At 38.4% G+C, this 72,089-nt stretch overlaps 2 protein-coding genes across 2 annotated transcripts; one reads left to right on the top strand and one right to left on the bottom strand.

The window, feature by feature from the left end:
• The first annotated feature begins 37,947 nt into the window (after positions 1-37,947).
• On the top strand, positions 37,948-41,636 carry si:dkey-5n18.1 (uncharacterized protein LOC570444 homolog). Its single transcript, XM_017689282.2, has 2 exons — positions 37,948-38,484; positions 41,211-41,636. Exons 1-2 carry the CDS (start codon positions 38,014-38,016, stop codon positions 41,388-41,390), a joined length of 651 nt encoding a protein of 216 aa, XP_017544771.1. The 5' UTR covers positions 37,948-38,013; the 3' UTR covers positions 41,391-41,636.
• A 3,161-nt stretch (positions 41,637-44,797) lies between these two features.
• dsc2l (desmocollin 2 like) lies at positions 44,798-65,858 on the bottom strand. Its single transcript, XM_017689276.2, has 16 exons — positions 65,676-65,858; positions 59,955-60,045; positions 59,612-59,808; positions 59,351-59,464; positions 58,358-58,513; positions 57,983-58,127; positions 57,302-57,456; positions 56,829-56,963; positions 54,768-54,953; positions 52,683-52,930; positions 52,034-52,176; positions 50,455-50,679; positions 49,844-50,068; positions 49,390-49,508; positions 47,843-48,118; positions 44,798-47,079 (listed from the first exon to the last, which is right to left on the bottom strand). The coding sequence occupies exons 1-16, from the start codon at positions 65,715-65,717 to the stop codon at positions 46,864-46,866; spliced, it is 2,673 nt and encodes an 890-aa protein (XP_017544765.1). The 5' UTR covers positions 65,718-65,858; the 3' UTR covers positions 44,798-46,863.
• Positions 65,859-72,089: the final 6,231 nt, after the last annotated feature.

The following is a 72,089-nucleotide window of genomic DNA, read 5'->3' as shown; positions in this document are numbered from 1 at the left end:
CATTTGAGACTGCAAGTTAAAGTCTGTCAGTGTAAGGTTTTCAGACACTTGATTTATAACCAGGAAAACTGTAGAATTTTACAGAGAAACAGTCACTGTCAGATCAGAGGAGTCTGCTGCAGTAGAATCTGGCAGTGTGGAAATCCAGGTTAAGACGCCTGATTCAAATATCTTCAGGAAAACACTGCAGATCTCAGTTCTGCCAATAAAAATAAACACCCAATAACTGGTTGAATTAAATAGTGAATGGTTGCTGGGTGGGAAGTCTTCAGAATTCTCTCCTGGCAGAAAGTCCCCCTCCCCCTTTCACACCAAATTAAAAAACTCTTTAAATCTACAGACTCACATGACATTCATCTTTAAAAGAGCAAATGTTAATGAAAGAGGAGTTTGCATTTGAATGTAATCTTGTTGGTAATCACTGTTTTTGTAATGTACTGTAATCTGATTACTGCCTTTTTAACTTTAACTGTAACAGTTTACAATTACCCTTTTGTATCCTAATTATGCAAGTCTGTTACTAGCCAAACCTGCAAAAACGGTACCTCAGATGTCACTAGTGGAATACTAATATTGCTAGATGCAAGCTAGCACTCGTGCATACTGAATTGACATAAGATTACCAACCTCACTAAAATACTGCACACATACCAGCAACCTTACGTGTGGTAGTTAAGAGCCTTGGCAATAGGTGTCTACATTTTGACTACCTAGTGTTATTCTAGTTGCTCTGCTTCACACCAAAGACATGCAGTCTGGCCAACTGGACGTGTTAAACTGTTCCTAGGTGTGAATGTGCTTGTGACTGTATATCTGTACGTCTGCCCTGTGATGGACTGGAGACTCGTCCAGTGTGTTTCCTGTCTTCCACCGAATGACAGCCGGGATAGGCTCTAGCACCACCTTACAGGTCTGTTGGAATTAACCAAGTCAAATGGTTAAGGCAGCCACTGGTTACTTACTCTTTAAAGTCCAATGTTTGTTTCCAGTGCATGTTTTTATAACAGATTGTTATGAGATGGCAGGGAGCGCAGAGAGAAAAGTTGTGAGAAAGCGTCTTAAATGAATGTAATGAGGTGATGTAGTGTGAATTGAATGCTTGTGCATGTTGGAGTTGAGGTGGTGCAGAGCCAGACTTGAATCGCCCATATACTGATTGGCGGTCCGAGGAGTTACTGCTACACCACCAGGAAGCACAGACAAAAAACTGAAACAACGCCTCAATGAATGGGAATAATATATTTTTTTTAAAGTGTGAAAAGGCAAACAAAGGAGATGCTCAAAAGCAGAATGCTCAGACAAAGGCTGAGATAACAAAAGAATCAGAAAACAAGACAGTTCCTCTGTGATTATGAAAGGAAGGTCAGCTTTATGTTTTGTCTGTTTGCTCTTTGTGAAGAATATTTGTGTATAGCTTGGTGATTTTTCTTGTTCAAGCCTACTTTTTGAGAGTTTAAGTAGTTTGGGGCAATTTCTCACTTTTCTTGTCCTTTTGTTTTCTTTAGCTACCCACCTGGGCTAAATACTATACCAGTCACCCCTCTACAAGGGTGTGACAAAGGGTTGCTGTTTGCCATGGCCTTAAGTAGAGGAGTCCACAGGGGTGCTAGGTTGGGCCTAATTAGCCTGAGGGCTTCTGGGAATTGGAGTTCCCTGAACTTGTGGCACCTCGCCACCGTCGCCCCTGCTGGCAGCCAGCTGCACAGGCTGGGCCGTTACACTGATCACCTCCCTATCAACTGTCCGAAACAGTCACTCTTCCAACAAACTACTCCTTCTTTTTGCATGCAAATATCTCTGTAGTCATTATAGGTGCTACAGCGGCTGCTCATATAAAAATCAGTCTTTGGCATTTTGATTGCAGTTGATGAATAAAAAAGGCCTGCCCTGCAGGCACAATTAAACTTTTTGCAGTTTTACTCACACTCGTGCAAGTTTCTATTAAGAGAAGCACTGAGCTACTAGACTGTACAAAGAACATTAATTAGGCTACATTTATGCAAATGCTGCATGCTGCGTGTAACTTTGTAAGCCATAGTGCTGATTGTAATGCACACTTGAAAGTAGAGATTAAATTGATACACCTTTTCTGCAACTTCCATTCAGTTGTAAAATCTCTGAAAAGTGCACTGAAACTCCAGATTGCGGACAGTTGGACAGATGCAGGGCAGGGTTTGGTAGCTTAATTGGGTCAAAAGTCAATCAACTACAGGCTAAAAAAATATAGGTACTAAGAAAGGTTCTTTGGGGCAATACCAAATGAACCCCTTTTGATTCTCAAAAGAACCTTTCAGTGGATGGCTCTATAAAGAATAACCAATGTAAATGAAATGCGCAAGTGTGAAGAACCTTTTATACAGTTTTAAGAACCTCCATATCAGAGATATAGCTAGAAAATTCACAGTGGGGTTAGATCAGCTGAATTTCTTGGGGTGGCAAAGGGAAAAAAAATTATAAAAGAGCAGTTAATAAAGTTCTTTTGTACATACACTGCTCAAAAAATTAAGGGAACACTCAAATAACACATCCTAGATCTGAATGAATGAAATATTCTCATTGAATACTTTGTTCTGTACAAAGTTGAATGTGCTGACAACAAAATCACACAAAAATCATCAATGGAAATCAAATTTATTAACCAATGGAGGCCTGGATTTGGAGTCACACACAAAATTAAAGTGGAAAAACACATGACAGGTTGATCCTACTTTGATGTGATGTCCTTAAAACAAGTCAAAATGAGGCTCAGTATTGTGTGTGGCCTCCACGTGCCTGTATGACCTCCCTACAATGCCTAGGCATGCTCTTGATGAGGTGGTGGATGGTCTCCTGAGGCATCTCCTCCCAGACCTGGACTAAAGCATCCGCCAACTCCTGGACAGTCTGTGGTGCAACGTGGCGTTGGTGGATGGAGCGAGACATGAAGTCCCAGATGTTCTCAATCAGATTCAGGTCTGGGGAACGGGCGGTCCAGTCCATAGCTTCAGTGCCTTCATCTTGCAGGAACTGCTGACACACTCCAGCCACATGAGGTCTAGCATTGTCCTGCATTAGGAGGAACCCAGGGCCAACCGCACCAGCATATGGTCTCACAAGGGGTCTGAGGATCTCATCTCGGTGCCTAATGGCAGTCAGGCTACCTCTGGCGAGCACATGGAGGGCTGTGCGGCCCTCCAAAGAAATGCCACCCCACACCATTACTGACCCACTGCCAAACCGGTCATGCTGAAGGATGTTGCAGGCAGCAGTTCGCTCTCCACGGCATCTCCAGACTCTGTCACGTCTGTCACGTGCTCAGTGTGAACCTGCTTTCATCTGTAAAGATCACAGGGCGCCAGTGGCGAATTTGCCAATCCTGGTGTTCTCTGGTAAATGCCAAGCATCCTGCACGGTGTGCAGGTCATTTTGCTCTGGCAGTGCTCTTCCTGTTCCTCCTTGCACAAAGGCAGAAGTAGCGGTCCTGCTGCTGGGTTGTTGCCCTCCTACAGCCTCCTCCACGTCTCCTGGTGTACTGGCCTGTCTCCTGGTAGCGCCTCCAGCCTCTGGACACTACGTTGACAGACACAGCAAACCTTCTTGCCACAGCTCGCATTGATGTGCGGTCCTGGATGAGCTGCACTCCCTGAGCCACTTGTGTGGGTTGTAGAGTCCGTCTCATGCTACCACGAGTGTGAAAGCACCACCAACATTCAAAAGTGACCAAAACATCAGCTAGAAAGCAGAAAGGTACTGAGCAGTGGTCTGTGGTCCCCACCTGCAGAACCACTCCTTTATTGAGTGTGTCTTGCTAATCGCCAATAATTTCCACCTGTTGTCTATTCCATTTGCACAACAGCTGTGAAATTGATTGTCAATCAGTGTTGCTTCCTAAGTGGACAGTTTGATTTCACAGAAGTTTGATTTACTTGGAGTTATATTGTGTTGTTTAAGTGTTCCCTTTATTTTTTGAGCAGTGTATATTAGTGCTACATTACTAATAAAATAAAATGGCATTGAATTGACTCAACACTGTTATTTCTGAAGACCTGTCCAGGGTGTATCCTACCTGCCGCCCAATGACAGCTTGGATAGGCTCCATCACCCCCCCGCAACCCTGAGGGAGAAGCGGCTTAGAAAATGTGTGTGTGTGTGTGTGTGTGTGTTATTGCTGAAAGTAAACTGTCAGACAAAATTGGTTCATGAGGAAATTCCACATTTGAGACAAGTAAATTAAATCCATCACTATATTTGTCCAGTCAACTACATTGTTAACCTGATTTTATTCTGGAAAAGCAGAAAGTGATTTTGTGCCTGTTTTGACAGGGTCCTGCAAACTGCTGTTTGTTTTTATTTCTTGGACCATTTTTACTGCTGAACAGCTCCTATTATATTAGTTATAATCTTCATTTGATCCCTGTCATATGATCCACACAGAGCATGACAATAAAACAAATGTACTGTATGCATAAATGGCCTGTGTTCAGTTCCCAGGGTCCTTTTTGTTTGAGTTTGCATGTTCTCCCTTTGTCTGCATGGGTTTGCTCCAGGTACTTTGGCTTCCTCCCACAGTCCAAAGACATGCAGTCAGGCCAAGTCAGTTCTGAACAGCATGCTTGCATTTCTCTGTGGATATTTTCTGAGCATGAAAAACTGCAGATGTGTTGATGAGATGTGCCTGACAGCACTCGATAGCCTGATAGACTGTAGGATGCTGTTTTCTCTTCTATTTCAAAGCCAAAATAATTTAGAAAAAACTTCAGTTCTGGATTTGTCTGGGTGATGCTCAAAGGTGAGTTCTTTCATTTATTGTTTAGCTGCTAATATGAACTCCTTTTAACTAAGAAATAGGCCATGTGTACCAAAATATTCCTGTAAAATGTATTTTTAGCTGGTACACTAAACGCATATTTTTAGCTGGTACACTAAAAGTTTGTGAACTATCCAACTGACCTAAAATGAGTACTAACATTATGTTTTGCTAAACTGATTTTATTGTGATGAGGTACATTAGCTAATCCAGTGAAGCAGTAGAACAGTAGGGACAGCAGACAGGCCTTTTCATTCCTCTCATTTTTACTAGTGATGCACCACACCAGGTTTTCTAGACTCAACTGCGGCTCTCGACTCCTGACGCTGGAGTTGATTAAGTCCACTCCACTTAATTTAAAACAAAGACAGCTCCAGAGGCGGTGATACAGAGATACAGCAGATATTAAACCATCCTAAACATAGTTTGTGTAGCTACAGATTATAGTGATGAAAATTTCTAGTATATACCAAGTCATATCAGATAAAAAATGAAAGCTAATTAATGTTTCAACCATCAGAAACCACATGAGGCTGCTAAAGAAAGCTCAAGTTTTGATCAGAAACTGAGGGTGAGGTCCAGAGAAAATCATTAGTCATAGTTCTATGAAAATAATCCATTATTAGCCCGTTAACCAGATTTAAAGTCAATTTTTTATTCTAGAGCAGCTGAATTGGTCCTCTTTCCATGAGGCTGAATTTGGCTTAATCAGCATTTTATTATTAGTTTTTCTGTTCCACCTTAAATGATGCAGGATTTACCTAAAAAGTAAACAGGTGCAGGAATGTAACTGTTTGGGGTAACTGCAGCACCTTTTGTGGAATGGAATGGAAAATTTAAATAAAAAGTAGGCAAAAAGTAGCAAATTTGGCTGCATTTTATTTTACACGATGTTCTGTGAAAAACATTGTTTATTACTGTTATTTTTTTTGTTGTTGTTTTTTTCATTCCTTGGAGAGTTTTAAATGCTTTTTCATTGCAGCCCTAATCATGAAAGAAAAAAAATTGTTTTTTTATCCAAGCAGTGGCTTGTAGAGGCAGACACGTCGACCACATTTTCATCAGTGGCTGGTGGGCAGCCCTGGATTATCATAAAGCTGCTAAACGAACTCATGCTGCTCTAATTTAGCACATGCTTCTGTCAAAATGTCCCTTGAGCCAATTATAACACAAAAACACAGCGTCAACAGATTAGAGGAGTCGACTCTAAGCATATCAAGTCTTAGAATCACTGGACAAAAGTTGTGATGTTGGAGTCGAAGAATCACCTATTTTGTAATAGACTCCCCATCGTTAACTTTTACAGAAAACCAGCAAATGACAGCTCTTTCTTCTGAGGCACTTCTCCAAAGGACCCTTTATTTTTAAGAGTGAAAAAAGGCCATGTAAACGCAGTAAACACAGAAAACACAGAAACCACAGTCCCAGTTTGGAAGCACAGCTCTTGATAAACAAGAGAGTGCCGGGATTTCCTTAGGACATTCTTTCCTTGGAAACAATGTTCTTCATTAATTCATCAGTTTAAAAAACATCACACTGTAAAACATCAATAGTTTAAAAAGTGTGTGGCACTGCTCAGTGTTGAGAATAGGTTTTGAAATGAGAGCAAAGTTCCTGGTATCTATTAAACATGACTATGACGATGATTTTCTGTGCCTGGCCATAAATATCATTGGTAAAATGGCGAGAAGAATGACTATAATCTGTCAGGTTTGTCCCAGTAGCAGTCATAGTGCTATGAGCTTGCCTTCATTATGTGCCTAGATATGAAAATATGCTGCACTAACAATAAGAACTTGCTGATAGTATCCGAAAGTGCTCTGAGGAAATGCATTGTAAAAACACAACTAAACGACTGGAAACATGGAAACATTGTTAGTCTCACCCTCATTCTCCTTGAAGAATGAGATTTGCCTCCAGTGTGGCTGGTATGTCCAAAAACGTCTGCTATGGTATAATAAAATTTTGTGATGATTTTGATATATATATATATATATATATATATATATATATATATATATATATATATGTCACAATATATAAGTAAAACCATTTAAGATTCTTAACTAAACCTATTTTTGTAGGTTGACAGTGGTTTATTATTCTGGAATGTCTCTTCACTTTTTAATAAGAAATAATTTAACTACCAAAGTACATCTGAAATATTATTATTGTACAACATTAAAAAAACCTATAATAAAACTTAAACTTCACAATAGCCGCACGGGCCCAGCAAAAATGTTGCTAATTATCTTTCACATCTGAATGTATACAAGGTTGAAGTTGGCTTGTTATTCACAGCTTTTTCTTTCAATTTTCTGTTCCACCTTCAATGGTGCAGCAGCTACGTTCTGACAAGCGTATATGTGCCTGAAGGTTACTGCTGCACTGTATGAGGAGGAATGAGAATAAAAGGCTTACTTCAGCTTTGCCAGATTTCTTGAGTCATTTGTCTCATTGACTTTACAAAATTTCTGTGAACTGTTATTGTGGTTGTGTCTTTTAAGTTGAATAGCATAGTAAAAACATTACAGTGAGTGCAAACGGGTCAAATATGCATACATTTAAAAAAAAAACAGATTTGCCAATCACCAGCCCCAGAGACCTGCATGTAAAATGCAGTGTGACTTTTGTTATAACGGCGCTCAGAGCATAGAGCAAGCAGCAGAAAAGATTCACACATCTTCAAACCAAGATTGAAAAGAATAAACTAAAAGAAATAAAGGAATTCCTACATACTCTCAGGGAAAACACAAGATGACACTCTGCATTAGTGATGGCCAGATGAAAGCTCCCATGCTACTGCCTGTGAAAGCTATTCAACTCTACGGCTAATAATCTCGCACTGAACACATTCAAAATGCAACGTGGGGTAAAATCTAACACAGAATTTTTATGCAGTTAAACAGGTTTAAGTAGAACATACTTGTGGTCATCATCTTGTATTCCCATAGTAACTACACCTGTGAAACCTCACAGCAACTGGAAAGCTATTTCTTGAGATTCACCCTGAAGACCACGTTTTGCAGCCTCAAAGTAACTTTTTTAGTCTTAAGTGCATCTCAATTACTGAGCTGTGTGTGTCACAGAAATCACATCTATATGAATTTTATCACTCTCTTGGATGCTGCAACACCTTTTTGAAGCACTTAACGAGATAGCCAGAGGGCGGCCATTGGTGGCCAGTGCCATCCTAACATGAAGCATGTCTATCCTTCTGACCACTCCAGTTAAATGGAGTAACACAGTTAGCCATCATTAATAAAGTAGTCACCGCAGAAAAATAGTTTTACCTACCCTATGTGAACCCTTTGGTGAAAATCTGCCATCAGGGCAGTTTGCAGTCAGTTATATGCAGAGGGAAACCCTCAATGTCTTCTAAGCCTTCAGACAAGGCTTAATGATTACTGGGAACTAAAAAATACATTACCTAAAAGTACATTTAGAGTCCCTCCAGGTTTGACAGTACTGCTGTCATTTCTTTGTAAATTTTTAGATGGGAAAAAAAACTAAATTCTTGAAATGCCTGGAGGAAATTGGCCAACCAGAAAGTTTTTTTTTTCTTGGTATAGAAATCGATATAGTTAAGTGAGCTCTCCTATTGTTTAGGGCTTCAAGAGCTGAAGAGATGTCCTAACATGTTAGATTACCTTCATGCATAATCACAAAGTGATAGAGGAACCAACGAACCAATCACAATTTATTTTCCAATGTTAATGAGAAAAAGGGTGACTTCAAGCCACAGGTGTCAGTCTTCAATCCGGGCAGGCCAAAACACTGCAGACTTCGGCAGACTGCCTCATTAAACTGATTCAGCTTTTTAGCTAATTAGCAAGGCCTTCATGGTCTGAATTCAAAGTGCTGGATGAGTTTACTCACTAACCTCCACAGCCCTTTGGCCTAGAAGGTCCCTAGTTTGACATGCCTGCCTGTATATATATATATACAGTGCCTTGCAAAAGTATTCGGCCCCCTTGAACTTTTCAACCTTTTGCCACATTTCAGGCTTCAAACACAAAGATATGAAATTGTAATTTTTTGTGAAGAAGCAACAACAAGTGGGACACAATCCTGAAGTGGAACGAAATTTATTGGATATTTTAAACTTTTTTTAGTAATAAAAAACTGAAAAGTGGGGCGTGCAATATTATTCGGCCCCTTTACTTTCAGTGCAGCAAACTCACTCCAGAAGTTCAATGAGGATCTCTGAATGATCCAATGTTGACCTAAATGACTGATAATAAATAGAATCCACCTGTGTGTAATCAAGTCTCCATATAAATGCACCTGCTCTGTGATAGTCTCAGAGTTCTGTTTAAAGCGCAGAGAGCATCATGAAGACCAAGGAACACACCAGGCAGGTCCGAGATACTGTTGTAGAGAAGTTTAAAGCCGGATTTGGATACAAAAATATTTCCCAAGCTTTAAACATCTCAAGGAGCACTGTGCAAGCGATCATATTGAAATGGAAGGAGTATCAGAACACTGCAAATCTACCAAGACCCGGCCGTCCCTCTAAACTTTTACCTCAAACAAGGAGAAGACTGATCAGAGATGCAGCCAAGAGGCCCATGATCACTCTGGATGAACTGCAGAGATCTACAGCTGAGGTGGGAGACTTTGTCCATAGGACAACAATCAGTCGTACACTGCACAAATCTGGCCTTTATGGAAGAGTGGCAAGAAGAAAGCCATTTCTCAAAGATATCCATAAAAAGTCTTGTTTAAAGTTTGCCACAAGCCACCTGGGAGACACACCAAACGTGGAAGAAGGTGCTCTGGTCAGATGAAACCAAAATCGAACTTTTTGGCCACAATGCAAAACGTTATGTTTGGCGTAAAAGCAATACAGCTCATCACCCTGAACACACCATCCCCACTGTCAAACATGGTGGTGGCTGCATCATGGTTTGGGCCTGCTTTTCTTCAGCAGGGACAGGGAAGATGGTTAAAATTGATGGGAAGATGGATGGAGCCAAATATAGGACCATTCTGGAAGAAAACCTGTTGGAATCTGCAAAAGACCTGAGATTGGGACGGAGATTTATCTTCCAACAAGACAATGATGCAAAACATAAAGTAAAATCTACAATGGAATGGTTCACAAATAAACGTATCCAGGTGTTAGAATGGCCAAGTCAAAGTCCAGACCTGAATCCAATCGAGAATCTGTGGAAAGAGCTGAAAACTGCTGTTCACAAACGCTCTCCATCCAACTTCACTGAGCTTGAGCTGTTTTGCAAGGAAGAATGGGCAAAAATTTCAGTCTCTCGATGTGCAAAACTGATAGACATACCCCAAGCGACTTGCAGCTGTAATCGCTCGCAGCAAAAGGTGGCGCTACAAAGTATTAACGCAAGGGGGCCGAATAATATTGCACGCCCCACTTTTCAGTTTTTTATTTCTAAAAAAAGTTTAAAATATCCAATAAATTTCGTTCCACTCCACGATTGTGTCCCACTTGTTGTTGATTCTTCACAAAAAATTACAATTTCATATCTTTGTGTTTGAAGCCTGAAATGTGGCAAAAGGTTGAAAAGTTCAAGGGGGCTGAATACTTTTGCAAGGCACTGTATATATATATAGGAAAGCTTCTCTGGGCACTATGAAACTGAAAATACACTTCAAATAGTGTTATTTAGGAAAGTACTTTTCTATTTCATTTGCATATCACTTCTATGAATGAGAAAGTCAATAATTACTTAATAAGTCATAACTAAGTCATGAACACTCTGCTATTTTTGTCCGGAAAGCAACAATAATGGATTCTGCTATTATGATTATCAAACTGATAATTGTAACTGCAAAGTCTGGAATCATCTCATGAATCAGTGCTTTGTTAGAAGGCCTGGCAGTGAGCACTTGCAGGTGGGTGTGTAATGTCACCTAACAGTATTTGTCATGCACTTTCAATGATTTAGAAATGAAATGATGTCACAGGAGAGTAAATAGTGTATAATTACTTGGTTGGCCAACACATTCTCGAATGATATCTTATTTCAAACACAAGGAACAGTTTTGTTTTAAAATATCATTTGTGCAGTGCATTCATGCAGGCATCAGCATACCAGCAAGGAAATGTCATTAGTAAATGTCAGGGAGGGCCAATATCAGGATATTGTATCCAATAAGTTACCCTAACCTCCTGCCCAATCCGCAGAGATAACAAACATTGTTGCTGTCCAAAAAAATGTCTCCCAGTTTTTATTTTTTACATCATCTAAACACAGCAGCTGTCTTGTTTACTTATGGCTTAATTTCATGGTGAAGGGACCAACAGAAATGCTCCAAGTCACTTGGAAACGTTTTACATTCACCTGTAAAGGTAAAATGTCTTGATGACAGCAACAATGTGTTAATACTGTGCATAACTTGTCATTTTCTTTGTAAGTTGAGTTCTTTAGTAACAAATTATAATGTAGGGCTACTGTTCACAATGCATAAAAACTTCATTTGAAATCTGCTTATATGCCGTTCTTTGTATGTTGTTTTGCCATTTGGTCCTTTGTCCCAACACCAAACTTTGACCTGCCAAGGTAAAAGGTTTGGGCACCCCTGGTCTATATTTCCTGAAACATTCTGCCACACTGAGTCCAAAATGGAGCACAACATACTGCAGACATAATCAGAACAGCTGTACATGGTATTCAGAGGAGTCACCCCTATCTCCAGGGCCAGAGTGGGACTCGTTTTCAGACAGGGGGTTATAGGATGCAGACCGACTCACCTTTAACTCTTAACTGTATTTCTTCTGCTTTATATACACACAGCATTGCCTTCTTGCGTCATAACATTTTCTAAAACCTATAAATTTTCATCTTATTTTTTTACTTTTATTTCTTATCTATATACCATACTTACATAGAAAAGATGGCTATGTAGTAGAGTGATAGTAGCTTTAGCTAAGTAACTTAAATGAACTTCTTATCAACGTTTTTCACTGCCCACCTACTCAGATATGTCCTCATCCTCCTTAATTAGCTTTTTCATATCCTGGTTTTCTGCAGTTGCTTGCTGCTCTGCTGCTGTCCATCTTCACGTAATCCATGTCTGAAAGTTGTGAAAACAGGAATAAACTCATTGGAGTCCTGTCAGCTGTGTTAGTAGCACCAATCACTAGCAGTTACATGCTAGTGACTGAACAGGCATTTGAATGTAAGTGCTACATCATTTAAGGTGGAATGGGAAATAAGAATTAGAAGATAATTTCAGCTTAATCTAATCTTTATTCACTGTACAAGTTAGTCAGCAAACCAGGGTTGAACCACTTGAGGTGGTGGGGTGGGGGCCACTGGATTCAATTACTACAGATACACACTTGGATGTGTTTCTGTATTTGAATGTGTGAGTTTTACATTACCTCACAGAAACTGGCCCAAAACTTTACCAGCCCACCGGAAATTCTCTTGATTACCCTCTCCGGCATTGTCAGTCTCTAAACATTGATCTATTGATGACAAATATCTTTCTGTGAAAGGTATTTTAATGCATTTAGATAAATTAACAACATAACTGAAGTAGGTTACTACATAATTACATAAGGCCTATTATTTATCTTCTCAAAATTTAATGGGGTTTTTTTGACCACATGTTGCTTGGCCTTTTAGTGTTTTAGGAACACTGTGGTTTCAGACACATTAATCTTCAGTACTATTTTGACATATTGTTCGGAGCAGAAGTCGGCCCAGGTCGTGTATCTCTCAACCCCACTTTTGAACTAGTCAATCAAAAGATGGTTGTCCTGGTGTTGTGCAATGAATCAACAAGAGACCTAATCGAGCCTTGAAAGTGCAGTGGTCTGGTTGCTTATTTATAGAACACACCAGAGCTACTGTCCCAGTGCATAAACTGTGGGAAAGTGTTAGAGCATCAGTCTTTGGAGGCACACACAGACAGAAGGAAAACAGGTTGTTTGTAGTTCAAAGCTTTTTGTGTAGAGAGACTCCACATCCACGCTGTCATGTCTGATGCCTGAAGGGCCTTTTGCTTCACAAGGCCACAGCTTTCACTCAAAGTGCAGAGAAATGTGCATCTGAAAACAAAACCTGCAGGAGACCAAACAAGACGAGGGCGCAAATAAATAAAAGTGCTCTAAAGATGCAAAGGGTATTGTAGTCTGAAAATGCAGACACCATAACGCAAGAGCTTTTAGGAAGATGGAAATGTTATGATTATGAAACCTGTTAATCTGAAGATATCCTCATTACCTGTATACTAAGATTTTATTTGTATTGATCCCCTGCGAGAAATTGTGTTTTACATCAGTATGAATTAGACATTGTGCAAGTTAATAACAAGCAAAATAATGAAATAAAAAGGAAACTGAATAAACACACAAAGAGGTGGCTGATTGCAAATAATGCAAAAGCTTGCCGGAATACAGAGGAGCACATGTAAAGGTGTGGTTATCAATTGTAGTGGACGTTAGCTAAAGCTAACTATTTTGAAACTCAATAGCCAAATTGTTTAGCATCCCTCTAAATCAGAGCATGCTTTGTTAGCTTCTGACATGCTATACAAAATAATGACCTGAGTAGCAGATATAGAGCAAAAATGATTACATTTCCAACGACTTTCTGTGCAAACTGCAGGGGACAAAATGAAAATGTGTACAATAAAATGAGTTTACAGCATGCAAATGTGTTTATTATTAAACATTGACAATTTTATTGTACGTCTCAATCTTAGCATGATTCCCCACAACCTACTGAGGAGAAAATGTTTTAATGATGATGATTTGATTTTTATCATTATTATTTTTTCCATATGAACATTATATGAGAAATCTAGTTTCTCTGCCATATAGAGCTGTTGGAGCCCTTTCCATTTAGAAAGGCTGTAAACTTTTCTACACGTCTCTGTCTTCAAGTGCTGAAAAGTGACAGCATCTCATTTAAAACCTCTCTCATCTCAGTCTAACTGTACATCTCTGCCATGCTCTTTGCACTTGTTTGTGTTTGTTGTAAAGATGTGATGGAAGTCTGTGGTTTAATTTTTTTTGGGGGGGTTTAATGATTTTTATAGGGTTGGGGGAGGGGAAACACTTCCTTTAGAGGCTTTCACAACATTTAATGTATCGACACACTATATATTCACTAAAGCTGAACTGAAAAAATCAAGACATTTCAAAATATTACATTTCAAAATATTACAGGCAGTTTCTGTTTCCATATCCTATATAATTTTTTTAAATGCTTTAGATAGAAATATACTACTGATGCTCACTATTCTCTTTGCTCTACTGACATTTTTGTACTAGTTCCTTCTTTTGATCACAAGATTTGGCAATTTCTGTGTCATTTTCTCCACCTTTAGCCCTTCTTCTTAGAACTAACCAGCTGCCTCAGTTAGACTATCGGTGAGATTTGTAGCTAGCTGGTTATAATATAAAACTATGCTACAACTTTTCTACAACATTCTTTCTGTGAGCACTACATGCACACATTTACCAGGCATGTGGATGCATGGCCATATCCTGACTGGCTGGATGTTGGAGTTTTTCTCTGATTTATTTAAAGTATTTAAAGAGTTTTTTATCCTCTGATAATATATTTTATTGGCCAGAGAAGAGTTTTAGTTTTATGCAATATTTTAAGTACTTTAGAATGAACAAGAATATATTAAATAAAAAATCATATAATTTCTGACAGGACAAAAGGTTGTAATTTGAAATTACTAGCTGCTCTTCACATTGTGTCAAAATTTCATGATGAAAGAACCAGTTAAAATGCTCCAAAGAACTTCTGCGCTTACTTCAATTAAAAGTACATCTTCTTCTGTAAAGCTACTATTTTGAAGAGTTTTTGTTTCATGATGATATGTTGTTGTTTTACAGGCAATCGTCAAGTTTTCTGCCTCAAGATTTAATCAATTCTTTTGAAAAGCCAGGTATAATGTATAAAGATGTAACTTCATTCTTGATGTTCTTGTTATATACAAATGGATACACCTAAAATATTCCCTACTAAATTTTATTTTATTTTAAAAAAAGTGACTCTGAAGCAGCGTAGATGTACAGAAGCGCTGTAGTACAATGGGATTTCTGCAGTAAAGGACAAGATTCAATAACACTGCTCTAATATTTTAGATCAAATAATATTATCAAATATGCCGGTGTCATATTATCTATGACTGTACATACAGTGGGTGGCACTGTTGCCTCACAGTGAGGAGGGCCTGGGTTCGATTCCCTGGCCGGGTGACTGGGATCTTCTCTGTGTGGAGTTTGCATGTTCTCCCCGTGTCTGTGTGGGTTTCCTCCCACAGTCCAAAGACATGCAATCAGGCCAATTGGACATGTTACATTGCCCCTAGGTGTGAGTGTGTGAGTGACTGTCTGTGTCTGTCTGTCTGCCCTGCGATGGACTGGCGACCTGTCCAGAGTGTATCCTGCCTTCCACCCGATGACCGCTGGGATAGGCTCCAGCACCCCCCCGCGACCCTGAGGGAGAAGCGGCTTAGAAAATAGATGGATGGATGTACGTACAGTACTTCATACATGCTTCATGCTCTTAACTATGATCTTCAGAAGAATAATATGCATATTTGTAAAACACAGTTTGAAGTACTTTTGAAATTCATTGCAGACAGTAACACATACAAGAAGCTCTCCTGCACTGATCATTGAGAATGGCATACACAGTGGATTCTGTCACTGCCTGTGTTGCAACCAAACCAGTGAAGTCCTACAGCTATGATGAGGATATGTTAACTAAAAATGTAATACCTTCAACAAAAGCACTGAACCCTGTAGACGTGATGTCACCTACTTCTCAAAAAGGCCTTATCTATGATCAGATTCAACCTTTCTGGTCCTGATTATGTCTAAAAACAAATGCTTACTTTGAAATGCTTGTCTCAGAAGAAACTGCAGTGATTAATGTGCCTCATCACAAAACATACAACTAATAATATTTACCACTGATTTCATTTGAACCTTTCTTTTTCATCTGGCAAGGAACAGTATCAATGCTTGACTTGAAGACTCTTTCCAAAGTAATGTCAGAACAGCCGTAATCTTTATCTACTGTAAGCAAAGCTTTTAGAACCTTAGAATTGTCAGTAATTGAAAGATAAATGGACAGAGTGATTTCTGTTGGTCATGTTTTAGGGGTCTTGTCGTTTTCAGCTTCTCAAATTATGAACTTCAAATCAAATTTGGAACACTATGCTTTTATCTCCTCTCTCCTCTATCATTGTGGACTAATTCCACTTCATTCTGTCTTGTTCTCTGACTCCCCTCTAAGCTAGGCTTTTTTCAGTGACAGTGTTTAGGTGTGCGAGTGTGTGTGCTGTAGCTCTGGGGTGTGTCTCTAACAGCCCCATCTGTGACATTACAACCGAGAGAATTGTGTGACCCCCATGACCCCTAATGCAAATAAGTGAAATCAAGGATTTCAGAATGCTTGGACAGTGACCTTATGAGTGACCTCATCACTGAGCTGGCATTGACTGAACAAGGAAAATTCACACAAACTGCAATACACAACACAGCACTCGCTGAACCTGTGACTCTCCACTGACCAAGAAAAAAGTCTTGAAACAGCTCACAAATACATGTACATCAAAACGAGAGGTGAAATATAATTATATAAAAATATAAATATAATTCCTGTTAGATGTGGAGTTACTTGATATTTAATAATTTAATGTGTTTTTAATAAAGCATATCATAAGTTCTTTGTTTTATATATATATCCATATATATTTTATATATATCCATCCATTTTCTAAGCCGCTTCTCCGTCAGGGTCGTGGGGGGTGCTGGAGCCTATCCCAGCAGTCTTTGGGCGGAAGGCAGGATACAGCCTGGACAGGTCGCCAGTCCATCGCAGGGCAGACAGACAGACAGTCACTCACACCTAGGGGCAATTTAGCATGTCCAATCGACCTGACTGCATGCCTTTGGACTGTGGGAGGAAACCCACGCAAACTCCACACAGAGAGGACCTCGGTCACCCAGCTGGGGAATCGAACCCAGGCCCTCCTCGCTGTAAGGCGACAGCGCTACCCACCACGCCGCCATATATATATGGTTCCTGCTCTGTGAGGGTACATGGGGGTCCTGACCACTAAATAACAGGGTGAAAGGGGGCTAACAAAGTATGCAGAGAAACAGATGGACTACAGTCTGTAATTATAGAACTACAAAGTGCACCTATATAGAACGTGGAGCTGATAAAATGGACAATGAGCATAGAAACAATGATGTGCATCTGATGCGATGCATATCTCAATACATTGCAAGTGATGCAATACCTCACAAATAAATATGAAGCAGCTATTCATGTAATATGATATGATTCACCGATATTACGATGGAGAGTGGTTTGACACAATGCGATTTAATGCAATACGATTAAAGGAAAGCAGATGTGCCAGCAGCATGCCAGTGATCTTTACAGAAGAACTGCACTGCTACAAAATAAAATATAATTCTGTTACAAGCTGCAAATAAAACATGATATACCTTTTACCAGTTTCACTTGTCCACATTTAATCTAGCACAGACAAAAAAGCATGTGAATGGTAATATACTACATGAGTCCCACAGGAGTGCTAGCGAAATTAGTATTAATGAAGAGGTGTTTTTTTTTTTGTTTTTTTTATTATTTTTGACCTGACAACAGTGGAGATGAGTTTGACATATATGGTCCAAACTGACGGCCTAGCTGTAGTAGTCACCAGATTTGTTGTGAGTGTTGTGCTGTTGTGTCTGATCCACTCAGACCAGTGCAGCACACACTACCACAAGACCACCACGTCAGTGTTACTGTAGTGCTTAGAATGATCCACCACTCAAATAATACTTGTCTGTGGTGGTCCTGTGGGGATCCTGACTACTGAAGAACAGTGTAAAAGGCGGTAACAAAGCTTGCAGAGAAACAGATGGACTACAGTCTGTAATTGTAGAACTACAAAGTGCATCAATATGGAAAGTGGAGCTGATAAATGGACAGTGAATGTAGATACCACGTCATTTTGATGTTATGGCTGATTGGTGTAAATTTGACCTCATATCATTAGCTCACCACATGTGGATTGGCACAAAGAGTTAACACAGATCTCTTACATGTTGCAGACTCACACTGTGGGAGCATGTTTGACTAATTATTCTTGTACTGCAGTACCCGTCTGTGTGGGCGGTGTGTGTTTGTTGGTCAGACAGTACACTACAACAGAACTGCACTATAGCATCCGCGTCTTAGCTATCAAAGACACATAAATTGGATGTAGCATTGCACTAATGGGAGAAAATATTTCTTGGCATAATTCGTTTGCAAAAACTTAATTGCTATATTAAGGGTGCCTAGTCCCCACCGGCAAGTGCACTGGCCCTGATAAGAGATTTTTCATTAAGTTTACTTGTTTACAACGCAATCAATTTAGCTGGCCCATTGTCATGCAGGAGAGGCGGCGAACACAGGAGGCGGCTGAGACGGCTGAGTTGAAGTTGCGCTTATCGTAGCCTCAACTCGCCCACAGATAAACAAAGCCCTCTTTTCTTATAACGCTACATGTAACATTTCCTCCTGGGCTAGTGGCTCTGAGTTATGTTATGTTGTTGGTTTTAACAGTCAGTCTTTTGATGAGGACTGGCTCTGTGGTGCTGCAGGGAGTGTGTGTATGTGTGTGGCCATGTATTTATCTCTTTGTGAGGACCGATTATGAATATTTTGATATTGTGTAGACATTTGGTTGTTTACAATACAGAAATGAACGTGTATATATGTATTTTACAAATGCAGCTTTATTTTGTTAAAAAAGTAAAAGAGCCAAAATGTTGTTTTTTTCTGAAATGTATGTTTTTTTATTGCTTTGTGGGGAATGAGCATCCCTACAAATTGATTTACAACATTTGGTTGGTTTCTGTATGAAAAAAGTAAAGAAAAACAAAAAAATGATAAAAGATTTACTTCTAGTTCCTGAGGTTATGGTTAAGGTTGGGTGTTGTAGCATTTAAGTATGATTATACACTCTTCCACCAAAAAGGTTCCACAGTGGTTCTTTCAATGATGCCTGAGAAGAGGCACTTTTTGTATTATCCTAAAGAACCATTTATTTTTTTAAATGAAATGTATTGGGGAGAAGAACCTTTTAAAGGTTTAAAGAAGCTTCATATAACATTCACATTTATGCCTAGTTCTCTAAAGAACCATCATTTGAATTTTTTTAGGGAACCACAAGTGGTTCTTTTATGACACTGCACAAAGAACCTTTTATATAAAAGTTAATGGTAATGTCCCACAAAGACAGTAATACAAACCTGGGTTTATATATGTGTGTTTGTGTGTTTTGATGAAGGCTATCTGTGTGTCGTGGCTGTTTTTTTCTCATTGATATTGTGAGTGATGAGCCTCTCTCCTCTGCTGATTCGCTCTGTCGCTCTGATTGTTGAAGACTAGAAGCTCTGTCAAACTTTATTTGTGGTGGGCTAAAAGGAGCCCGACAGAAAGCCAGCAATTTAAATACCCTCACACACACACTTGCTGAAAAAAAGGCAATAGTACTTGGCAGGTACATGTCTTTGTGTGTGTGTGTGTCCAGTGCCGTGTTGCTGCTAGTGTTTACAGGCAGAGACTGAAAAAAGTTCCCTCTCACCCTGTCTGAGTATATGGTGTATGCATGTGTGTGTGTGTGTGTGTGTGTGTGTGTGTGTGTGTGTGTGTGTGTGTGTGTGTGTGTGTGTTTCTCCCTCTTTTGTTCTCACGTTCCTGACACTGGAAAAATGCTCAACAGACCGTGCTCTGCCTACAGAATGCCGCTATCACAACAACAACCCTAACAACTACTACTAATACTATTACACGTACTGCAACTACTACTAATACTATTACACGTACTGCAACTACTACTAATACTACTACCATAACAACTATGACACTGCAACTATTACTAATACTCCTACCACAACAACTACTGCACTTACTGCAACTACTACTAATACTACTACCACAACAACTACTACACTTACTATGACTACTACTAATACTACTACCACAACAATTACTTACTACAACCACTACTACTACCACAACAACTATTACACTTGCCAAAACTAATACTAATACTACTAACACAACTACTACACTTGCTACAACTACTACTAATACTACCACAACTACTACACTTACTACTACTACTATTACTACTACTACTATTACTACTGCAATCACTACTAGTACTGCAATCACTAAACTACTGCCACTGCAATCACTACCACTACTACTGCAATCACTACTACTATTATTACTACTGCAATCACAACTACTACCACAATCACTACTACTACTATGCTGCTATGTTGTGCTGATGACACCCATGCATTTCTATTCCTTCTGAAGATCAAGACTCTGTAGACAGACTAACCAGCTGTGTGTCAGATATTTCTCTGCCGATGTCACAACATTTCCTACAATTAAATCATGAAAAAATGTAATTACTGAACGTTGGTACACGGTCACTAAAGTAGCTTTTCTATCATTTAAGAAATATCCTATCCTAACATATCGCATCCTAACAAAAACAAGACAGAGGGATCACATCATTCCCATTTTGAAGGAACTTCACTGGCTGCCTGTATCATTCAGGATAGATTTCAAGGTTCTGCTACTAGCTTTAAAGCTCAAAACAACCTAGCACCTGCTTACATCACAGAGTGTCTGTCTGTTTATGTTCCGGCACGTAATCTAAGATCTGCATATAGTGGCCTTCTACAGATACCCTCTGTAAAATACAGAAAACATGGAGAGGCCTCTTTCAGTTATTATGCATCTAAACTGTGGAATTCAATTCCACCTTTTATTAGACAGTCAAGCTCAGTGCTCACTTTTAAGAAGCACCTAAAACATCCCTTTAACTAAACTTTAACTAAAACTGAATGTCCCTGGTGTTTATCTTTATCTTTTAATTTAATCTTCATTTTCTTCTGATTCTAATTAAATACTAATGATCTCTTCTATAACTATGTTTTATCACCTGTCTGTAAAGCTCTTTGAGCTGCCACTGGCATGAAAAGTGCTACAGAAACAAAATTAATATTATTCTTACTACCATTACTACTGCAATCTGTACTACTACTACTGCAATTACTACTAGTACTGCACTCACTACTACTACCACTGCAATCACTACTACTACTACTGCAATCATTACTACTACCACAATCTCTACTACTATTACTTCTGCAATCTTTACTACTACTAATGCAATCAATACTACTACTACTGCAATCACTACTTCCACTGCAGTCACTACTACTACTACTGCAATCACTACTACTGTCACTACTTCCACCACTGCAGTCACTACTACTGTCACTACTACTACTACTGCAATCACTACTACTGTCACTACTTCCACCACTGCAGTCACTACTATTGTCACTACTACTACTGCAATCATTACTACTATCACTGCAATTATGACTACTACCACAATCACTACTATTATTATTGTTACTGCAATCACTACTACTACCACAATCACTACTACTATTACTTCTGCAAACTTTACTACTAATGCAATCATTACTACACCTACTATTGCAATCACTACCACCACTACTACATCATTACTGTTACCTACTACTACAGTAATCACTTCTACTACTACTACTGCAAACACTTCTACCACTACTACTACTACTACTGCAACCACCACTACTAGTACTGAAATCACTACAACTACTGTTACGATCGCAATTATTACAACTTCTACTTTTACAACTACCCTTCGACTTGGTTATCATGTATTTCTCTCTCTCTCTCTCTCTCTCTCTCTCTGTATGTGTGTGTTCTCTGCCACTGTTGCTACTACTACAACAACTACTACTACTGCAATCACAGTACACTACAACAACTTCTACCTCTACGTCTACCCATCAAAGCTATTGACTAATTTTTTTTGTGGGTGTGTTTCTCTCTCTCTCTCTCGCTCTCTTTCCCCTGTATGTGCATGTTCTCTCTGTGGATAAATTCTGCCGCACAGCAGGAGTCTGAGCTGCAGAAGCAAAGACTTTTTAAGCCTAAGCCTGTGATTGATGTCCTGTCTATCAAATAATTTTTAATGCTTCACATAATAATAAATGACAGTTTTTGTGTAATTAAGCGCACATCTGGATTAAGATTTGTGATAGAAGAGCATAAGAGCTTTCTCTAATGCAAATACTTCATCAAATATGCTCATGAGAGAGAGAGAGAGAGAGAGAGAGAGTGACTGAGAATGATACACAAAGAGAGATAGTTTGTTGTTTTTTTTTCTTTTTACCATCCCGAGCTTCATGCATTTGCTGCTTTGAATGACATCAGGGATAACATACGCTGACTTTATGCCTAATGACAGATATTTGCATAGTGTATGTGGCATCAAAAAAAAAAAAAAGAAAAGAAAAAAAGAAAAGAAGAGACAACACTGCCATCCAGTGGCCCAAAGGATAATTGCTCTACCGAATGGGATCAATTACAAAACGTTAAGAAGTGCATAAATCATTTCATTTAAGCCCTTAAAAATCCCAGACTTATATAATAACTATAATAGCATCCTTTTTATTCAGAACTTAGTGTTCAGTAGTTAGAATTGCTGACTGAGTTATTCTAAAGTTATAGATGTGTGTGTTGGAGGTTTGAGTCCACCAAGAGGGTCTTGCTATTTCAGTAGTGCAATGTATCAAGAACAGTGTTACAAAAGCACAGTACAGTTTAGCTGAACATACTCGGTAGAAGTACTAATACTTATATAATAATAATAATAATAAAGGCAGCCATTTTTAAATAAGACTACACATATGAATGGTTTAAAATTGGTTTATTAATTTATTAATGTATATGAATTTAGTAATGAAATCTTTAATAAGCAGTTATAACACATAAATAAATTAGCAACAGTGAGCTGTTATGTCTGAATGTCTGATGAAGCTGTTGGTTAATGCTGATTGACAAAATAAGTAACCTTTTTTAGGCATAGTAATACATATTGCCACTATCCCCAAATAAATAAATAAATACATTTTAAAACATAGACGTACTTTTGCTTTGTTTATTTATTTATTTGTTTTCAATTTTTATTTTACTTTTTGGAGATTTACTTTTTGGGTGGGGCATCAAACCTAAAACTGAGAACATTAACATCATGTCACATATGTGCTTGGAGGTATGCTCTGTTAAAGGCGCGCTGTGGGAAGGCAGGAATATTAAAACATGTTACACTCTGCTATCTGTTCATATCCTACTCATATATAAAGCAATGTTAACTGTTAATACAACTTGTAGACATGTTTTATTTTGGGCTATTATTATCAGGCTGTGCCCATTTCTGGCCCTGCAGAGCTGCAGTCCAGCACAGTTTGTACAAAACATAAACGAAAGCTTGAAACAAAGTTACATTATTTATGCTTGAGCAGGGAAATTGTGTCAGCCACTGGTCTTCTAGGATGGGAAATTGCTACCCCTGTCTGATATCTGATCTACAAATACTCAAAATATTAACAAACTATCTGATTAAAACCAGCTGTGAACAACGGGTCTCATTCACCAACTGGTCTTAAGAAGAAACGTCGGTACCACTTTCATATAAGACTAACCTTATAAAACATTCAGAAACGGTTTCAAATGAGTTTATTAATACTTATTAATTAGGTCATAAACACCTTAACATCATTAATAAGCATCTACAACACATACATAAAAAGGCGCCAGTGACCTATTTGCATAATAGTGAACACGCACTCATTTAAACCGTTAAACCTCAGATTTTGATGTTTACGGATCTTACCGAGTCTTCATCAGTCAACACTAAACCTGTAAGCTTCATCCCATATTCATATTCATCAGATATAACAACTCACTTTTTCCCCTATTATTACTGTTATATCTGCTTATTAATGACTAATGAAGCATTTATGACCTAACTAAAAACCATTAACAAACTGTTTTTAAACGATTCATAAATGCTTTATAAGGGTCATCTTATTTTAAAGTGGTACCAAAATTTCTTCTTAAAACTGATGCAGTTTTCACAAAGATCCTGTTGTTCACCAGGGTTTTGTTATTTGGGATTTGTTCTTAGGTCAGAACAGAATCTACACACATTCAGAACAAAGGTGCAAAAAATTCTGTGCTTTAAGAACATGTCATGAATCTGACATAAACTTTTTATTAGGACCTTTCTCAAGAACTAATATAAGAATAAACTTCTGAAGATATTGGTTGAATGAGGCCCACAGTTAGGGTTAGACATGGGGTTAAAACCCGATTGTAGGTTGAAGTTTTGAGATGAGGTTCAGGTTGAATTTAGGTTTAAGGCTAGGGGGAAGTTTATCTACAGTGGACCATTAAAATAAATATCTACCGAAATTTATTATATTTTACTATTGAAGCAAACAGTCCCTGCAGTTCTTTCATCATTCAGATTCAAACGGCACATGGTAAACAACCCAACAACATCAATGCTTAAATTTAAGAACTCTTTAAAAAAACTCTGCAAGCATTTAGATGCATCATAATTACACGCAAGTCAACAGAAGAGGCTTTAGTATAAGGCCTGTATCATGTTAAAATCATTTCATAGTAGCTGGCAGCCAGAAAGAATTTTTGCAACTCTTAATATTAAAAAAAAGGGCAAAGGAAGGCAAAATCTTAATAAAAATTAATGTACTTGATTTGAATAAGTGCAGCATTTCAACATAAGTGAAATTAAACAGATTACATCAACACAGTTGTTGCCAAAAGTTAGCCAAGGAAACGTTGGGCCTCACTCTTTAATTTGTTCTTGAGAAAGGTCCTACACTCTCAGAATAAAGGTACGACACTGTCACTGGGGCAGTACCCTTTTTGTCACTGTGGTGGTACCCTCAGGGGTACATCCCAGTACCTTTAGTCAGGGAACATAACTGAACAATAATCCACTGAAATGATATTTTCTAAGTTGTACTGACTCCACACACCCCGTCTCATCTCCAGGCTTTTAATTTTTATTGTTCTGATTTAAAATATTAGTTTATAAAAAGATACAATTGTCTACTTTTCCACTAGGAAAAACGTATTTAAGGTATACAATTGGGCCTTAAAACTGCTGTTGCATCTCTGATGGTACACTTACATTGTTTGCACCTTGATGAACAAATTATGTACCTGCATGGTACCTTTATTTCTAACAGTATAACAAAAACTCTAAGCTTAAGAGCAAATCCCGAATGAGGAGACTTGGTGAATGTCAGAATCTTTGTGAAAACTATGTAAGTGGGTTTTAAGGAGACATTTCCTCTTAGGAATGCTTGGTGAATGAGGTCCAATGTGTTGATGTAATACATTTTATCCATGTAGAAATGATGTCCACACTCCAGTGCATTGCTTTTTTCACTGTATGCTTGCATTCATTTTGTGATGCATGTCAGTAATTGTTACAAAAACATTTGAGCAGTTCTTTTGTGTGGTGTTCATGAGAGAGAGCTACATACATTAATGTTTCTGCCTTTCCACTGAGCCACACTATTGAAGCTACAGCCATTCTGTGTCAATTTAGCTTCTCGTGCAATAAGCAATTTCACAGTGACCAAGTGCCATACAGCTGAACTGAAGAGTGAAGGTAAATCAAAAGTCTTCTACAGCACCTTGGCTCCAATCTAATCTTGGCAAAGACTTGTACTCACTTGAAGATATTTGCAAAGTTTGTCAGTGTTACATTACTCATGTGTGAAGAAAGATATCTCAGCGTGAGGAAAAGCACAAGGGACTGCCAAAGACAGGTAGCGGCGCACACTCACCGCTCTCCAAACTACAGGCTGATTAACCCATTCAACCCTAGACTTTTTAAAGGAATACTGAACATTTTCAACCTAATCCATGTTTTTAGGGATTTTTGTTTTTTCAAAAGCTGAGTGACACTGCATGGCCAAAAGTATGTGGACACCTGACGAGCACACCTGTATGAGCTTGTTAGACACCATGGATACCACCATTGGTATAAAGTTGCCCCCTATAAAAGCTTATAACAGGCTTCAATATACTGGGAAGGCTTTCCACAACATTTTGAAACGTGTCTGTGTCTGTGAGAATTTGTGAGGTTCTGGACAAGAAAGTCTGGCTAATAATCGACATTCCATTTCATCCCAAAGGTGGCAATGAGTTTGATTTCAGGACTGTGTGTCATGATTGGTCCCTCCCAGTCCTGTCCATGTGTTCATGTTTTGGTTTAGTCCATGTGCGTTTGTTTTGGTATCTGTAGTCCTGCCCCTCGTTTTATAACTCCGCCCCTGATTGTTTGCACCTGTCCCTCATTTTCCCTGTGTACTTAAGCCCTGTGTTTGCCAGTCTTTTTTTCATGTATCAGTCTTTGTTGGAAGCTCTGTGTTGTTTGAATCTGTTGGGTGTTTGTGTTTCTCTTCATGTCTGCACCCAGATCTATCCGTGTTGGTTATATGAACCTGGACAGTCTTGACCATGACCCTGGATTTGCCCTTAATAAATCTCGCTTATCTCAACGTATGCGTCCGCCTCTTCACTCCCCTTTACTCTGTGCTGGCTACTGGAGTGTGTCTATACCAAATTTAAACCATGTCTTTATGGATTTAGCATTGTGCATAGTTATACAGTCATGCTGGAACAGGAAAGGGCCTTCTTCAAATGGTTGCCACAAAGTAGGAGGCATATAATTTTCTAAAATGTCTTTGTATGTAATAGCATTTACATTACCCTTCACTGGAACTAATGGACTGAACCCACATCCTGAAAAACAGCCCCAGACTATTATCCCTCCTCTGCCAAATTTTACTGCTGGCATTATCTGTTCTGGTGGATATTGCGCATAGTGATCTTAGCCTATGTTTATCAGTTCAGCCATGGAAAGCCATTTTATGAAATTCCCAATGAGCAGTTCTTGTGCTAATTTTGCTTCCAGAGGCAATTTGGAGCTCTGTAGTGAGCAATGCACCAGAGGACAGATGAAATGCATGTGCCCCACACCTCAGCACTCAGTGGCCGTCCTCTACAGCTTTGTGGCTGGGCTGTTTTTGCTCCTAGACTCTTCCCTTTCAGAATAACAGCACTTACAGCTGATCTAGTAGGACAGAAATTTCCTAAACTGACCTGTAGCAAAGATGGGATCATATGACATTAAAATTGGATGCATAGGGGCCTTCAGTAGGATACATTATACTGCCAATATTTGTTAATGAAGACTGTGTGGCTATGTGTTTAGTTTTATACACCTGATAGCAATAGGTAGGGCTGAAGATAATAATTAGGATGGTATCTTCATACGATCATCTACATAGTGTATAGTAGAAGCCAATGGGAAACTGCTGAATTTGAAAAAACTGTATAATTCATTCCATACAACAAGAGACCATTTTCCCGAGTGAAGACTATTTGTGATAATTCTTTATCTTGTGGGCAAAGTTTTACAAGTTCCTGCTGAATCATGCAGAAAATCCTTGATGAAAATCTGAATAATTTTGTTATGTTGTTCCAAAAGTGAAAATGCTTTTTTACTACATTGAACATTACACCATAAATAAAGCCTTCTTCTTTTTCTTATAGGCACATATTTCAAGCATTTATTAAAGGAATGCAGCATCAGTTACTACTGTAAGTGAGTCTCAAGACAGAGGTTTTTCTCTTCTGCATGGAAATAGAGAGGAATTATGGTTTGGATTTATCATTCGTATGATACAGAAGCAGCATGTAAAGATGAGGTTGGAAAACAGTGGAATATTCCATTAATCTTAAAATGTACCCGTTTTTCAGTAACTAAAACCATAGTCATAATGTAGTTATGAAAGTATGGAAAGGCACCTGTCAGTGAGTTTAAGAGGTAAACTGCTAAAAGTTTTCTCTTTTCTTATGCAATTCAAAGGCATTACTCTACTCTTACATTCTGCCTGCTTCTCTCCACTGTATGATGAAAATACGCCAAATGATTGTCTCCTTCTCTCAGTCTGACTCACACATGCACAAACACGGGTGAACGTTTTTCTCCGAGTCTCAAAGCAATAAAAGTGGTTGATAGTGTTTCTCTTTTAATAAGGCCCTTAGCCACTGTGAAAGTGCTTATAGCATAAGAAGCAAAAATTACCCTGAACAGCTGTGTGTGTCCTCAATCTTCACACTGTTTGCCCAAGAAACAGCAAAAGCTGTATTAAGAGAAATAATGTGCTGATTTTATTTGCTCTGATTTGTTTGTAACTGCAATACTGTGCAGATCAGAACAGTGAAAATGCCACACTGTTTTACCAGTATCCTTTTTCACAGAGCTGCATATGGAAGACATCATGTAGATTTCTGACTTGCCAACTTTAGTTTTAGTTTGATATAACCCTGGATTTTGTGTCTCATGATGGGAATCACTTTTTACCAGAATATGACTCCATGGCAACCAGCTCCAGGACAGGTTGTTAAGTTCAGAATTTAGGACTATAATCAGCTCTTGCACTGATCACGTACAGTCTTTTGATGGAAGCGGGTCCCTCTGGTCTTTTTCGGGTCACTTTTGTTTTCCTTTGTGACACCCGTCATCAATCATATGACTAATATAGCTTTTCAGTTGAGGAAACAAATATACTATAAAGATCTCAAGAATATATAGCAACAGACTATTTGACACGCCTCTCAGCCAAAACAGTCATCTGTAAACATTCCTTCCACCATCAGATGGAGAAAGAACTCCTCAAATGAACAATGAGAATGGCGGCGGCAGTAAATTAGTCCATGAGCACAGATGAAGAAAGATGTTACTGAGAGACATTTAATGCCTGGCATGCTACCTTGATTATTTGGAGAAAGTTGTTTTTATTTCATTCTTGAAGCTAAAAAGGTTTTAGATTAAACTTTGTGGAAATCCCACATTTTGTCAAAACTATTAACAGGCAGACTTATGCTCACTCTACATTAAGTTAAACTGTATCTGTCTCACTATCACGATTGGCTCCTCCCAATCCTGTCCATGTGCTTTTGTTTTGGTTTTGGTCTGGTCCATGTGCTTTTGTTTTGCTCCCTTTTCAGTCCTGCCCCCTTGTTTCCAGACCCTGCCCTTGATTATTTTCACCTGTTTTGGTTTTGGTCTGGTCCATGTGCTTTTGTTTTGCTCCCTTCTCAGTCCTGCCCCCTTGTTTCCAGACCCTGCCCTTGATTGTTTTCACCTGTTACCCTCTTGTTAACCACCTGTGTCTCGTTACCAGGCCCTGTATTTAAGCCTTGTGTTTTCCCTAGTCTCTCACTGGTCTTAGTGTTTGGCAGTGTTTGAATTGTTTGTATTGTTTGAAGTGTTTGATATTGTTTGGTGTTTGTTTCTTCCAGCCTCCGTTGTGTTTATCCTGTGTTCCTTTTCCTATGTCTGTCCCTCCTTTTCTCTGTGTTGGCTCTGTGACCCTGGACCGTTTTGACCCGGATTCTGGATTTTCCCTTAATAAATCTTGCTTCTCTTTGCACATGAATTCTCTTTGCTCATTATCATTCCTCCGCGTTACACTTACTGTATTTCTGTATATACTGTATATATATATATATGTATATATAATGAAAAATATATATAATATACATAAATAATGTTGCAGAAAAAATGTTAACTAAATGCTAACTAGGTAATAAATTATTAAGATGAAACAGGTCTGTACAGAGTTAATAGATGTGATTAAAACTGTGTGTAAAAATATGAATGAACTTTTACACATGCAACTCTTTGTGTTGTTTCAATTAGTCTGTTCAAATGCCTTGTGTACAATGCAGTAGTGCTCTTCAGCATCTAGCATTGCTCTGACTAGCTCCAGTGTTAGCTTTAGCAGTGGCTTCTGTCACTAAAACCTCCTCCTTTTAAAATCTGCTGTTTTAGTGTTGAGTGACTAAGCAGTTTTCTGGTCTGATTGCAAACATGGTTTCCAGAATCCTTTTTTGTCGGTATATCCGTTAAACATGAAGTGCATGCAGTTGATTTTTGAATTCAAATCTTTTTAGCGCTAAAAAGAGTTCCACTGTTATCATAAGTCAAAGCACTCCTAAAAAGATGGTTCTTTAAGGGTTCTTTAGTAAAGACAAATGGTTCTATAAGGAACCATGAACACTCAAACATTTGCATGCTTAAAGTGTTCTTTGCATGGTGAAGTGGTTCCTCAGACTGATGGAGATTGTGTTGTATATGGTTCTTTATAAAGTCGTTTTGAAAAGGGTTCTATACAGCACCAAAAAGGGTCTTCTACAGTTATAATATCATGCTTGTAAAACAGAAGAACAGTTAAAAAATGTACATAGAACTATATACAACACATTCCCCATCAATCTTTAAGCATTCAAATGGTTCTTTGTCTGTTACTGATTATATATAAAACCATTTGTCTCTACTGAAGAACAATTGAAGAACCATCCTTTTTAAGTACTATGTAATGTTGATTGCTGAGAGTGTAGGGGAGGTGGGTCAGTTCAGAGACAGCTGTAGCCCTTTGGAGGCCCTAAGCATGAGTTTTGACCCCCTATCTTCAAAGCTGATGTAGTAATAAATCAATTTAGAGGTCATTTAGGGGTTAAACCAGCAGCCCTTACCTCAAGTGAGATGAACCCGATTTGCAGATTGTAACTGAATTTCATAGCATAGAAAGAGATTAGATAAAGCTGATGTTCTTGTTTTCATTTCCCTTAAATGATTCAGCAGTTCCATTCAGATGCCTGAATATGTGCTAGTGTGCAACTGCTGCACTATTTAAGGTTGAATGGAAATTCAAATAGTAATTAACATAAGCCTCAAAAGATTAGTGTTTCAAATTCAGCGGGACTGTGTGAGCCTGGCCATGATATCATCCCTTCTGGTACTGACTGACACAACAGACAGCTCTACTGAGTTAAGTACATTTGTTTTAAGCCTTCAGTTTGTTATGGGTGCAGCAGTATTTGAATTTGAAGCTCCATGTATGGTTTAAAGATGTAACTGGGACGTTGAAAAGTATATCTGCCCCTTAAAGTATGTCATTTTCTACTCGTCCAAAGTCAAAAACAAATAAATAAAAAGGTCATCATTGTTGGTTTTCTGCTAATTTGATACTTGCAATGTTCTTTTACTACAAAATCTAGGCTTTATGAAAAAGTCAAATCAAATATATATAAACAGACACTGAAGACATAAATGGACATCTGACTCTTTGAAATGCACCACCCAAACACTTACATGGCGACGTATGAAACCCAGTTGTACCCACTCAGAAACCCTTGGATTTTATGTCAATGACTTGTGCATCTCAACTGTCTGCTTTTAACTTTATCATCTTCTCTATGTGGTAATCTCTGTTGTATCTGTAGTGATCAGACATATGATAAATAGTGAAGGTGCTGCAGTGTTGGCTGTGTATATGGGAATCTAGTTTCCCAGTTTATTGCTATTGTTTTGTATGTTTTGTATTATTTGAGTGGAAGTGCTGGTATTTAGCTGAATGTAATGACATAACTGGTTATTGGCATGTTTTGAAATTGTATCTACAAAGTTCACCTACCCACTTTGTGAGTTTGGGGTGGGATGGTCTGCATCATGTGCTGTACCAGTTCTTTTTTTCAACACTCAAACGCTTCTTAGACCACATTAAAAAGTAAGTAATACTAGGTTAAGGGGGACCTCTGGCAGCCACAAGACCCTAAGAAGCTGCTTATGTCACTTATTAGGTAGAACCGACACCGGCTCAGTTACTCCAGTAAGAATGTGGTGACAGTGCTGCTTTTTGCCATTGTTATGTGCTTTGTTTTCTGCAAATTCATGAAATATGATTTCTTTTTCTTCCTTTCAAAATTAAGCTGCTGGACTCTGCTTCATGGTTGGTGTAGTGTAGTGGGTAACATCTCTGGGGTTCAATCCCCACCTTGGCAAATACCCTATACTATACCAATAACAGTCCTTGGGCAAGACTCCTAACACTACCTCTGCTTACCTGTGTAAAAATAATCAAATTATAAGTCGCTCTGGATAAGAGCGTCATGCAAATGCCGTAAGTGTAAAATGTTTCTTGCAATTGGTTGTTTATAGAAGCCACACTTTTATTGGCATGCACACAAGGATTTATAGTTTGAATGTCTTATTCTGGATTAACAGAGAAAGCTGTTAACCAGTGTCACAAGATGAGTTAACTACAGCTAAGTTAAATCTGCTTCCTTTTTATTTAACTTTTAATTTAACCAGAGAGGAAGAGTATATTCTTATTTCCACTGATGAGCTGCCTATGCGAAACAGGCCGCCAATTTGCTTGGCTGAGAGCAAATTTGATGTGACTGAAAGTGGTAATCTGGCTTGTTTGCATATATTTGGTGAGTTACGCAGGAGCAGGACTAAACAGTGCACATCAGCGCAAGAGCTGTGGGTGGAGGACGCAGTGATAAAAGAAGATTTATGGAGCGATTCCAGAGTGACACAAGCACTTACGATAGTATCCTGCTGAGCGGAGCACTTACATGCAAACGCATTCTAACCTCGTCCACATTCACATACAGACTCACTTTCTCTCTCGTTCTCGCTCACTGTGTCTCATCCACAATGAGCCATAAATCTGCCCAAAAGAAAACAAACAAGGGGAAAAATTGTCTGTGAATAATGTCTGGTTACAGCCTCATCTCTAAAGACAGACGGAGCATTTAGACACAGTTTAGCAGCTCTCTCTGTCTCTCTCTTTAATGCCCCTCTCTCTGGAGATGCGAACGTGAATGTTAAAAATGCCTCTGATTTCTTTAAGCTCTTAATGAGCTCCTTTGGGAATTTTAATACCTTCAAGAACAGCTTCTCTTCGGTCAAGATTCACTTTGTCAAACTAGTCAGCACATGATGCCTCAGTTTGTAAAAAGAGCTCTTTAAAAAACAACCCTTTGGAACAACTCTCAGCAAACAATTCATTTTATAAACTTGCTTCATTAAGCCACAAAGCTATTAGGCCAGTGGTTCCCAACCCTGCTCCTACTCCGGTCTTGTACATTATAGTTTTATTTCAGCTCAGGAAGGACTTGTTAGTTCTCTAATGTGTCGGATCATATGTTTTAAAACATGAAAGATACCACATTAGTTTGAAGAAAAAAAAAAAAGATATATTTTTGTTATTTTGCACATTTAACATGAGCCTAAATTCAAAGAGCCAAATTTTTTAAAAAGTTGGAGTTGGACCACATTTAGGAACAGTTCTCAAGAAATGATTCTTTAGGTGAATGAATGTCTTTAAGTGATTATCCTATTGGATGTTTTCATATGGAGAAAAATATGTTTTGTGCTATATCTTCTGTTCATTAACCCTAAATTACATTCATTATCCCACGACCCTGACGGAGAAGCGGCTTAGAAAATGGATGGATGGATGGATGGATGGATGGATGGATGGATGGATGGATGGATGGATGGATTCATTATGAGAAAAAAAGTCTGACAAAAACATGGGGTATGTTGCTTTAAGGCAACACAGTGCAACAACAGATAGAAATGATACAGAGTGTTACAGTTTTTTAAATGCTAAAGCATTAATTCTAATGTTTTGATGTCTTGAACTTTAAACAAATCATGTAAAACCATGATACATGTAAAATCATGTAAAGCCACAATTATGTTGAAACAAAATAAGAATCAAGTGATGTTTAAATAATGATGGTTTTCTAAGCAAAACTAATGATACTAGTACAATACTGGATGCTGGCCACTATATGGCATTCTCTAAGGGGGCTGGATAAGTGACATTTACTACTGGCTAAATCTATTCCAATGTCAGACAATGTTGTCTCAAGGCAGTAAACATATTTCAGCAGCTTCTCATTTTAGAAAAAAACTATTTATATGAGATGGCATAATAAAAAAATAACTTCACACTGAAATATGACAAATAAGAAAGACTATCTGGCACAGAATCAGCCACAAGCTGCACCATAACAAGAAGGGTTTAAAAATGCCCACTGGCTACATGGTACACATGTAGGCACAACAGGTAGGGGTCAGAGAACAGGCATTTGCACCACAAGGCAAATCCACAGGCAAAAAACAGTAAACAAAACTAGGGTCAAATATAGGGGAAGAGCTCAGGTAAGCACACAAAGACTTCAGACAGCACAAGGCCAAACAAAGGAGTATATCTAAGTGATTTAATCCACAGAATGAGTAAAAGGTGTGTGTAATGATGGGGGATGGGCAGGTTCAAAGAGTCTCACCCACTAAGAGACAGTGTGTCAATATACAAGCTTTTTTCCTTAATTATTAACTGTTTCATCATCATTAAGCATGTTTCATATTATCATAAAGTGAGCAAAAATGAATTTGTTACCCTAAGGCAACCTGGAGCAATAGAGGGTTAACCTGTTAATGTATAAGGCCAGTGGCTCCCAGCCCTGCTCCTGGAGAAGCTCTGTTACCTGTACATGTTTCCTTTATCTGAGGAAGGGCTTGTTAATGAGCTGATTATTGTGTTTTTTAGAGCAGGAAAAGCAAATGATGCCAGGACCAGGGGTGCTCCAGGATCAGGGGTACTTAGGGACCAGGAGGGGTTCCAGGATCAGAGGTACTTGAGGACCAGGCGTGCTCCAGGACCAGAGTTAAGAAGCACTATATTAGAAGTTGGAAGAAGGGGCATATTAAGAGATACATTCCTTATCCATTTTGTACATTAGAGCAACTGCTAAATCAAAGACCCTTAATTCTGAAAACCACTCTTTTAAAATAGTGTTTATTTCTCTGTATTTCATATTTGGCATTAGGATCCTGAAACAATTCATTATACAAATTCACTTTATTAACTGATTAACCTATTCATTATATACACTATATTGCCAAAAGTATTTGCTTGTCTGCCTTCACACGCCTTCAATGAAATTGCGTGAGATCCCATTCTTAATCCATAGGGTTTAATATGATGTCGGGCCACCCTTTGCAGCTATAACAGCTTCAACTCTTCTTGGAAAGCTTTCCACAAGGTTTAGGAGTGTCTTTATGGGAATTTTTGACCACTCTTCCAGAAGCACATTTGTGAGGTCAGACACTGATGTTGGACGAGAAGGCCTGGCTCACAGTCTCCACTATAATCCATGCACCACTGTTTTTCTTGTGAAATTCTCAATAAGTTTGATGTGTCACACGACCCTCTTCCCATTGAAAAAACTAAAGTTGGATCCAAAATGGCCGAGTTCAAAATGGCCACCATGGTCACCACCCATCTCGAAAAGTTTTCCCCCTACCAAATACTAATGTGCCAGAAACAGGAGGTTAATAACACCAACCATTCCTGTTTTATTTAGGTGTATCCATATATATATATATGGACAAAATAGAGATGCGGTCTTGTATTTTATTATATGTATTTTGTATGTATTTTATTAACGTTTTTTTAATGTTACAGGGGGAAAAATAGAGGTACATTCTTTTTGGGCTTATTTTAAGCTTTTTTTCCTTTCGAGCAAGATCCAAGTCAAACCTGTTCTTCTGCTCCTGCAGCACTGAAGCACTATTCTCTGTTTCTTTTTCACACAAAATTCAAAACTGAAGACTCAGAGGTCACATCTGATGAAACACTAGACTTCTGATAATTAGGACAGCCTGTCATACGTGGGATACAGATGCTTCATTGTTATTAGCTGCAATTGTTGTTACTCAGTTGTGCTGTCCAACAGCTGAGAGAGAGAGAGAGAGAGAGAGAGAGAGAGAGAAAGAGAGAGAAAGAGAGAGAGAGAGAAAGAGAGAGAGAGGGGAAAGCAAACCAAATTCATCCAAAAGCTCTTGGTACCACATTTCATAGTCTGAATGATTGTGTTTGTGTGTGTGTGTGTGTGTGTGTGTGTGTGTGTGTGTGTGTGTGTATGTGTGTGTGTGTACTCCATCGAGGTAATCATGACATTCATAAGGTGTGACATTTGGAATATTTTCATTTACTGGCATTTCCTGTGACATTTCTGCAGCAGTTTAGTGCAGTGCCTAACACTGTGAGTGTGGAGGGGGAGTGTCACCTGAAGTATAACTAACTGACCTCAATGCTTGTGATCATAGAATCCTTTCCAGGTAGCACATAAAAAGCTTCCAGTTTTTCCTCCAGTCTTTGTCTTCTCTGGCAGAGTTGGACAGTAACTAGTTAAGTTTACTGAGTAACAGGCACTCAATTACAGTTTTTATGGATTTGTACCTTCTTGGGTATTTTCAAAAAATAGTCCTTTCACCTTTACTGAAGGACAGTGGGGTCCAAACATCTGAGAGCACACTGAAAATCTAGAGTTATTCTTTAATTTAGCCAATTTTTTAAATGAGCAAATCTGTGAGACTCGCCACACTGTAAAAATGATGCAACTTTTAGCTTAAAAAAACATGGTTTGATTAACATTTGAGTTCATATTTTTAATATTAAGTTAGCAAAAATGTGTGTTTTAGGTCAGAGTATTTCTTCCAACGAAGCTCATGTTCAGATGACTCTCAGTTGGATTTGATCTACTCATTGGAAGCTTCTGCACAAACTTGTGGAATCTATGCCCGCTCATATGCCTTATGCTTCATTAAAGCAAAATACTTACTACCTTGCCTAATACTGAGAAATTATGAAATTCATGCAAATATTTCAAAGATTATATTTTTACTATGTCATACTATTTTTATAACTTGTAATTGTTGAAAACTTCAAACATTTTCATCTCATATAAGGGCTGTGGAGCACCAGGATGGCAGCACACCTACCGTAGTACTGTATTAGATCCGTCATTCACTATAAACATATACATAAGGATGTATGCATGTATTTTTTTAAAGAACATCTTTGACTGTCCTGTCCAAGCTGCTGGGGCAGTTAGTGCTATACACAACTAAAATCAATGATTCTAAAAGCAAACCTCTTGAATTAGATATTTCTAGACAATGTAATGTTCCATTATTTGTTATTTATGTGTTCTTCTTTAAAAGGAATGTTATTGTGTTGACCTTCCCTGGTTGAATAAAGACAAGAACAAGTTGGCACGCAATACATTTTACAAACATAGTGTGTTTCACTAGAGCATGATATGAGGTTATTGCTGACAGCAGTACAGTCATGAGGCATATTCCAGTTCACTACTGTGGTAAAAAGGAAGCAAAACAAGATTACACACACATTAAAATGAACACCGTTAACTACAATGCTTCCTTATAAAGCATGTGTCCGCGCTTGATAAGCCCAATGAAGATGACAGAAAATTAGACAGCTTAGAGATGTGCATAACAAAGATAATAAAAACAACACCAGCAAAATTTTAATTAGAATTACAATCACTTTATTTTGCCAGATAGGAACTGACAAGCAAAAATACTGGTACCAGGGATTTAGCTAAGAGAAAATATGAAATAATATAAAAGTAAATAAATATAATAATACAACTATGAATAATAAAGAGCGATGGAGGAGCTAAGCAGAAGTGTGTATATGTACATATGCAGATAAGAATACCTATACAAATGAAGGTCTGATGACATATATATATAAGTCTATAAAACTATTATATACAGCTGTATGTAGATTATTAACTGATGTATACCAAACCAAAACAGTCAATCTTAAGGAAAGGCATACAGCTGTGGTCTGCATTCATTTTGTTTTGGGTTTTTTATTCATTTTCATTTTTCACTCATTTCTACAGCAGGGCAGTTTTTTCATCAAGTTGTTTGTGTTTTCCTTTGAAAATCCTCTACTCTGCTTTTACAGATCTCTCAGGCACATCTTTTGTGTATCCATAGCTTCAAATTTGAAGCACATTCACAAAAACACTTGGTCAACATGAAAAAAATGGAAAAAATTGAAAGCTTGACTGCGGTAATGGAGGACAATGGAAAGGTTGCTAAGCAGTGAATAATGTGTGTCATTAAAGTTATTAGCGTGAGTCATAACAGCTGTTTAATTTCTCAAGGTGTCCTGTGGTTGCTTCTTGCTTGAACCCTTGTTTTTTTTTAAATGTATGTTTTAGTTTTACTTGAGTCATTAAAACATTACAACTTTCACTTCACTTTGAATTTAGGTTACTTGACCTGTCTCTGTACTGGTACAAATGTTGGGAAAGAACACAAAGAAGGTTGTTTGGACAATTTGGTGTTATGAAACAAAACCATCACATGATTTTTGGGGAAGTACTAGTGTTTCCTGTTGCTTTTGCTGATGCTGGAGAATTCTGTTTGTCAGCAGTTTCTGAATGGCATCATGTGACCTTCTGATTCTAGTCAAATGGGTCTGTCCAAACTGCACAAATCCACTTTGAGGGTCTGAGCTTCTTCATTTGTATGAGTTTAAGACTGAGGTTAACATGGCTAAGGTAGCAGCTCTGTTAGCAGTACTGGCTTTTGCCCTCAAGGACTTTGAAGGGGTCCATGGTGGGATCCAGCCTGGAACCTGCAGGCTTGTGTGTGACCCTTTCCAATCCCAGAGTAGCACACATGACTTGGGGGCTAATGGCCTGGTCATTCCCCTCTCCTCTTCTGGAGGGGGTCCACCAGGTCCGGCAGGGCCTCCAGGGAAAGCAGGACCTCCAGGCCCACCTGGCCCTCAAGGAGAGAGCTCCGTAACGCGGGGAGGAGTGGCTTTCTATGCAACCCTGAAGGAGGACTTCGGCAAAGATGAAGTGCTGAAGTTCACTAATGTGATAACAAACCTGGGCGGCCGCTATGACTCCTCGACTGGCGTTTTCACGTGCCGGGCAGCTGGAGTGTATCAATTCAGCTTTCACATAGTAAAGACGGGAGTCAGCCTCAGGGCTGACCTGGTGCTCAATGACAGGGTAAGTTCAAGAAGTGTGTTTTCATCAGATCAGATTCTACACTTTTCCTTTTATCAAACCACATTTCTGTTTGCATGTAGGAGCTATTTCATTATTTGTAGTTTATTGAAAAGTTACTATTAAGTATGGTCTTGTTTTGCACAACTCTATTCCTTTCCTCATTTTTTTTCATTTCTTGGCATCTAAAAAAATGTAGAAAAAGCTAGCAGTACAGACTCAAATCTGGACAGAAGATAAATCTGATTTAAATGTAATTAAAACTGTAACTTCTTTTAGAATTAACTGCATATTCACAATGTAAGCTATTACATTTGAACAGCACTTCAAATTGAAAGTAATAACTGTCAAATACTACGGACTAATACATGCACTCATATTCAAGCATGTAAGAATAATGAAAAGACAATTTTGCACATATTCGAAATATTGCAAATATTACAAACTACAGTAATATAAATCCTCACTCACACACGGACAATACCAGTACTAAGCAAGGTCATTTACTGACCAGTACAATGGGGAATAATGAGCCATTTGAAAATGGCAGTAGTCTTATACATTATAATAAAATTTCATGATGAATGGATGCAAAGAAATGTGAACATTTTCTTGTGGGAAAAATCTTGTTCCATTAACTTCCATAAAAAGTTAAGGATGTTTTTTCTTCTCCGGTAAAGTTTAAATTTTGGAGAAACAAGTTTGTAACAACATCCTAATAATATCTGCTACTGCTACGTACAAGCAGGGGCATCACTAAAGGTTAAGGGGGAAGAGGGGCTAAGCCTGTACTAGGGGGCTATGAGGGCATGGTCCCCAAAGAGAAATCTTTTCTCCAAAGTGTTTACAATTCACTTTCATGGTAGCAACAGCCAGAAAAAGTCCATCAGCCGTGTTAAGTATATGCAAATAACAAATATGAATAACAAATGGTTATTTGGTCAAATTGGCACACAGTAGATCTGTTGTAGTTTGTGTTAAGCACAGTGCAAGTATGACAAACACTGTATTCAACCACTTACAGCAGACACAGATCAAGCAAAGGTACTGAAGTCAAGCAATGCTACCTCCTCTCTCTCAGATCAACTGCAAGGTCCTAGTTATATTACACAGATTATAGATCATTATAGTTCAGAATCAGTTGGTGCAATCAGAAAGAGTGTGATTTTGCTCTGTAGGCTATTTAATAAGCTAAGTGACAAAATCTTATTTTAATGGTGAAAATTTGATATGCTCTTACTTAAGTTTAATTAAATTAAGTATTCATTTCAACTGAAAGCTTATATGACTTTCCCTCGCTTTCTTCTTGATCACTAATCTACATCAGATTTCTCTCCTTCTTCCTGTGTTTGCAATATATTAATTTAATGAAACTCACATGTTCAAGAACTGAAGGAAATAATGATCAATCGACTTTTTTTTTGCTTGTTTTTAACTGGTAAAAATCTTTTCGCCTGATTGGCCTTCGATGGAGCTGCTGCCTCTTTATTTCCATCTATAGGTTGAGGAATGAGGGATATTAAAATGTGCTATGACCTTTTCACACAAAGTTGAAGTCGCTTCTTTTTTTCCGGTGCCACCTTAAATGCTACAGCAGCTACATTCTGGCGCCTTACATTTCTTACATTCCTGGAAAAATGTGAACAAAAATCTGACAAATGGGAAGCATTCGTTCTTTTCACTGACATTAACTTACTGCAAACAGCAATATATATGCTAAATACTCGTGTCATTATTTCCAAATACTGGAGGGAAATCTGAAAACAAAGAATATAAAGTGTTGTCAATAATGCTATTTCTGCCCCTCTTGTGTGTTTACACTCTCACGCTCACTATGAAGTGAGGTTAAACTAGTTGGCTTGTCAGCTAGTTTGCTCATGTTATTGTTAGCCTCTTTTTTCCACCTCAGTTAAAACCAAAGTTAACTAAAGGTCGCTAACTGAGTTCGAGTTAAACAACCAAGTAAAAAACATATATCCAGCTATACTGACTGTAATTTGCCACAAATCCAAATTGTAAACAGATATTTACTGTTTCACACTATTTCACTCTGTATATTAGATATTATGAACAAGGTCTAGTGTTTAATTTAGTGAGTTTTTAACCAAATCCTGTCTTCAGCTCAGTTCCTGGTTACTTTGCAGTGCATAACCAGAGACCCTCCCCCAAGTCTGATATGATTGACTTACAACATATGAGGTCTGTTATGGTTGGCTTACAACGTATGAGGTCTGATAAGATTGGCTGAATGCTACGTTAATCAATCTGTGGTAGTACAGCAGAGGCAGTACTGCATTAGAGCAGCAGCAATAAGTCATGCCCTGCTATTAATAACATTCGGGGGGGGGGACTATTTATTAAAAATTTTGAATAAGCAAATTCCAGAGGTTTTTCAATCTAAGAAATAATTACTGTTAAATTGACAACATGCTAATAAGAGCATGAAGAACTTGAACATATTTTCACACATGCATATATTCTCTTCTTGGAGATCTATGGGTTCTTACAGATCCTGCAGGGTTAACCTCAAATTCAAATCTAAGATACCTCATTCTGCTAATCAAGGCAATTTCAAGGCAATTCTTACATGGAGTCAATTAATTTTGGAGCTAAAGTCAGTAGTATAATAGATCTCTAGGACCAGAGTTGGCAGCACTTTAGAGGAGCTGAGTTCTAACAGTGTGACTGTTATGACAATGATATTGTTTCTGTGTTTGTATTTGTTGTAGGTCGTGGCCGCTGCAGTAGCTGTGGACGCGCTCCACACCGACACAGCCAGTAACAGTGCAGTGCTGCAGCTGAGGGCTGGAGACCGTGTGTATGTGCGCCTTAACAAGAGCGACAGGACCCTCAAAGACACACAGAACCTTTTCAGCACCTTCTCCGGCTACCTGCTGTACGAGCTCTGAACCTCTCACCCACCCAGTCACCCAAACACCGCTAGGCCACAATACACCTGTTATGTATAAATGACAGTTTGTCTTGTATGAAAGTTTCCTGATAGCTTGTCCAGCCAGAGGTCTGTTGCTGAGCTGTGAAGCCACACCTTGCCTGTGCTGCATTGTCCCTGCCTTTGTCTGAGAAACCTGTTTGTGCCACTTTGTATTCAGGCTGTGAGTCTGTCATTGAATAAAAAGGAAAGCTCTGTTACCAAGTCCCTGACTAAGGCTTTTTGTGGCCACGGAAGAATCAATTCTTCAATTTAGCTGCAAGGCCGAGACCTTGGCAACACATTTCATAGTGCATTGGAAGAGATGTCACACACAGATTACAACACCAGCAAAGGAGATCTCTCTTGCTCTCTCTCAGTCACACACACAAACACAGTTGCTGAAGTGTTACTAATGCTTTCAAGCCTGATCTATTGATCATAGCGTCTAGCTACATTTTTACATGAGGGAGGTAAAAGCCCTAGACCCATTCTAGGTCTTGGGCGCAATCCCACAAGCATTAAAAGCAGACATTGAACAATCCACTTACTATGAGATTAGACAATTCTAATCAACAAATGGCCTCCACTGACCTTTCCTTATAGTGGATGAGACTCATCAGAACACAATAATACAACTAGCTCTGAGCCAAGTGGGTAATCAAGTCAAGAGAATTCCCACTGGGCTTGTTAATGTGAGCTAATGTATAAACTCATGAATATATGCATAAGAATGTTCAGGCGAACTACAGTACAGATGTTACATTAAAGTGTATATCTGTAGCAATTTAGGGGTTAAACCATCAGCTCACACCTCATGTGGTACAGCCACTGGTTTGTTAACTGTATTCATGAAGCTGAATTAGCAGTCCACCTTAAATGATGTAGCAGCAGCATTCTGGAGTCTATACAGACTAACATCAGCCACAAGAGATTAGCATATTAGCATACGATGGTGAGAATCTGGTATTGGCTGACACAACATGCAGTGCTCCGGGAAAGTTCACTAGCAGTTTTCATACATGAATCAACAGAGGTGACAAGACTGAAAACACTGGTTATCGAGGATGAGGACATATCCGAGCTGAAACGCTGTAGTCATGTAGCTAGCATTAGTTTGTTGCATACTGACGGTCATGATTATGTCACATTTATGGTAAAAGCTTTCGTCAGTTGAAAAGCATGATGTGAATGTTAGTCACCTTGGTTATCTCAGTGTAGAATTTAATAAGAAATACGTTTACATTACCAAGCTAAAGTGGTGTTTATCTGTTCAAATCACATCCGAGCAACTTCATCATATGTGGTCTGCCATTGAATATGTATGCAATTCCTGGCCATGTGACCTTAATGCAAATCAGAACTCATCTGTTGTTTTTTCACTGCTTTAATATGGCAGCGCAAATGCAATCTGACCCTTTCTTCACTTTCATCTCATTCTAACGATGAACAGCTTAAAGCCATTCAGAGCAAATTACCTTAATGACACAGGCTTGTTCTGCTTGTCTGTCTGTTGTTCATGGTAACAAATGAAGATAAAATGTGCACATTCTTTTTATGACTGTGCAAAGGTTTAATTATATTGTAAGAAACAGTGTTGAAGTGGATCGGTCCTGTCTGGCCCGCACTCAGTCTGCTTAGTAAGGTCAGTATCAACATTTTATGAAATAAAAATAAAAAGTATTTTATCATAACTCATCAGATTTAACTAGGACACTGTGAAATGTGAGTCTGTGTTAAGCTGCTTGTGAGCAATAAGGGGTGAAAGGGGAGGGATTAGAACACCCTGCTGTGAAAACAACTCACACCTTTCCACAAAACAATTTTTTTTTCATATTAAAAAAACGACTGTCAAAATATAAAATCATTTCAACAGACATTTTTTTTAAATGTTGACTTGTTTGCTAACCTACAAGCATGAAAATCCAGTTTTGTAAATCACACACATTTCCATCAATATATATGTCATATTGTCGTGGTTGGTTAGTGTAGTGGTTAACACCTCTGCCTTCTACACTGTAGACTGGGGTTCAATCCCCACCAGAGCAATCACCCTACACTATACCAATAAGAGTCCTTGGGCAATACTCCTAACACCACCTTGGCCTACCTGTGTAAAAATGATCAAATTGTAAGTCGCTCTGGATAAGAGTGTCAGCCAAATGCCGTAAATGTAAAATGTCGCTGTTCAAAGAAAAACAAGGACCTCCAAAATAGTAACTTTACAGGAGAGGGGAAGAACTCTCATACCTTTGCATGTAAGTCAAGGTAAAGAGATTTTATTCATTAATAATTCATTCATAATTCATTTTGGAGCATTTTTGTTGGTCCAGGCATCATGAAATTTTTACGCAGCGTAAAGGGCGGCTGGTATTTTGAGTGACGTAGAAAAATAAAAATCGACAAAAATGGAGATACATGGTTTTCATTGGACAAAGACAAAATATTACATGGGAAGAAAAATGTATAGTTCAAATGAGAGACCAGACAGAAGTAACACAGAAATCACATTTTATGGCCATTGTGAAAAGGGCTTAAATATAGGGTCATAACTGCAGTTATATAATATAATCTATTTAGTTTGATTTACTTTCTGAAAGGTTTAACTCTAAATTTCTGACAGATGACAAATAAAATGGCGAAAGATGTGAGTGAAACAGTAACTTCAAACATTGTTTCTCCTTACGAACACAAATGCTACTGAAGTTTAGAAACAGCTCTTTTAACAGAATATATAATTATTAATATAAAATTCCAAACTGCTTTTGCTATCTGTGACTTCTAAGGTTAACAGTGGTTAAAAACGTCTTTACTCTCTGCTGAAGTTTTAATAAGCTCCTCTGGGTTTCATGGTTTCAGCCCTAAAAAACAGAACTCAAACTTTTGTTAATGTAAAGGCTTATTCCTGAAATGTACTCCCCTTCGAGTCTTGGGTGGCCTTGTCCTGCAATCCATGCTGAATATGAATTTGTGACATTAAAGAAATGACTTTTACATATGATAACCAACTGAAGGTCTCAGTGTAGCTCCTGAGTGTCAACAGGCCAACAATAGGCAGGATGTGCTCACTGGGGAAAAAAAAACTTCCTGCTTTTCCAGCATTGTTTAAAACTGTCCTCTCCATTAATCATTTGACATGTTACTGTGCAGCAGCTTCCATGTGGCAGAACAATGCTGCCCAGTTTCCCTCTATTGTTTAGTGTTAAAACAACACAAGTTGTGCTTTTCTGCATTATTTGCTAATATAATTAATAATCACTTTTCACTGATTTTAAAAGGAGGATTACAATATGGTTGCGCAATATTCCTGAAAAAGATTGCATAATACACTGTTTCAGTGTCTCAGTGAAACTGTTCAGAGTTGTATTCAAGTAAAAACTCTCCTTCTACGCGTGACTTCACACTTTTTTTAATTTTATAAAAGCTGCAATCTTTAAAACAAAAACAGGCAAACAAAGCAGTGACAATAACAACACAACAGTTTGCAAAGCATTTTGGAGGGTTTAGTGTGACTTTCATGTTCAAAAATGCAAAATTCAGCTTTTACAGTCCCACATGTTCCAATTAAATTCCAGATTTCAGAACACCTTCTGCCCCAAAACACATTCTGTTTAAAAAAAAAAGCACTACATCAAAATTCCCAACTTGGGGCAGTCCCTTGGTGATTAATGAACCTCTAAAATAAAGGGTTCTACAAGACACCAGCACCAGCTTCCCCTATGGACACAAGCTGAAGAACTATTCTAAGTAGTTCTAAAGTGTCTCTCTGAAATCTTTACATTCATCCCGGTTATTTCATAAACAAAAACATGCTAGTTATATTACCACAAAAAAGCTGCATAGAAGGTAAACACTTATCTGTCTTGTAATCTACAGTAGAAATGCAGAAGAAAAGAAATACCAGTGTTTTAGGTATCAGGTAGCATCAGCTTGGCATGAATACAGTGTAAAATGAATATGTTTTGATGCCCAGTACTATAAACAGCATGCATATTATCATAAAAAAAGGTTTTGCAAGCATCTCAGCCTTTCACTTCACTGGGGTCATGTTTTTCTACCCTGTGTTGAGATACGTGCCACACAAACCATGGTGCAATGGCAACATTTCCAATTTGTTCAAGGTGGGCTGTTGTCTCGTGTCCTGTTGACATTTCAAAACGAACGAATTATGAACTGAGGTAAAATGCATGTAAGTATTTGGGATGACTGAGATCCTCTTATGGTGGCATGAGCACTAGAGTAGCCACTGTGCCCAACAAAGAGCATTTTCTGCGATAATACGAATCCTAAAAATTTTTAACATGGTCAAGGTTCTGTTAGAGCCATGCTCTCCTCTTGCCTTGCGTGTTTTCAAACAGGCTACTCTTATTGTACAGAGGAGAGATTAACAAAGAGAAATATGTATACATATTTTACAGACATTAAAAAATATTCCTTGCTTTAATAACGAAAGGACCAAATATATACATATCAGCCACCAATGCACCCCTATTATATATGCTGAAAAATGGAAAAGTTCATTATTTTTACTAGTCTGGTAAACTGTAATTCAATAATTACAACTAATAATTTAGTGTCTTATTTTATAGCTCATACAGCCTCAAGCATATGTGGTGATGGACATCTCCATTCTTTTCAAATGGAGCATAGTGGATAACATGGTTCCTTTGCACACAGGAAGCCTGGGTTCGATTCCCCGTCCAGGCAAGAATACAACTGCTATACCAATAAGAGTATCCATATGCTACTATTCTAATATAAGCTCTTGAGCTAGACTCCAAACCTCTTTATTCACCTATCATGGAAAGTAGCACTGGATTAGAGTGTCTGCTAAATACAGTACATTTTTTACAAAAAACAAATGTAAATGTATAAAATAATTGTCATAACTGATTTAGCTACAGCTACGGAAAAATTAAACGGCGTTCCATCTATTGAGTTTTAACCTGTCTCTTATGCTCACTGCACTTTATCTCATGGTTTATAGAGAGAATTATTAATATTATTTTTTTATTTTGTTATTGACAAAATAGTGTTAATTATAAATTCTCACTATCATTTCAAAATTATTTTGGTGCACCTCTAATATGTAGTATTTTAAACAGCAAAAGAATCACGAGTGTTGTCCAAAAGCTCATCTATAAAATAAAAACAGCGTACACACACACACTCGCGTACTTCACACATTGTACTCTGAATACAGCAGCTCTTCTCCTTGAGTCCTCTCTTAGACAGAGCATTGTTAGAGAACTCCAGGCAGTAATATGAAAGGCTGTAGAGCGCTGGTGACAGATTCCAGTGACTGCTGATTGCAACATCCAGTGTTTCTGCTTCTTTCCTTATCCTCCACTTTTTCTCAGAAAGGACAGGTCAGTTCATATGAATACTCAAACTGATCTCAAGTCATTTCTTACACCATTTAATTGCTCCAAAACCCCTCCAGCCCAGCAGTCTCACTGTTCACCCCTCTCCGTTTTGCTCATGCACACGTCGGCGAGCGTTCTGAATTTGGGCCCGAGTGAATCAAGGAAGTCCAGGGAGTCCTGGTTACTAAGAACACTGCAGCACCCAACAGACCCTGCAGGAGAACCCACCCCCTCGTACCCATAAGACTTCAGCAGATCCGCCGCAAACCGCCCATCTTCCTCCTCGCCAAAATAGACCAGTTTCTGCCACACAGAAGAAAGTAAAGTATCAGAAGTTAAAGGAGATGATAGCATTGCTCATTTAGGCCAGAGAAAGCTTTGAATTTAAAAAGTGCATTGAGAAGAGAATGCTCTTAGAAAAACAAAAGTGCAGGGAAAGTTGGCATGATATTTAAGATTGAAGGGCTCATATCAGACCTTGCTTTTTTTTTTTTTTAGTTAGAGTTAAATGTATCAAGTAAACATATAGGACCAGTTTCCCTGACCCAGATTAGACTAAAATAATTTCCACTGGTAATTAATGACTAAGCACTCCAGTGTAGTCCATACTTGACCCATGGTCAAGCTTGTAGTGTTAAAGTTTCAGTACGATCTATAAGGTCCATATGAAAGCTAAGCTGAAAAACAGTGTTCTACTAAAATTTTACCATTTTCAATCCCTTGCTTTTTTGGATTTCACAAAAAAATGTACATTTGCATATTGATGTCATAAGGAGTGTTTCAGCCTAAACTGTTTTTTGAATGAGGCAAAATGAAAGGCAGCCAATTAGAACACTGGTCACTGTGCTTAAAGACACAGTAACAAAAAGAGTCTGTCTAGTTCTAAGGGATTAAGAACAGATTACAATGGTCAAAAAAACATCAGGATATGGCCCTTTCAAATTTCTTAGCGAGGCCCCAAATTGCATTCCCCACCAGCCAGGCAGCAATGAATAGGAGAGACAGGACTTGAACATTTAGATCTATAAGAGGGCACGTATGCCACAAAGTCACCAGCCCCACTTACATTGTCCAGGTAAAGCTCATTGGTCCTCCATGTGTCCAGGATGGACATGTCAGAGAACTTGTTGTAAGAGGAGTTGCCATAAAAGCCTCCGCCATACTGTCCAGTGGAATACATGCTCTGGTTTGTCATGTAACCCTGCGTACCACCTTGGTACATGCTCCCCGCATGGATGGCCTGCTGTCCTAAGGCCCCTCCAGCTGCTCCAACCACGGTCTGATGCTCCATGGCTCCACCTCCATCTATCCCACTGCCAGGCGTCACCAGCAAAGCATCTTTCTGTTGAGGGAAATTTGGCCATTATATTTCATTTCATTAACAGGGGCATTTACAGCAGAGATCTGTAGAGGGTCTGGGGGGAAAAGGCAAAGTGGACCCTGTGATGACTAACTATTGTGAACTGCTTTCATTGCCATTAAAATCAGTGAGATGTCACCAAAAGGCTGCATCTTTTCTCTGAGGGAACACAGCTTGTTTGTTAATCTTAGATATAGCCTGCTGTGAATTCTATTCATCTACTCCTTCATTCTTTACCCTGTTATTATGAGAACTATGTTTGTGCATAAAAATTGCTATGTGCAGCTAACATTCTCCACTGCTGTGCACAGCTTTGTTGTAATTCTTGATTTTTTTATTTCTATTTAATGACTTTGTTATATAGTTCTGCTGCTTTTATATTACTGTTTGATTACATTTCTAGGCTAAATAATAAGAGTGAATGGACTGGTTCTGCACTAGCTTGATTGACATTAAGGCATGGTTTCCTATTTCAAACACGCAAGTTAAAGTTTTAAATACTGCAGATATTAATTCCCTGCAGAAATATTTTATTTACAGTGTGCAAATTTACAAAGTTTAAGTACTAGCTCTGCATTAACCAAAGGTTAATTTGTTAGGATAATTTGACTGAGAGTAAACCTCTGACACAGTCAGTTGCTCCTGCGGTGGGGATTTTCTATAATTGATCTGGGATTGTAAGTCTCTGGCCAAGGCCAATTACAGCCTATAAACATGCTGCTCTTAACTCACACTGGGTCACACACTAGAGGATAACCTCTCAAATAAAACAAAAATCTTTCTAAATGAGGTGAATACATTTATATACAGTCATATTAAGTCATTACTTTTCCACAAACATCAAACCTTTACCATCCCTGTTTAACCAAGCAGAGAATAAACAGGGTACCATAAACAAAGAACAAACCCCTAGAATAAACAAAACCCCCTACAGGTTTTAGCTCCAGTTCCTGAGGGCATTCAGCCAGTCCATTTCTTTGTTTTATTCTTCACATATGTTCATATTTGTCAGCCTAACATAATTGAAGCAGCGCTGACTGCTTGTGTTTGTGCTGGAAGCTGGAACAGAACAAAAATGTGAACTAGCCGGGGGTCACAGAGAACGTGGTTGGGAGTCATTCCTGAAGGCAACAGGCTGACCTGAAATTCTTGTTAACAGGCTGCATTTAGGTCAAGCATGTGTATATTGAGCAAAACATTCATTACACTGTTCTCTTTCAGAAAAAGGGTGAAGTCTAAAAAAAGATTCTCACCACTTCCTCCCCTGGAGCTTCAGTGTTAGACTTCAGCAGCATTCCCCCAGTTCCATCATACTCATCAGTCATGCGCAGTTTCTCTCCCTTTGTGCTGCATACTAAGACAAACAGCAGACCTGCCACAGAGAGAAAGAACATTATTCATGCACCTTGGAAAAGCATCGGTCATGTTTTTATAATGAGCCTGCTCATGCATACTTTTCAAGCACTGACAAATATGAACATATGTGAAGAAAGCACATTCAAACCTATTTAGACCTTGTGTTTTTTACCATATAAACATATTAGGACTGTCAGTATAAATTATATTAGTCATCTGCATATTATTATGTTGGTTAACCAAGTTACTACTTTTTAAAGCAGGATTTAAAAATGATATTTCGTTGAACAATATCATGCCAAGCATGACAAACTAGGAGAATTCAGAGCAGGGCCAGTAGAGGGCACTCACAGAGCAGCAGGAGCAGCAGCAGGGCTAGCAGCATGGCAAGGACGGCCCAAACTCCCAGTCTGGAAGAAATTCTCTGAGCCGCGCACTCTCCTTCCTTCACACACTCGCACACATGTACAGACACTATCTGTTCTTCCCCTACACCCTGAAGGTCCTTCACTAGCAGGGGAACCTTGTACACACCATTAGGCATATCCACCACCTGCTCTAGGACCACAGAGGTACCTAAAATGTAAGAGAGGATTCCCTGAGATTATGATCTAACTTGAAAAGAATCAGAAACACTAGTTTCTTAAGCTCCCGTTCACTGTGCAGAAACATGTGTCTTAAGAGACATATGAGTTGCTGAAGTTACATAAAACCTTTTAAATCCACCTTTTTTTTGCCATTTACCCATCTGAAAAATGCACCTGGTCTTTACATTGTGTACATTTCATGACGAACGGACCAACAGAAACAGTCCAAAATTACATGATATAAAACTGTGTTTCATTAACATATATAACGTCTATAACGTTATGAATATAGAAGGCTGTTTCCTTACAACAAGCTATTTACCGCAATTAAAATCAGAGGCTTAAAGAAGAACCTTTTAGGGTTCCCTAACATACCTGGCTTGGGATCCTTTATCTTCCATTTCCCTTCACTCTCTTTGCTCAATTCAAAGGTAAAAGGTCCAGAGTACGGACTCTCATCATAGTCCACTGCATTAACAAGAATGGAGCTACGCTGACCATCCCTTGAGCACAATACAAGGTCCGGTTTGGGGATTATTGGGACATTATCATTCACGTCTTCAATCAGGATCAACACCGTGCCCGTACCAGTCTTCTGACCTAGGAAGAAGGAAACCTTGAACATGTGATCTTATTTCTACTATTACAAGCATCAGTAACCCTTCCATACCATTTGGCTATTGATGTTAGAGTGATTAGGGTCATTTTGATGGAGCTCCCACTGTCAAAAACCTAACAGCTGTCTGAAGCTAAATACAAGCCCATAAAACACAAGTTCATTTTTTTAATGTATGGCAATCACCAACATGGTCTGACAAAGGCTGAATGCTTCTTATCTTACCTCCATGATATTCAAATTGATATTGCTATTAAAAGGGCTAATGTGCATCACTCAAAAGTGTGAAAGACACTTCCATAGCTCATAGTTCTTTTCTCCAACTGGTTGAACAGCTAAGGAAAGAAAACTAAACTGAACAAAAGCCAATCTGTTCAAGAATGCCATCCTACAACTCTCTGACACTTGGTTTCAGCTGGAGATACAAAGCAAAGATAAAACACATTCAGACTCAGAACATCCGGTCTCTTCAAGACACCATACCCTATTTTAGGTTCTTATTTTCAGAGTGCGCACAGATTGTTGCTACAACATACTGGCACAGCTATAACATACTGTTAATTTGGCGCCATACTTAGACCCACTATACAGCCGAAGCTCATTTGCCCTTATAATAGCAATATGAGATCTGTATTTTGTGCAATTTTAAGAGCAACATAAAGCGCAGTCAGATCCAATAATCTGGTGATTCTACCCACTTATTCACAAATAAATGGCCTGCTGGATGCAAAATTACAATGGGTTATGAATGCCCTAGTAATTCCACAGCAGAGGAAAACGAGCTAAACTGTGCTATTTCTATGGTCTTTTACTACATTTTACTTTCTGGTCTGGCTCCATCTAAATTGAGGTGGTTTAACAGAGTAATGGATTACATTATTGCAAAGAGAATGAGGCAAAAATCTGCTTGTGTTTGCACACATCTGTCTCAAGTGATCCATTTTCATGTTCCACCACTGTACACACTGCAGCGGTATGAAAAAAAGAAAACATGACTAGCTGTGAATATACTGATGCACATTCCATTTACCATAACCCATTAGCACATAATGCAGATGGATGCGCCGCTATGAAAATTGCATGTGCCCTTTGAATGTGCCCTATTGCCTTTTTGTACTGACGTAGGTTTTGTGCATTGCATCATGAAAACAGGGCCCTTTGTCAACTTTGATGAGGGCAGTTAGACTGGACTATACTTGGACAACAAAAGAACTGTGCAAAAGTCAAGGCTCTGCACCTTTTTAAGGACCCAGAGTATGAAAACTTGATGCTATGCTTGCAGTAGCCATACATTGAGTTTCTAAATTTCAGCTTGCAGTGTAGTGTTTATATACTCACTCTCATCCACAGCTTTGACGGTGATGTTATATGTGTTGTTGTAGACAAGAGGTGACTCTCTGTCAATAGTGTTTGCTACCTTCAGATCTCCAGTAGTCTCCATCACATTGATCCAGGAACCTGGATCAGTCACCTTGTAGTATCTGAGAATGGAAAACATGTTGGTTACTTACTCTAAAAGTGTACACCAGGTTTACAAAAGTTTATCTCATTCATGCATATTCAGTGGTCATTAAATGTATTAGAATACATATATGACTGCTGATGTCTTGCACACCATGTCTGTAAATTTTTAAGATGACAAAATCATGATTTGATTTTTCTAGACTTTCGCAGGCAACTCACTCAACCAATTACAGTTTTCCCTTATGTTAACACAGCGAACCAATAAATGATTGATCAGTTGTATCCAGGCAACCAGTACAGCATGTTATGCCATGTTTGTTATGCTTAGCTGCACAGTGCAAAACAAATCTGAATATTTCACATTTTCTGGGCATTGTTCAGTGTGTAACAGCCTTAGGAATTGCTTACTACTCAGTATTAAATTTTGATTTAAATATTAAAAATAAACTTTCATACCATGTCATAAATCCAAACATTTATCACTTAATGACTATGGACACCATAAAATGACAAATTCCCTTACTTTATACCCTTGCTGCTTTTAGTCTCTGGATCAATAGCCGTGTAAGTTCCGATGAGAGTTCCGTTGGGTACATTCTCCTTGACTTTGAGCCGCAGTATAGGTGCAGAGAACTCTGGTCCCTCGTCCTCATTAGTCACTGTGAGCTCTATGGGGACCTTCTTCCAGGAGGAGCTGCTGCGTACCAGCGGTGCCTCGTTACGGGCCATCAGCTCTAGCTTCATGAGTTCCTGTTTTTCCCGGTCCAGAGGCTAGGAAAGATAGGAGAAATGTTGAGATGAAAAGTGGGGAAAGTGCACTTTCAGCTAAGCAGGTATGACTGTTGAATTTCCCTTGAAATAACTTTCAGCTACCTAGTGAAAAGATCATTGAAAGTCATTTGCATTTTATCTTCTTAAAGCATGTGCTGCTTTATATTATACTGTTGTCTTTTCATTGTATCTGAATATGCCTCTAAAGGCACTTAACACTTAGCACTGGTAGCAAGAAGTCCTGGTATCATAGCAACTACTTCAAGATGATAAGCACAACGCAAACAAAGAGTAATCAGTGAAGCTTCACTTTCAATTCACTTTTACATTTACTATCACACTGTTTCCCGCTACCATGTGACCATCAAACTGCAGCAGATAAACCGCCAATCTACTTCATTCGAAACCAACAACTTAATGGGTTTTTGTTCTGAACTAGATGGTTTTTTTTTTTCAAAAACAGAGGAACAGCCTTTGGGGAGTTCTACCTGTATTAGCTTGTTGGTCTTAGGGCAGGGTGTGCCTGCAGTCACTGTGTCTGACACACACAAACACGTCATACACTCAGCCTGTCTCTCACACCCTGCTCACAGATACCAGACTAACACTAACACTTCTATAAATCATGTACACACAGCTTACCAGAGATACAGCATCTATGCAATTTCTGAACACCACTGTACACCGAAAATGACCAAACTACAGCCAAATATTTCTCATATATAGCTCATATTTGCTAAATGATGATCAATTATTGAGGCACCTAAATTGATCAAAAATGACTATGAACTACTATAAGCAGAGAGTAACAAGAAATGACTATAAATATAATTTTTATCCAAAAATCTTGAAATAATGAATAAACCTTCTAATACCCATAGATGTCCAATTGAGACCATTTCAATCTACACCGTATAAGACGCCACTGAATAAAAAAGTGACGTCATCTCAAATTCTTTTGATCAGTAGTGTACAGTTAGAGTCATAATCTTTGTTAAAGAAAAAGGTTACAAAAATGTCAAAATATAAGGAACATAAACAGAATTTAAGTAAATCTAGTAGTAAGTACTAAGTAAATGTAGCCTGAGAAATCAAAAACCTCTTATCAAAAAAACATTTTTTTTCCTTTTAATAAAACTACATCACTGTGGCACCCCTGTTATAAGTACTTTGTGGATCTCAATATGCCATCACAAAGTCAATAAGACTTCTCCTATAATGCTTGAGGAGACTGAAGAATACCTAGCATAGAATCTCAGACCACCCTACCCTTGAATATAGAATCTCTCCAGATCCCCCCAGGGTCCAAGGTCCTTTGGACTCTCTTCTTCAGCCCAACATACATAAATAAGTATGATATGGTTTTGTTTAAAAAACAAAGAAAAAAAACATGGAACATTTTTGTTTTGTTTTATTAGACAATATATAGAAATTAAGGTTAGATTTTTCAGTGTGAGATAAAGCAAAATAGCCACAGAGACCTTTCCATTACCTGTTATTTAAGGATGCCAAAAAATTACATAGCTGACTGATCCATCACCTAACGTGTAAATACTTAACTGAAAAATAAGGTTTTTAACACATCATTTTGCACAATTCCCAGACAATAAAAGGACTAAAAGGACATTCATGTGTTTCCTGTTGGGAAACTAGGGTAATTTCTTCACTTCATTACATCTAACAGAACTGAGAACTGAGCTGATTGCTCAAACTCTCTTTACTAATTGGGTGGGGGACCAGAGAGGTTAGGAGGTTAAACATCGCTCTGAACTCAAACCATATTAAACCCATTCGGCCTGTTTTTCTAAAAACAAGTGTCTTTTCCCTTCTGTATTACCTTTGCAACATAGAGCAGCCCCTCATTGGTGGCAGGGTCAGTCCTGATTAAGAAGTTTCCACTTTCGTTGCCCTTAGTAATCTCATACACTGCTTTCCAGTTTGGGGTTCCTTTCAGGTCCTTATCATCCACAGGGATCCTGAGGACCAGAACATTTGCCTGGTTCTCCTTCACTTGAGCCGTGTACTGTCACAGAAACACAAGATATGGTTATGATAGGATCTCACTATAAACAGACATGATGGATGGATGTGAGTCAGAAAGCTATACTTTCTCACAATAGAGGGTGCTGGTTTAGAACAAATGATTGACAAGAGGACCGGCCAAACAACTCTTCCTATAGGGGTGTGTTTCACAAAAACTTTGAAACAATGTCATTGTTTCACTTTGTTATTTTAAGAATATTCATTGATGTTTCCAAAAACCCTTCTTAACTAAAGTACTATGTAAACTCACTAGTACGTCACTGTTGTCGGAAGAAAACCTCATATCTCCATTTCTGCCATTTTTCAGTTTTTCACATAATTTGAAAATGCCTGTTATCTTTTATGTGCAAATTTCATGATGAATGAATAAAAAGAAATGACCCAAAATGACTTTGGTAAAAAGTCTGGTTCCATTAACTTAAATCAAAAATAAAGTAGATTTTCTTCCTTCTCCTGTAAAGTTACCATTTTGGAGATACAAGATTTTTTTCCCACAACAGCGATAAATTTACGACTAAATGACACATTCATTATTCATAGTCATATCAACACATTTGATTTAAATATATAATACAAAACAAACGTGTTGATGTAACATATACAAAAATACAGTAACAGTAGATTTTAAACTATATAATAAACTATGGGAAGAATATGGGAATATGGGAAGATGTGTGGTGATAACCATGAACCTGCAATGAATGTATGTCTAAAGAGCACTGTTCTTCAATCAGGGGCATCATTTGAGACAACCTGTTCATCTCAATGGAGATCAAATGTGAATCACCTTGATCACCTCAGCAATGCTGTGTTAATTACATGATAAATGACACTGTAGGCTGAGAGTTACACAGTTAGGCATAATCTAAATTGGACTCTGTCGTTTTTAGAGTATTTTTTTTCTATCTTCTACAACTGATAATCTATTTCTTCTTTGAAAAGCGTTGTTTGCTTACACAGCTGTTATTCTTCATTTTTCCACAATGTACAGTGTAGACTGATTGACTAAAAAATGTCTGTGTACTCAATGCTTTCAATACTGTGTTAAAAATGTTTATAGCTACTTTTTGACAGTGAGTGAAATCTATGATTCAACCGTTGACTCCTGCACTGGTGAAGGGAGGAATCAACAAAAACCACTACAGACTGATTTTTTACATTTTGCATTACAAAACCCTTCAGGAAACACTGGCAGAACTGACTCATTCTTTTTTCTTTTGTCCTTTGTTAGTTCATTTGTTTGGTCCCACTTTATATTAAGTGTGTAATAACTGTGTAGTTACACATGAATAACATATGCAACATCACTGTAAATACTAATGATTTAGTCAGTGTTACAGCAGGATTACCGAAGTACAGCCTATGTACTTACACATGTGTACCAACTTCAGTTTTGCAATACATCACAATTCCTCACCCTCAGAACCATAAACCTTGAGTATGGGTTTCATTGTAGATACATGTGATATGATTCTCTAACATGAAATGTGCATAAAATATTTATAAAGATTAACGTGTACATTTATTCCGTTATTAAGCAACATATGTGCATAACAGCAGTTCAGAGATCAAATACTGGATAAGCTGTATAAAAATATATTGTAACAAAATGTGCTGATACACTGCTTCCTAAATAAACACAAAGAGTTGAAATCACATTACAAATGCAATCTAAACAAGACTAATGGATAAATTCCATATGTAAAACAGACAAGCTTCTCAGATTATCAAATATGATTTATACATTAGGACTGGGATTGTACATTTATCAGAAATAGAAACGTGGAGCACTATGTAAGAATGGATGATGGAAACAGTACTGGCTGCACTACTGAAAGTCAAAAAGATGGCATACCAGGCTTTGTTTGAAGGTGGGTGGGTTGTCGTTGATGTCTGTCAGAAAGATACTGGCCAAGCCCTGGTTGGAGAGCCCATTAGGTGCTCCGCCCATGTCTTTGATTTCAACTCTAACAAAGTACCTGTCCTGAGTCTGAGGGGGAAAAGCCACAATTTTAACCATTTTAGTGCAATTACAAAACATGTACATTCACACAAAGCACTTGTAAGACTTAGTAATACTCTAAAAGCAAACAACACACAACTATCCATCAACATATGCACTGAAAAAAAAAAAGAGATTGAGTAAACTTGACTTAAATAATTTCCACATCGTTTCTACACGAATAAAACACCCTACATCAGCACAATTTCTGTTTACTTGACAAGGCTGATGTAACAGATTTTATTTTTGTGGAAATTTTATACACATTTGAATCAAATGTAATTTGAAGTAGACTCCACTCATCACTCAAATCAGGCAGAAAATACCTCTCTATCCAGTGTTCCAGTTCTGGTAGTTATCAGTCCACTGTCATAGTTGATGGCAAACAAGTCTGTGCCGTTCAGTAAAGAGTATCTGATGCTGGTGTGAGGGGTGTTGGGCTCATCCCTGTCTGTGGCATTCACTTGTCCTACAACAGTTCCTTAACATAGCCCAGAAAAAAAGGCAATTCATTCTTGAGCTTCATGAAAGACTACAGTCAATGTACCAGTATGTATTGTTCTGGTTCAAAATGGCCCTAGATCAACATTTACACTATTTCTTTTTTAAAAAATAAGTGTCTGGCTTCTTTGTTCTGCACCCTGCCTGTGGTTGCTCCTGTTGCACAGGTAATGTCTGTCTCCATTTGTCTAACAGAGAGAGTGGTGTTGTTTTTTTAAAAACTGAAGACTCTTGTTTGGCATGGCTGCTTCTCCACTCCTCCTGTAGTGCTGACAGACTACTCACATTAGCCTACCTACAGAGCAGGATGTCTTGCTTGAGGTTTTTTCCAAGGCCTGAAATGCATTAAAACTTCTACTACTTGTACTTGAGACTGAAGCAATAATTTCAAGATACATCAAAGTCTGCTTCTTAGTATTTCAGTATACTACATATTAAATACACACAATAATGTTATAATGAACCCTAAAAAAAGACCAGTGCAATTAAGTTTGCAACAAACTCACCTGGGTTGCTCTGCTCCTCCACAGAAAAGATCAGAGGGCTGGAAAACTGAGGAGCATTATCATTCTCATCCTGGACATTCACAGTGATCGGGAGAGGCAGGTCTTTCTCCTGATTAGTATATCTGTCAAATGCACGAGCTGTAAACTGTGGAAGAGGAGCAGTTGGTAAAGCAGGCAGCGCAGGGTAGGTAGCCTTTCTTATACAGTGGTTTGATTCTAGTGTTATACACAGATTACGGGTACTGTACTGCTTATACAGTCATGTGTACAAATATTTCAATATAATACAGTCAACTGTATCCATATTTTTAGACTATACGACCAATGAATTTGCCTGCTAAAAGAGTGTAGGGCAAAAGAATGAGTATTACTCACTATAAACTGAGGGTATTCCTCACGGTCAACAGCGAAGTTAACTCTGAGCATGCCATTGATGGAGTCGACTGAGAACAGATTTATAGGCGTAGTGGTAACGCCAGGTCCCTCAATACTGTATTTAATCGTGTAATTTACTGAAGAATCTGATGCAATCTGGCAGGAAGAAGAAATACAGCAGAGCTGATATGAGAAGAGTAGTTGAAAATGAAAATCACAACGCTTAGACATTTTCACAGTACATGATATGCATAACAATATTTAATCTGAGCTGCTAAAAAACAAGCAGTCTGAGAAATTAACATGTAAAAATTAAAAATGTTATCATATCCTGATAAAATAAAACAAAGGTATACATTTCAAAGATCATAAAGAAACTTAAAATGGTATTTATCTTTCCTTGTGAGTCATTTTTTATTTTTTCTATATTAAATAATGCTGTTATTGAGGCAAGTAATTGATTATAAATTATGTTTAAATAAAGATAGGTTGGCCATTTGCACCTAAATTTTTTGCATTTTTCTTTCTTTCCTTTTTTATTTTTATATATATATATATATATATAGAAAGAGCTTATGCTCAGCACAAGGTAAAAGTCTGGGAAGGACAACAATAAAAGAATACTGTTATGATTCTACACTGTCCAAAAAGTAGGAACCAAAACTAGGCGCTTGCTTTTAATAACCAAGCTGAAGAGGAGCAATTTTCTGAGGGAATATTCTCTCTTTTTGGCTTCTCTTATTCAGTCAGTGCAGCTTCCATTCTCAGCAGAACTGTGGCTCCTTCTCCTTAGTGTTAAAAATCGGGCTTAAAAGTTGTTAATTTGCATACTCTCACCACTATTTTGCACCTCAACCCAAAAATCATATTCATGAAATCAGGTGCTTTAAAACCTACAGCTGTAAATCCTGTTAGAGCCATCACCAAGGCTTAGTAAATCTGATTGTAGAGAGAAAATTTACTGAGAGTATGAGAAAAGTATGAGAGTCTTACACGCTCCACATCCTTGGGAAAAGGACCCTTATCATTCTCTCTGATGTTGAAAGGAAGAGGACTCCATCTTCTCTTAGCACGTCTGAGAACTGCACTGCTGGATTTCTGAGACACCTACAAACACAGACAGAAGAAATATTGTATGGAGGTCTTTTGATTGATGAGAAAAATTAATTTTCTTTATCGCTGCAGCACTTTGTGATCTTTACTGGGTTTTACAAAGTTAATGACCAGCATGCAATACTCACTGAGTGGACTTACCTGATCAATGGGGGAAAGGTTGACATCTACTTTCCACTTGTGACCCCTCTGGTCCTGCACCAGCACCCAGAAAGATTTGCCATCGTCTGGCACCGTGATGACATCCGCAGTGAGAATTGTGCCATCAGTCTGTACGGCAAAGTCTGGGTCATTGGAGACCAAATACAGCTGCCTGAAGCCACAATGATCCAGGTTCACTATGAAGAGACATGAAGTCGTCAACCTCCAGAATCAACAATTAGGAGGATAAATATTTTTAAAACACCTGAACCTTTTGTAAAGTGGACATTAAAATACATGTGATGTGCTGGATAATCAATGACCAAACTCTCTAACTCTGTACCTTTGGAGACCACATAACCAGCCTGCAGCTTCTCAGGAACCTGTGCTTGAACATGCCTCTGAACACAAGACTCCACGGAATAACGCAGCACCTAAGAGAGAGAGTCACAGCCAACTTCAGCTTTCACAACAATTACTATACTGAAACAAAGTGACTCTTTAAATTTACTTGATTTAAATGTTACATTACATTACTGCATACACAATACTCATTCAGCTTATTTGATTTTGGCAATAATAGAGTTAGTCATGTTATATGTTTTATTCACACAGAAAAGTGTACACTTGAGCACTTAAATACTCGGTACTTAATAGCTAGAGCATTAACAGTTAGCTAATTAAAAACCAAAGAATTCATGGGCTGAACTGAAAGCCTTGCAATTCATACTGAGCCAAAAATAACTTGCATCTATCTCTACAAAAATATCTAAATATAATTCTAATAGTTCTTTAAACCAGGTGTGTCCTGCAGGTTTTCATTCCAATAAAGTAACAGCATACCTGGTCAACTGTTTGAAAACAGAGGCTGCATTCAAAACCACATACTACTATACTGTACATACTATATTCACGAATAGACTTTTAATGATGGTTTACTTTTCAGAAGTACAATTTAGCATGTTAGCATGTGGTCTTGGACGCAGCCTGTGACTGACTGAATAATCAAGCAGAAAAGAAACAGGTGTGCTCCTTTACAGATAAGACTGGACATCCTTGCTGTGCACTGTCAAGGCTATATGACAGACCTACTAGATCAGCTTTTGATTATTATGTTCAGTGCTTAAGTCTGTGCCCAACAAAAAGGGTTAGCTCTCACTGATTTCCTCAAAAACAAATGGAGATAAAACAGCATTGCTGAGATTCATGTCTTATCTCTCATTCAGGGATGCAATGCCCAATGTCAAAAAAACCACCTCAGACTAATGTTTAAGGCTAATGTCTAGACACTAGAAGGCTAGAGCTGCTCCTGTATTGCACTGCTACATGAATGATCAGGGTTAGTATCTGTACATACCGCACCTTCACATTTGAAATCAGCGTGAAAATTTTATTTTCGTCAAAAAAGAATGAATGCCATGTAAAAGACAAGGAAACTTTAGCCTGCCAGTTGAATCCTAATTATTTATGGCTACATATGCAGTAAAATGAATAAAATGCACATTTTGTTCAGCATATTTAGCACAGTCGCCCAGCATAATGTAAACGTTCTCCTCTTCCAGAGAGTAACTTTGTCATCACATATCAGCTTGATATATCGGTGAAATCTAAACATCTGTCCAATGCCAATAAATAACCTATTATCACCTAAGAATTTTGCTTCTTTAATACATCAAATGTGTCATCAAATATCAGCCTGAATTATCCTCAATTCTACAATCCGTTTTTTTATCTGACGATACAAATATGTGGATATTTTCTGATACCATTGTGTCGCACTTGTGTGGAAATGGAGGTTGGCTGAAAAAAAGCAACAGACACATGGTTAAAAAGTGGGAGAGGCTTCACGACTTTCGCTCTTTTGTTTTCTATTTCACTCTCTCTGCCTCTAAATCCTGCAACCATGCTGTGGATTGGAGGGAGATGTTGAACATGAGCAATTGCACCCCACCCAGCGTCAGCACAATTCCATTCTTCTCTCTCTTTTCCTTCCCAACACACCCTGTCACTGCAGGCTCCTGGCATGAGCTTTATAGGGCGGTGCAGGCTGCAATCATTTAGCTTAGCAGCAGTAATAGGAAATCTGAACAATGAAATATGCATCATCAAGCTTAGGTTCTTTACGCAAGAGTGGGCTACATGTGAATATTACACGTAATACATGAACACCCTATTCTCTGTTGTACAGTAGGCCTAAAAGAAAAACAGGATCATTTCCAAAGTCTGAAAAAAATTTTAAAAAACACAAAGAGCTACAAAGAGTACAAATGAAAGAAAGCAAGTCAGCACCAGCCCACTGTGAAAAGCTACTGCCTATATAAAGTTAATGACAACAACAATAATAACAGTAATAATAACAACAAGTAGTCCAGAAAATGTGCAATAACCCACAAACTATAACATTGACAAGAAAATAAAACAGTGGCATTTTGCATCTATCTCTACAAAAATATCTAAATATAATTCTAATAGTTCTTTAAACCAGGTGTGTCCTGCAGGTTTTCATTCCAATAAAGTAACAGCATACCTGGTCAACTGTTTGAAAACAGAGGCTGCATTCAAAACCACATACTACTATACTGTACATACTATATTCACGAATAGACTTTTAATGATGGTTTACTTTTCAGAAGTACAATTTAGCATGTTAGCATGTGGTCTTGGACGCAGCCTGTGACTGACTGAATAATCAAGCAGAAAAGAAACAGGTGTGCTCCTTTACAGATAAGACTGGACATCCTTGCTGTGCACTGTCAAGGCTATATGACAGACCTACTAGATCAGCTTTTGATTATTATGTTCAGTGCTTAAGTCTGTGCCCAACAAAAAGGGTTAGCTCTCACTGATTTCCTCAAAAACAAATGGAGATAAAACAGCATTGCTGAGATTCATGTCTTATCTCTCATTCAGGGATGCAATGCCCAATGTCAAAAAAACCACCTCAGACTAATGTTTAAGGCTAATGTCTAGACACTAGAAGGCTAGAGCTGCTCCTGTATTGCACTGCTACATGAATGATCAGGGTTAGTATCTGTACATACCGCACCTTCACATTTGAAATCAGCGTGAAAATTTTATTTTCGTCAAAAAAGAATGAATGCCATGTAAAAGACAAGGAAACTTTAGCCTGCCAGTTGAATCCTAATTATTTATGGCTACATATGCAGTAAAATGAATAAAATGCACATTTTGTTCAGCATATTTAGCACAGTCGCCCAGCATAATGTAAACGTTCTCCTCTTCCAGAGAGTAACTTTGTCATCACATATCAGCTTGAAATATCGGTGAAATCTAAACATCTGTCCAATGCCAACAAATAACCTATTGTCACCTAAGAATTTTGCTTCTTTAATACATCAAATGTGTCATCAAATATCAGCCTGAATTATCCTCAATTCTACAATCCGTTTTTTAACTTATCTGACGATACAAATATGTGGATATTTTCTGATACCATTGTGTCGCACTTGTGTGGAAATGGAGTTTGGCTGAAAAAAAGCAACAGACACATGGTTAAAAAGTGGGAGAGGCTTCACGACTTTCACTCTTTCGTTTTCTATTTCACTCTCTCTGCCTCTAAATCCTGCAACCATGCTGTGGATTGGAGGGAGATACGATGAGTGGGCAGCTTTTTGTATTATAGTAAGAAGCAGATGTTGAACATGAGCAATTGCACCCCACCCAGCGTCAGTACAATTCCATTCTTATCTCCCTTTTCCTTCCCAACACACACTGTCACTGCAGGCTCCTGGCATGAGCTTTATAGGGCGGTGCAGGCTGCAATCATTTAGCTTAGCAGCAGTAATAGAAAATCTGAACAATGAGTGAATAAAGTGAAAGAAAGTCTTTTAAGCAATACTACACTGTCAGAAAAAAAGGTACGACATTCACTGGGGCAGTACCCCTCTTGTCACTGTGGTGGTACCCTCAGGGGAACATCCCAGTGCCTTTAGTCAGGGAACATAACTGAATCATAATCCATTGAAATTATATTTTCTAAGCTGTACTGACTCCACACACCCTGTCTCGTCTCCAGGACTTCTATTTTATTGTTCTGATTTAAAAAGTTTGGTTATGAAAAGGTACAAATATCTACTTTTCTACTAAGAAAAACTCAAGGTACACCACTGGACCTTAAAACCACTGTTGTACCTTTGAGGGTACACTTACATTGTTTGTACCTTGATGAATGAATCATGTACCTGCATAGTATGTTTATTTCTAACAGTGTAAATGCTCTCTCAAATAAACTATAAGCATCAGTAATGGCCTCCAAACTTTAAACCTGAACCATCGAGCCAGATTTCCTTTCATAGTTCCTTCTTAATTATAATTTCGTGGGGTGGGCAGTGATGATATTTTAGCATTATCGTGATAAATTATGTCACAGTATGATTTTCTGAGCATATTGTGGATGTCAGCAGAGCTTAAAGAACGCTGACCAACATGCATCACTACAAAAACAGCATAAATTGTCTTGTTTACTAGCAAATTTCGTGTAGAACAGCACGTGAAATGTTGAATATAAATCACTGTCTGAAAATATTACATTTTTGTCATACTGCCCAGATAGTGTCTGATATAGTGTAATGGTCAGTCAGTCACAGCCGTACATTTTATGAAACAGAATTGTATCCCCATGACTTAATCATCAACTTAATTTACCTTACAAACCAATAATTATTGAATGATTAATGCATGTAAAGCTTTGTGGTTACAAACAGAAATAGAGAAGAGAAACGAAATGACATTACAATAACCCTAAGGCGGTTCATGTCTATGAATGCTGAAGTAGGCAGTTTGGTTAGTTTGTAGGTTCCACTGACACAAGGTTTTATCAAAAAGTCCAAAAACACCATAAACAACCAACTATTTATTATCAAAATTATTGACTCAAAACTGTACGTCTTTCTGTACTTCATTCTGTTGTCTTTTAGACTGTTTAATAATTGCAGTTTTAAGTTTTACTGGATCATTATAACATAGTCATCAGCATCTGCCTCATTAAAGACCCATATCCGAGCCTGCTTTCCTCGCCTCATTTGGGTTTATGCCCAGGCTGACCCGATCCAGTGCAAAAAGGACTCCTTCCAAAATGATAATTACTGCAGCAAATGAGAAGACCAATATACTGGAGTTTAGCATAATGGCCAAAGGCTTAATGGCCATTTTTCAAAGGCTTTGGCTGCAGGTTTGGCCTGGATCACCCAGACTGCTGGATGTAAACCTGCCCTAAATTTAAGGGGCACTTGATCTTGATCAGTTTTCATTTATAAGCATATGGGTCATTTCCACAGTCTTTCTGCTGCCTGACCGCAACATACATATGTAGATATTTGCTTGGGCAATGTGTGTATGTTTTATAGATCTTCAGATGTGTGTGACCACTACAAATTTAGATTCGGTGTCCCTATTTACACACAGTTGTGTTAACTTGATGACAGTGCTCCTAGTTATTCTGCAGTCTATAGTTTTAATAGTTCTGTAACTGACCGTTTCAGTTGAATAAGTCTATTTCATGAGATGTCTCGCGTTTCTAGTCGCGTTCACCGTAGCACAGTGTTAATGTAACTTTCAGGCCTGTTAAAAATGGAGCCCACCTAGCATTAAACTGACCAACGGCTGAGGCTAAAATCAAGCTTCTGGCTTCCCTGTCTAATTATTAACCTAGCAGAACCGAGAGGGTGTTGGGTTACGAGATAAAAGCTGTGGAGAAGAGGCATAGGAATTAAGCTCTAGAAGTCGGGAAGTCGAGGAAGCCGAGAAAGCCCACCTCGCTTTTATTCAACTGCCACATTCCTCAAGTGGTCCTGTAAACCCTGTGAGCTTAGCAACCCTCGCTATCCCCCCATAAACACGAAGCTGTTGGGTGGGTTTTTTTTTTTTTTTGTTTTGTTAGGAAAACGGACATAACGTTACTCATTTATCATTTAACGTTACTTCTGCTCTCGTAAGATGATGATAGCAACGGACAACTTTTCCCGGTAAGAAAACCTAGATAACTGTAACACGTAACCACACTTCCTAAAGCCGTTTGAAAAGTGTTACCAGCGGAAAAACTTACCAAAACAAGCAGGCTAATGTAGAAAAGGCTACACCGCGACATGTTGTCCAGGCAGTAGGTTAGTTTAGAGCGGAAAGCAGCGGCCTCCCGGCTCCAGCGTTTCTGCTCTAGAGGAGGAGGCTAGGCTAAAGTCCTGTAGGCGAGGCGAGGTGTGGTGTGGTGTGGTGTGGTGGAGGGAGGGAGGGAAGAAGGGAGGCGGTTGCCTCAGTCCAGTCTTCACTTAGTTTGGGTGTGGTGGGGCGTTGGCGGGCCTCCTGTGGAGGAGGCCTTACCTGGCACAGAACACCAGCGCATATGAGTTGCAATGAGGTGAGTAACTATCTTAGTGAAACCTCCTCCCAGTGCTGTAGTGAGTGAGTGTGAGAGACACTCAGAGGGACACGTAATGGTATGTTTATCAGAATAGCATGGGTCAGTTCTCTCCTGTCAAGGTGAGTGGCAGGAGAGAGAGAGAGAGAGAGAGAGAGAGAGAGAGAGATACTACAGAACAATACTAGCTACAATTCTGCAGTGTTTAAAGTTTAAGCTTATGAGTTATTTAATGTTTTTAACTGTTCCTCCAGACACCAGCTGGTTCAATTGTCAGTTCATTTTCTTTTACCTCCGATCTCTTTCTCAGTTTTTTCTAACCCAAGCTCTGCGAATGCCAGCATTATTGGGCATACCTTCTAAGAAAAAAAGTGAGGGTTGTGTGTAAGCTGAGTGAACTTTGTTCCAACCGGGAAGTGCAGTAAAAACAGTTTGTTGGTCTGTTTTTTTAGGCAGTGATCTGATAATCTCAGAGATGGAGCAGGACTGTCTGTGTTTGCTCACAGAGAAACTTTACAGCCCATTTGGAAGCCTTTAGAGAAGTCACTGCCTCATTGGCAGCCATCAGTACCCTCTGCAAGATTATGTTTACATTATATACGGCAAGGATATATAAATGAGTCTTAGGAAAGTGAATGTGGGTCGTGTGTTATCCATATCAGATATCTCTGCCCCCCCCCCCCCCCCCCCCCCCCCCACTGTATGTGATGAGCAATGACATGACATTACTAACCATCTAGTCATGCTCAGTCATTTTTTAACCTTCTGATGAACTGTGATAGTGAATTCTGTTTTCAGGTATACATGCTACATTATTCATTTATTTGTATAAAGTTTGAGGAAATAAAAAGTTTGAACCCTTAAAGGGGAATTCCTTTTTTGTCACACAGTTTCAAAATGATTCAGTCATTGAGACGTAAACAAAGTCATTCAGAGTGGTGTAATAAAGTGTTCGCTGCAGAGAAGTTTCCAATTTCCGATTTCTGTAGAGTGGCGGTGATAGGAACCAGGCACGATGTGTGTGTAGTAGAGGTGGCCGATATGGCGATATGTCAGAATACAGTAATTTCCACAATACTTTTCACAATACACAATATGGTATGAAATAATTATTTTCTGCTATTGATAAGTTGGAAAAAACAGTGCCGAGCCACATAAAAATACTATTAAAACAATGAATACCATAAATTATTTTCAACATTTTGTACATACTGCACTGTACTAAATCCAGTTTAACAGGACTTTTTATGCTCAGGTTTATTCAAACATGCAGTTGGGAAGTGTTTTTAAGTACTGATGTCCACAATATGCTCAGAAATGCATATTGTCATATAGTTCATCCCTATAAGGATACATTTTGTCATTATCTGAAAAGATATATTTTCTTTGCAGACTATTTTACCTTACAACACCCTGCCTGCATGTTCTCTGCCATGAATAGATTTTAAAAAGTACAGGGTGATTCAAAAAGATTAATCCAATGTCAAAGCGCCATATTTTTACAACTGTGAGGCGTCTAAGAACCAATCACATACCAATTGAAAGAGGGGGTCATAGAGTTTCTGACTGTCAGTGGTTATAGCTCCTTTCAGTCTGTGAGGAGATGGCAGATCCTGAGCAGAAAACATTTTGTGTTATCCACTTTAACAAGAGTGAATCCGTCATAACTGTGCAGCGTGATTTTTGTCGGCAGGGAATCTCCAGTAGCTCAGAGCGTTCGTCGTTGGTTCCACAAAACCGGATGATCTCCACGAGTGCAGTGATACAGCACCATGCAACATGCTCAATCAAGTATGGGATGAATTTGACTATCACCTTGATGTTGTTTGTACAGCTGCAGGAGATCATATTGAGCTCAAATTACATAAACTTTACACTCACTTTACCCGTTTACAGTTTGTTGCACTGTAGTGGTTTACAAGTGAAATAAATCATTTCAAAAGATCAGATGAATCTATTTGCTCAAAACCTCCTCAAAACTATCATAAAGCAATGCGTCAGGCATCAGGCAATATTTTTATAAGCACTTCATGGAATAACTTCCTGTGAGGGAGCTTTCAGAGGCAGACATCTGGTTTCTGCCACCACCACTGTGAAAAATTCTCACTCGACTCAATTCTCAAGTCTCTTTAGAATGAAGCATTTCACATCAAAATGACTCTGACTGGCTCCGAAAGGCTTTGTTTACATCTTAACCATTTCATTTTGCCGAATTGTTGACAAATCGACAGAATTCCACTTTAACAGTGTGTTATCTATGGATAACCCACACCTTAGTAAACACTTTGTCTTGAACAAAGTTGACAAAGGTAGTTTAGATAAGTTTCCTTATTGTTTTCATTTTATTACATGTCAAGCTTTTTCACTTGACACAGTAAAAAACCAAGAAGTATATCAGCAGTATTTAAGCAGAACAAATGACCTTCTGATTCACACGGTCAGAAAACAACATACGCAAGAGGAACAGACTCTAGGCAGGGTCTGTTGGAGAGACATCTCAGTAGATATGAAGAGAGGAAGAAAAGAATTGATGCAATCATTACTCCTACAATAAAAATATCACATACTGCTGACAGCTCAACCACAGTAGCAGAGCTGTAGGTGTTAAAACACGCAGAGTATTTAACACAACGTCATGCTCGGTGAGATGGATAGAATGGGGCCAGAAAGGGAGGCAGCGGAATTTGGGATGTTACTGTGAGCGACTCTAAACCCTCTGCCCCAGAGCTCCTGTTCATCTGGTCCAACTGTTTAAAGGACAATGAACTGCAGAGCAGCAGAGACAAACACACGACCTCAACATCTTCAGCTCGTCGGAACAGAGGGGCAGAGGATTAAGATTATAATCCACCATTTGTGTGCTGAGTTTTTTATGACTCAGTTCTCACGCTTGTTTATAGATTTGTGTGGTTACTTTCTGTCATACTGTAATATATTGTTAGGGTCCTCATAATACCATTTCTTTTACATTTATGCCAACTGTTTAAAATATTATGTGAATATTTAATGATAAAACAACAAACAGTAAGAGTTCAAAATTCTAATGAAATTGTTACTAATGACAAAATTGCGAACTCTGAAACTAAGAATATTCTCCTTCCTCCTTTTTTTGTTTTGTTTTGTGTCTAATATACTGTGTAGTACATTTTATGTTAATTAATTTGGGCTAATTTTTATATTACATTTAATCTATAACGTCTTTGCACTACAATTCCTATGCACACACACACACACACACACCCATACACACACACACACACACACACACACAGCCGCTTATCCTTCTGGGTCGTGGGGGGAGCTGGAGCCTATCCCAGCAGGTATTGGGTGGAAGGCAGGATAAACCCTGGACGGGTCACTAGTCCATCACAGGGCAGACAGACAGATAAGTTTATATGCAGTGACTGATCATTTTTTTATACCAACAACATATTACATATTACAAATGCCCAGTAAGGTTGTAAAAGGGGCAAGTGGGCTACAAGCTAAGAGTTTGATATGTTTTAATACAAGCAACCCGTGCATCTCTGTTACAATTGAAGCCATGCATTTTGTTTCCAGCACTTACTGTTCATGAACAGTTTATCTAAAAGTGGAGCAAATTTAATCACTACCTCCACAGGCTTGGTTAAATGTAACAGATAGGGGGGCTAATTGTAACCATCTAACTGTTATGCAAGAGCTTTTGTAAGTGTTTTGCTCATATTTATAGGATTAAAAAGCGTTATAAACCAACTACAACAATTCTGTGTTGTTTGAACCAGACAAGCTTTCCAATATAAATATAGAAAAAATATATTATTTACAGGGTGTCCCAAACAAATTGGCACCATATCGTAGTCTAATAACATAGCCAATTCTCCCTCAAATGATTTCACTTTTAATGTTGGTTTTTTCAGGTTGAAGAATGGCATTCGCTAGAAAAGAACATGTGTCGTGTCACAGGCAGTGCACATATTGAACATTTGTGAAGCTGTGAAATCGGTTATGAAATCTACGTCCCTCTGAATTTCTTGTTCGAATTTTGATCAATAAGTCTTATATTGTTCAACATAAAGCCTATGTAATGCCGTTTGCCTACGACATGTAGTTACTCAGATATTCACATCTCAAATGATGTCTTTTTTTGGGCCCCTTTTCTTGACATGTATTAATTTGTGCATAAAAACAACCTAACATTGAATGTTTTGATTTATATATTTATATAGCAGGATATGGAAAGATATTCTCTCCTTGTTCACTTAGGTTTAGTTGTAGCAGTGCATTATAACACCATCATGTACTTTAAACTGGTGTTATTTACATGATTCAAAATGGTGCTGCATTACAGACACCAAGGAGATGATTAAAGCAGTATAGGTGTGAAGGCTGTGACTTGGATAAACTGTCAAGTTCACAGATGACGTTGCTATGATTATGAGAATATGAATGAGAATGAGAATGAGAACCCACTTCAGGTTGTGCCTCCCTCTCCCTGACTTTATATGAATGGCATCTGTAGAACGTTTTGAGTGAATAAAAATACTTTATTCTGGCTAGCTCTCACAATGCAAATGCAAATTGGTCATATGTTTCAAACAGTGCTATGTTTTTGATATGAAGATGGTAATTAAAAAATTCAAGTGTGAATTTTGTCATTTATACTTGCTTATCTGTAAAACATGACACAAAAAAGAAGTTCATGTCACACAGATTACACTGCTACAGGAATAAAGGAAATCACACGCTAAGCTCAAACCTGTTTTACTACATTAAAATGCCTGATTTAGGCTGTGCCCCACACTCCCCCAATTTAATTATCATTTTGGCATTGCCTACAGAAAGCAATGCAGTATATGATTAGAGATTCCAAGTCTATGACATTGGAACTGTGGCCTGGGTGTGCCAGGCTGAGCTTCTGGCACACCTGTTTATGCCTAAACACCTGAGGTTGAGGATGTACTCTTGCAGAGATCACAGCTATCAGGCCTGAATCACTTGAATTTGATATGGGTGTGCGTTTGAGCACATGTAAGAGTGAGAGTGAAGTATTGCACAATACACCTTGGTGGTTCGTTTTGACTGCGCTGTTGCTCTTCAGTCTGCATCTGCCCTCTAGAGTGGAAGCGCCAGTATTTCAACTTATAAAAGCTTGTAAAACTGAGACTTCGCTATATCAAATATGTCTTGTCCGAAGTTCAGTCATAGAGGTCGGCTGCGTTTTCTGCTTCTCGTGATCAGCATAATCCCAGACACATTCAGTGATGTTGAGGTCTGGAGGTCTGGACTCTGGGGTGGCCAGTGATTTGCAAATTTTCTTCTTTTTTGTTTGTTTTTTTTGTTTGTTTTTTTTAGTAACAGCTTTTAACAGCTGCACATCATTTCAGACTCGCAATGTTGAGTTTTAACACAGCGGAAAGATAAACAGACACACCTATGGATTTTATCAGGTCTGAAGCAGAATGTTTTGTTGGTCTACCAGGTCTTGCATGGTTGTTAGGAGTCCAGTTTTCTCTGTATCTTTTAATAATTTTTTGAACTCTAGTATTTTTGGAACTGTTATTTCATTTATTTTCTTTTGACTTTTACCTGTTACATCTGTTTACATTATATTTAACTTTCTATGGACAATACCATCCTGCCTAGGTGGGAAAGCCAATGCTAAACCAATAAGACTGTACTTGAGAGCATATACATGCCATTGTGAATGGCCCTGGATAATATTATCTGCTAAATAAAATAAAATACTTACATAAATGTATCTCTAATTTTGTTAGCATGGCTTTGTAAAATGATATGCATTCATATATTCATATTTGCATTATAGTGGGAACTTGAACTCTTGAATTTTTGTCAGCATCGCCCACAAGAAGTAGGTTGAATTCTGGTTTAACTCTCGGTTATGGCCCAGAAATTCCTTATCAGTGCATTCTTAGTTAGCATTCTTGTTTATAAACCAACCAGAGTTGTCAGACATACAATGACTAAATGTAGAAGTGTAATGAGAGTTTGATACCCTGATGTTTAATTCTCTAAAGGACTTGGCTGCTGAAGTGTGGTGGTAACTCTAGAACTGTGACCTCATTGCTCTCTGTCTTACCCGGTTCTCTCTCACTGGCCTCTATC

The sequence above is a fragment of the Pygocentrus nattereri genome, chromosome 4, assembly GCF_015220715.1.
Source record: "Pygocentrus nattereri isolate fPygNat1 chromosome 4, fPygNat1.pri, whole genome shotgun sequence".
Taxonomy (NCBI): Eukaryota; Metazoa; Chordata; class Actinopteri; order Characiformes; family Serrasalmidae; genus Pygocentrus; species Pygocentrus nattereri.
The sequence above is the reverse complement of the archived record's forward strand: the minus strand, read 5'-3'. Positions and strand labels throughout refer to the sequence as shown.

Excerpts from the sequence above, each read along its gene's own strand:
- si:dkey-5n18.1 (XM_017689282.2), top strand. The coding sequence starts at position 38,014 with ATGGCTAAGGTAGCAGCTCTGTTAGCAGTACTGGCTTTTGCCCTCAAG. Across the intron at positions 38,485-41,210 it reads ACCTGGTGCTCAATGACAGG|GTCGTGGCCGCTGCAGTAGC; the intron begins GTAAGTTCAAGA and ends TATTTGTTGTAG.
- dsc2l (XM_017689276.2), bottom strand. The coding sequence starts at position 65,717 with ATGTCGCGGTGTAGCCTTTTCTACATTAGCCTGCTTGTTTTG. Across the intron at positions 58,514-59,350 it reads TTCCCAAGGATGTGGAGCGT|ATTGCATCAGATTCTTCAGT; the intron begins GTAAGACTCTCA and ends TCTTCCTGCCAG. Across the intron at positions 48,119-49,389 it reads AAGCTCCAGGGGAGGAAGTG|AAAGATGCTTTGCTGGTGAC; the intron begins GTGAGAATCTTT and ends TTCCCTCAACAG.